This window comes from Cupressus sempervirens, chromosome 3 (assembly GCF_028749045.1).
Source record: "Cupressus sempervirens isolate cs-2001-9-10 chromosome 3, ASM2874904v1, whole genome shotgun sequence".
NCBI classification, from domain to species: Eukaryota; Viridiplantae; Streptophyta; class Pinopsida; order Cupressales; family Cupressaceae; genus Cupressus; species Cupressus sempervirens.
Window position 1 is genome coordinate 841,146,968 of NC_143120.1, and position 72,089 is coordinate 841,219,056.

Consider the following 72,089-nt stretch of genomic DNA (forward strand, 5'->3'; position numbering starts at 1 on the left):
TGACCTTTCTGAGTTGTGGATGCAACAATTGTGAGAAAATTTGGGAGCACTAAGGAAGACCAAAAGTGTACAATGTAAATTTGGCTCAATTCTTGTATGTATGTTCTTTTATGTATAGAACACTTTCCCCACATTTGGTAAAGTTGCCTATAAACAAAATAGATCTATTGTAGTGCAAATAGGTGAGTTTATTAAGCAACTTGGGAATAATTTTGAGTAAGTTACGAAAAGCTATTTTGAGGACTTCAAACAATCAATGAAAAAGAGACCGAGGATACCAGTTTTACTAGTTGAGAAACATTTCAATGATGTTTGCTTTCTAGTTGACACTAATTTTACATATGTTCTAGTTGTTGTTCCAAGGGTAAGGTGGCTAAGTCTACTAGGTTATGAAATAAATGTTGATGAATACACTGTAGCAATAACACCATTACTTGCAAAAGGTGTAGATGCTAAGGCTACTCCCTTCGCAAACTATGATGTGGCTAAATCTAAGATAACAATGGATTTGAAGACTGCCTCAATCATTAGGAAGAAGAACAAAATTGTGAAGAAGTTAAAAGATAAATTTGATGAAGTAGATGAAGAAGAATAAGAGGAGGAAGATGATGAAGAAGAAGAGGATATACCAATTCAAGCATTATTGGACTTAAGTTGAGGTCAAGGAGAAGATCAAGTAGAAGAAGTGGAAACTGAAGAGGGTGTTGAGGGAGAAGAAGCCAATGAAGCAACTAAGCAAAAGAAGAGGAAAGCTAAGACAATAGCTACTAGAAAACCAATCAAGGTTGCAAAACCTAATCCTATAGTTCCCCCTACAAGACCATGAACAATGGCTACTACAAAGAAGGCTCAAGAAGTAGTCAAGACCAAAGAGAAGAGGGCTAGACTAGTTAGCAATGAAGAAGATCCTGACAAGAGACTGAGGAGGAAATATGTTGCTCTAGTTGAATCCGATGAAGAGAAGACAAAATTTGATGATTAAAACTAGTTTCAAGTGGTAAGTCATAGTACTTCTTTAGATATAGACAATATATTTGAGAATATAAAGAAAAATGTTGATTTATCTGGTCTGATACATATTAAATTTGATACACTTGGAAAATTTGAGATGAACCAAGTAGAGGAGTCAATTTATGCCACGAGGGAAGCATTTAAGCAAGATCCAATAAAGATTGCCAACTCTCTACCAATGCAATTATCTGATAGAGTTGAGCAAAAGTGGCAATATAGTCTAAACATAGAAAGACAAATCAAAGAGACTACACTTGCCAAAGTGATTCTCGAACTGGATAGAGAGACAATGGCCAAAGCATTGAAGAAGCATACTGGAAAATTTGCACCAAAATATAGGGCATTCAACATATTGCAGAATAAGGTTGAGAATTTTGTACAAAAGATCACTTTGATTTGGAAATCACTATATGGTTTGACAACACCCAAGGTAATAATGCAGGCACCTATTGAGGTAGGTGAGGACAAAGAAGAGAAGCAATAGGTAACTAAGGTAATTGTTAACCAAAAATGCCTTCCCACCAAAAACATTAAATTTGAATGCCAAAGCCCCACCCAACGGTCACTTCTACATTTGAATATTAAATGCCGATGGAAATATGAAATAACTAAACAAAAAACTTATTGTATTTACATATGAATCTAAGCTTATTTCTTTGGGGTTACAAATTTCACTATCATCAGATCTTCCTAGATCTATGCATGTTGCTTTGTTGACTTATGAAGTTACAAGAGTTTTATGGAAGGTGACAAAGAGACATTGTGATGTGCGGATCTACTGATGTCATTTCCTTGGTAGGCTGCAAAAGTAAAGACTTGTCAGACTAGGTGGGCCTATGTTAGAAAATTGGCAAAAAACAACGTTCTCACTAGTAAGGTTCTGACACAAATTAATGCATTTTTTAGGATTGTTAGATGGATCATAATCATGTGGTTGTCATTTTGTCACCAATGGAAGTTGCATGAAGGATATCCAAAGTGACATAGTGAGTGCTTGCCATGTAGATATATAGGGGGAAACTTTAGATGGTGGGCCACATTATGACAAAGGTGTAGTCAGGACAAGTTGGCATACAAATGCATTCCTTCTGGTCGGAGATTTCAAAGGGCATAGGGAAGATTCAACAATGTTGTCCATCATAGATCACTAGAAGATCTACAGTTATCACTTTGTCACCAATGGAAATTGCAAGTTCCTTATCTATGGTGAAAAAGTGAGGAAGTGATGCATATCTAGATAAGGTTAGTGTAAAGGCTTAGGTGGTGTAGTAATAAGAGGATTAAAGAAAACTTCATGACATGGCAATATCTAACTGACCAAAGGATTCGATAGTGCAAGAAAATCTCAACTTTTGATGACCTTAGATCTTAGTTGATCCAACAAATGTCACTTTATCACTATGTGGAGTTGCGTGTTTGTTAACCATGGTGACAAGGTGAGGAGGTGACACATGTCTGGGTTTCGATGTTATGATACATGGTTTTTCATAAGATCATAGAAAGGAAGGATTAAGCTGCCAATATTATGATATCTAGCTATTGTAACATCATAAAGGAAAATTGATTGATCTACGACCTTATGCTATGGTGTTGTCATGAGGTCATCTAGTCAGGGAATCACAACGCAAGGTAGATGCCTGATGTTATGAAGTATGGTGTGTCAATGCATCATAAAAAATATAAAAGGAGGGTCCAATGTTAAGATGAGTTGACAATCATAAGATCGTAGAGGTTAGCTTCCGAGCTAAAGATGATATGAAGGTTTTTTGACCTTGTTTGATGATCGTAGGATCATAGGACTTTAAGTTGATTATAAGGATATTTTCACTTGTCCAGGCTAGAAAATGATGGGGTCTTCAACCAATAAAATCACATGAAGGGTACAAGAGGAACGTTGAATGGTTGACCCATGTTTTGTCTGACTTTTCATGCTGATATAGAAAAATAACAATGGTGTAAAAGAAAATTTGACCTAGTCGATCAATTAACTAATTATTTCAACTACCCACCATGCCTTTTAAATACAAAAGTGGCACTCAATGATTGCTCAGTTATCTATCCACCTAGCTGTGCACTAATGGTTGTCATTTCTATCCTCTCAGGGTTGTTCTTTCAGAAAAATATTAGATTTTCTTGCTTCTGGGTTTGTTCCAAGATCATATTTTCTTGAGCTTATGACTATTCTCTATAATCTTAATGGTGAGGGTTGTGCTTTGATTCCCAGTACAAGTTTCTTAGTTATGCCTCAATTATAAAAAAAAGTTTTGTACCCTTTAAAAGGGTTGATCTTTCTCTGATTCTCTAGTATTTCTTTCCATGTGTACTACTATAATTTCTTATGCCTCTGAGCCATTGTAATGCTCTATTGTATCTCTTTTAACCATTAATACACTATGCAAAACTTCTTTGCCTCTAGTTAATGTTCTTTCCTATATTCTACAATTTGCATGATTCTATCTACTTTTGGCATTTGAATGATATTGAGTGCATTTTCTTTTTATAGCATTCTTTTTTTGTTTGGTCTACACATGTTTTTCAGAATAAGCAAGGTCTAAATCTATATTCTTTGAGGTTACAACTGGTTAACTGTGCATTTATGGGCAAACATAAGATCAAGCACTCTATTTTGGTGCATCACCTCCTTAGAATAGATTAGGTAATTTGTTTCTATGCATTCTTTGTCCCTTTTCCTCTCCAAAAGTAGCTAGGTCTATCCTGATAGTATAGGAACCCAACCTTCTCCAAAGACTCAACCTCATAGTTCAAGTCCCACAGCGTGGAGGTTGTTTCCATGTTTGAAAAGGTTATCATTAGGTAAAAAAATTGGACAAGGGTGAAAAATTTTGTGACAACAGTTTTTGGTATGCCCGCTAGGACTAATATTTAGAAGATTTTAAAGTCTACTAGTGTCAAAAGAGAAGAACTTCAAGAAGATGCTAAAAAGATAGTGTGCTCTTAGTATTCTAGGCATTTAAGAGGATCATTTCCACAAAGCACTTGGTGACTCTACACCCTTCATATCTAGTTTCAAACCATAGTTGTTGTGATTCATGCCCAAAGCTGAAACAAGGGCATCTTCTAGAGGTAAATTTCAGTACCAAGAGCTTTCATTTTCAAATCATAGAAGGAGAAAGATTGGAGTATCCTTATTACCAGTTAGGAATATAGGAGAAATACATAGCCCTATGAGATCTATTTCCACTCCTCCTATTGTGAGATCTCAACCTAGAATACCCTCTACTCATACCAATAGACCACTTGCTTATATGGCTAGAGCTCATACTTTTGCCACCTGTAATGGTGGAAGTCTTCTTTTCTTAACCTAGGGACATGAAATACCAGTAGCTACACTTAAAATTGTATCTGAATTCAGTGGTCAAACTTCCATCTCTCCCTTAGAACATATCCACGAGGTTGCAAATGTCTACAATATCCATGGTATTATTAGAGATGATGTGGCCACTAGAATCCTAGCTTTAGCTTTAGAAGGGAAAGTCCTACAGTGGTATAGGTGTCTATCACATGGTTTTATAACAGATTGGGATAGGTTAAGAGTAGGACTATGTAAACATTTTGAGGACAAAAGTAACTATTTTTCACTTTTAGAATAGCTAACTACTATAAAAAAGAGTCACCCATGAATGTATGACTGATTTCAACTATAGATTTCAAAAGACATGGGATAGAATACCTACTTCAATGAAGCCTACCCCTGGTAATGCCTTCTTACATTACCTCAGAGCTTTTAATAGTGATATTGCCACTACAATGCAAACCATGGGAGGAGATACCTTACCTGATGCTTATGAAATAGAAATAAAGGTAGAAAACATATTGATACAAGGAGGAAAGTTAGCTTCAACGCCTTCTATTCCTTTCTTCCCTAATACCCCAAATCACCAACCAACAATGGTTGCTATTCCCACAACTTCCATTTCACAACCCCTTTCTCTAGCCCCTCAAGCTTCCACATCTTCAAATGGAATGGATGAAATCAAGGAGATGATGTAGTCTATGATGTTGAACATATATAAAATATTGCAAGGTCAAGAGAAGAAGTTGGAAGATAGCTTCTCTATGATGAAGAAAGTGAGCAAAAAAAGTGGTGACTTTGGAGAGACAACAAGATCAGGGTAATAAGGCTCCTCAACTACAGTATCAAACTCCAAATAATGGTATGCCTCCAAATCATAATCATGGGAATACTTCTTTTGATTAGAGTAGGTATAACAATCATGCCTCTACTTCAAGTGCAAATCACAATAGGGCCATAGTCTCTCAAAACAATATGGTTCAAGACCAAGATTTTTGCCCCTCCTATAGTTACTCCTATGCCTATTGTATGTGGCAGAAGGTTGAATCTTGTTTGGCTCTAACCACTCAAGAGCTTGCAATAGGATAGTCATATAATGAGAGACAACCCAAAGATTCCTCACATATGCAAAGACAAGGTGATTTCTCCTTCATGAATCATCAGGTGGAGGAACACTATAATGTAAACCATGACTCCATTGCTCACAATACTAGGAGAAAAAGAAGAGGTGTTGAATATGCTACCCCTCCTACTCCTAATCAAGCTTCAACATCAAATGCAGTACCTTATATACAAGTAACAAAAGATCAATTGAATGTCCCTCAACAACAAAGATAGAATAATAGCAAAGGAGATGTGAATGGCCCCCAAGATATTCCATCTCAACCTCCTACACATACAACTCCCAAGGCTTCTACCAGAGCACCTAATGCCTCATTTAGTGTAGTAGACTAGATTAAGAAGAAAAATGTGAACATTTCCATGTGGGATGTTATTGGTACTATGTCTATGCAGAAGAGATTGCTACAATAAGAAGTTGAGAGCATTGAACCAAAGGATCAACCAACTAGCATGGAAAATGCCACAAGAATAGTACAACCACCAAGGGAGGTAGAAATAAGTAAAAAGGTTAGACCCCCTTCATTTTATGTCTCTTTTATTATATAGGATAAACTAGTCCACAATTGTATGATTGATTTAGGGGCTAGTAGTTTAGTGATGCCTACGTGTGTTGCTAATGCTTTAGAAATGAAATATGAGCCCATTCTTAGGGATGAATTATAGTTGGATTGTAGTACTATCAAAATTTTAGGTGTCCTTAGGAATGTTGAAATGCATATCCTTTGATTGGTCATATATGTATTTTAGAACAAGATATGGGACCAAGGCTTCAATTAGAGTAGGGCCTCTAGCCCTTCATCATATTGAGCCCTACACCCCTAATCTTATCAATATGAACTACACCATCTTAAGGATAGATGAGAATGAAACAAAAAATGAGCTTGTCACTTCTCTAGTAGAGATACCTGATTTCCTCTTAGATGAATGGGCTAATGTATATCAATTTCATCCTATATTAGAAACCCTTGAGATAGGCCTTCGTACATACTCTATATCAGAAAAGGATGCTCTTTTCCCTAACCTTATGAAGACCAAAGAAGATTTGAGTGGGATATGGAGTATGTACTTTGATGGATTAAGAAATAAGAATGGATTAGGGGCTGGTGTGATGTTGATTTCTCCTACACCAATAAGGTACTACTTCTCCTTCAAGCTCTAATTCAATTGTACTAATAATGTGGCTGAGTATGAATCCTTGATTAAAGGTCTCCTACTTGATCAAAAAAGAGGAATCCAAGCATTAAGTTCATATGGAGATAGTGAGTTGGTTGTTAATCAAGTGAAGAATCAGAATGTTACTAAGAATAGTTTTCTCAAGTCTTATAAACATAGAGTATGGGATTTTCTTGAAAGTTTCAATGCATTTAATACTCAAAGCATCCCTAGAATAGAGAATAGACATACTGATAGACTTGCACTAGTGGGTGGATCTTATGATGTGCCAAAGATCCTTGAGGATAAAAGGAGGCAATAGATTAAAGTTCTGGTTAGGCCTGCTATTCCTAACAACAACACCAATTGGCAAGTGTTTGAATTCAATGCACAAATTGAGTTTCTTGCAGAATGAGGTAGAATTCTCAAAAAGAAATTAGAAGAGGTTGCATGAACAATATGGGGATCAAATCATCAATTTATTTTCCAATAAGTTTCCTAAGGGTCTCATTATTTTAGAAGGTGTCTTCAATCTTGATGACCAAGCAAGAAACAGAGGCATGAACCTAGATACTAACAAATATGATCATATACTAGGCATGGTTGTTGATGAAAAATCCTTAAATATGGTAAAGGTATGCTCTAGAACTAAGTAAGAGAATTTCATTCATCTATCTCAAGAATTTAATTATGTATTTGCTTGGACATATGATGATTTAAAGGGTTTTGACCCTAGTTTGTTTCAACATACCAAATATTAGGTTGATAATGTCAAACTTGTAAGGCAAAAATAGAGGCCAGTGAATCCCAAGATTTATCCATTAATGAGAATGGAGCTATCCAAGTTGATTGAGGCTAATATAATTTTCCCTGTCAAGCACTCATCATGGGTAGAAAGCCTTGTCCCTGTTAGGAAGAAGAATGGAGAAATCAAATTATGTGTAGAATTTAGGGACCTTAATCAGGCCTCTCTTGAAGACCATCATCCTCTCCCTTCCATGGAATAGATACTATCTAAGGTTAGTGTTTTAGAGAGATTCTCTTTCTTGGATGGATTCTTGGGTTATAACCAAGTGCTGGTCAAAGAGTCTAACAGATATAAGATTGCATTCACAACAAAGTGGGGCACCTATGCTTATAGTAAAATGCCTTTTGGACTAACAAATGTAGGTGACACATTTCAAAAGGTGATAGAGATGACATTCAAAACCATGATTGAAAGGTTTGTGGTAGTCTACCTTAATGATATCATAGTGTATTGAAAGCATATAGTAGATCAATTTGGTCATCTTAGACAAGTGTTTATAAAATATAGAGAGCATGGAGTGTTGCTAAACCCAAGAAAGTGTGTCTTTGCTACTAAAAAAGGGAAATTGTTAGGACGTGCATTGTATATAAGGATGGTTTAACCATTGACCTAGAAAGAACAAAGGTGATACTTGTTCTCTCCCTTCTTAGCCACAATAAAGGGCAACAAAGTTTTCTTGGTAGGATAAATTTTGTGAGGAGATTTATCCCTAATTTAGCTACCATGGTAAAACCTCTTACAACTATGCTTAAGAAGAAAATGGTCTTTTCATGAACCAAGGAAGGGAAGGTAAGTTTTGAAGAGATGAAAGTAGCCATAGCCTCAACCCCTACTCTCATCAATCCAAATTTTGAGAAGGATTTCATTCTTTATACCTTAGGTGGTGAGTCAAGCATTTCTATTGTCTTGACTCAAACAAATGATAAGAATGAAGAACAAGCTATTGCCTTCTTTAGCGAAGGGCTTTAGGAATATAAAGACAAGTACAATTATATAGAAAGGAAAGTCCTTGCAATCGTAAGAGCTTTAAAGAATTTCAGACACCTTCTGCCTCAACAATATCCATTTTCTCGTACCCCATGCTAGTGTGAAGGACTTTCTTTTGAGGAAAGATATTAGTAAGAAGAGAGTTGGATAGATCACTAAGGTGATGGAATATGATGTGGACATTTAGATTACAAGGTTGGTAAGAGGAAAGAGATTGTGCAAATAGATGATCTCATCTCAAGAATTAGATGTGGAAGTTGCTATGGTATTGATAGAACAACAAGAAACAAAAAGTAATAATCCAAGGAGTTGAATATATGACATGAAGGCCACCTTTGTAGGGAATGGATATCCTCAAGGGTTGGATAAGGCTAAAAAGAGATAGTTTGGATTGTAGTCAATCCCCTATGCTATAGTTGATGGTACCATGTTTAGGAGAGACTTCAATGGGGCTTTGCTAAAATGTATTGATGCAAGTCAAGTTGATAGAGTGATCAAGGAGCTTCATGATGGTCCTAATGGTGGCCACTTTTTGACAAGGACAACTTCAATGATGATTATGAGAGCTGGTTACTACTAGCTATCCCTATTCCATGATTGTCATAGACATGTAAGAAAATGTGAAAAATGTGCTCTCTTTTTTGGTAAGCAAAGACTTGCAGCTCTTTCTCTTCATCCCATTTAGGTAGAGCAGCCTTTCTGTCAATGGGGATTGGATTTCATAGGCCCTATCAATCCACCTTCCAGTTTGGGTCACAAATGTATTCTAGCTACTAAAAATTACTTTACCAAATGGATAGAGTTAATTGCATTGAAGAATGCCACAAAATCTTTAGTTGTTAAATTCCTTGATGGAAATATAACTAGGTTTAGTGTCCCTTCAACCATTATTTTAGATGATGCAAAATATTTTATAAGAGCTTAGACTTGTGCATGGGCAGTTGATCATAATATCTACTTGAACACATCCTCAAACTACTATCCTCAAGGAAATGAATTGCTGAGTCATCTAAATTGATGCTATGTATATAAGAATGGAAGAACCTAGAAGCACATCAACAACAAGAGACCCTAGAAGCACATCAACAACAAGTCAAGAAGTCCTTTGATAGGAAGGTTAAGGTCAGAATCTTCAAAGAAGGTGATCTTGTATTAAAGTGGGATGCAGATAGGGAAAAACTAGGGAGGCACTCAAAATTTGATACATTATAGAGTGGTCCCTATGTGGTTATCAGTTGCAAGCATGCCAATGCTTTCTAGTTAAGCAAGCCTGATGGTAAAATATTGCCTATTCCAGAAATGGAATATATCTCAAACCCAATATTTGAGGAAAAATGATGTTTCCTATATGTAGTTAGACTAGTTTGCTTCTCATTTGTTCTTCTTTTCCAAGAAGTTTTGAGCACAGGTTTTGTTGTAGAGGCATTTTTCTTGAATTTTGAGATTACAAAGGGTTATAGTTTTTAGTATTATGGTTTCTGGCAGGGTGGATTTTCATGTTTTTTGACTTTATAGCCCAATGGATTCTTTAGGTCACTAGTCGTATGCATAGTAGGTTTGCATCCCCTTTGAATCACCACAATTGTAAACCAAAAATGCCTTCTCACCAAAAAATTGAATTTAAATGCCAAAGCCCCATCCAATGGTCACTTCCACATTTGAATATTAAATGCTAATGGAAATATGAAATAACTGGACAATAACCTTACTGTATTTCCATATGAATCTAATTTTATTTCTATAGGGCCACAACTTTCTCTACCATAAAATCTTCCTAGAACTATAGCCATCACTTTGTCACCTTATGAAGTTACAAGGGTTTTATGGAAGGTGACAAAGTGACATTGTGATGTGTGGACCTGATGACATCATTTCCTTGGCAAGCTACAAAAGTAAAGACTTCTTAGACTAGGTAGATCCATGTTAGACATTTGGAAAAAAGAAGCATTCTCATTGGTCACATTCTGACATGAATTAGTGCATTTTTTGGGATTGTTGGGTCATAATCATGTGGTTGTCATTTTTTTGCCAATGGAAGTTGCATGAAGAATATCCAAAGTGACATAGCAAGAACTTGCCACATGGATCTATGGCAGGCAACTTTAGATGGTGGACCGCATTATTAAAAATTTGAAGTTAGGATAGGTTGGCATATGGACACATTCCTATTGGCCAAATATTTCAAGGGACACATGAAAGATTTAATGATGTTGTCCACCATAGATCTCTAGTAGATCTATAGTTATTGCTTTGTCACCAATAGAAATTATAAGGTCCTTATCTATGGAGACAAAGCGAGGAGCAATGTGTGTCCAAGTAAGGTTAGTGTAAAGGCTCAAGCGGTGAAGTAATAAGAGGACTAAAGCAAACTTGATGATGTGGAAATATTTCATTGACCAAAGGAGTTGATGGTGCAAAATAAATATCAACTTTCAATGACTATAGATCTTAGTTGATCCAACATATGTTTCTTTCTTGTTATGTGGAGTTGTGCATTTGTTAACCATGGAGACAAGGCGAGGAGGTGGTGCATGTTTGGGTTTTGATGTTAAGATACGTAGTTTGTCATAATATCACAAGAAGGAAGGATTAACCTTCCAATGTTACAATATTCGGGTATTGTAGCATTGTAAAGGAAAATTGATTGATTTACGACCCTATGCCATGGTGTTGTCATGATGTCACCTAGTCAAAGAATCACAAGGCAAGGTAGATGCTTGATGTTATGAAGTATGGTATGTTCAAGGACCATAAAGAAGGTAAAAGGAGGGTCTAATGTTAAGATGACTTGATAATTGTAAGATCATAGAGGTTAGCTTTTGAGCTAAAGATGATATGAGGGTTTTTTGACCTTGTTTGATGATCATAGGATCATAGGACTTTAAGTTGACCATAAAGATATTTTTAGTTGTCCAAGCTAGAAAATGAAGGGGCCTTAAGCTAATAAAATCACATGAAGAGTACATGAGGAATGTTGAATCGCTAACCTATGTTCTATTTGACTTGGCATGTTGATATAGAAAAATAATAGTAGTGTAATGGAAAATTCAACTTGGTTTATTGATTAACTAATTGTTTCAACTACCCCTGGGCAATGATTGTTAAATGAAAAAGTAGCGCTCACTCATTTCTCAATTATCTATCTACCTAGTTGTGCATTAATACTGTCATTTTTGTCCTCTCAAGGTTGTTCTTTTAGCAAAATATTAGATTTTCTAGCATCTAGGTTTGTTCCAAGATCATATTTTCTTAATCTTATGATTATTCTCTATATTCTTAATGGTGGTAGTTGTGCTTTTCTTCCTAGTAGAAGTTTCTTAGTTATGCTTCAACAATAAAAGAAAGTTTTGTACCCTTTCAAAGGGTAGATCTTTCTTTGATTCTCTTGTACTTCTTTCCATGCATACTACTATAATTTCTTGTACATCTATGCCATTGTAATGCTCTATTGTATCTCTTTTAGTCATTAACACACTATGCAAGACTTCTTTTCCTCTGGTTAATGTTCTTACCTATATTCTACAATTTGTATGATTGTATCTAGTTCTAGCATTTGAATGATATTGAGCGAAGTTTCTTCCTATAGCATTCTTTTGTTGTTTGATCTACACTTGTTTGTTAGAAAAAGAAAGGTCTGAATCTATATTCTTTGAGGTTACAACTGGTTAACTATGCATTTATGGGTAGAGATAAGATCAAACACTCTATTTTGGTGCATCACCTCATTAGGATATATTTGGTAGTTTACTTCTATGCATTGTTTCTCCCTTTTCCTCTCCAAGAGTAGTTAGACCTATCTTCTTCAAAGCTTGAACCTCATAGTTCAAGTCCCATAGCTTGGAGGTTGTTTCCATGTTTCACAAGGTTGTCCTTAGGTAAAAACTTTGGACAAGGGTGCAAAATTTTATGACAATAGTAATCATAGTTGGTGCTAAGCTAGTTACACAAGAGGAAGACATTGAAACAAATGTAGATACATAGGCATTAGGTGAGGATGAGTAGAAAACAAAATAGAGTGTACCAGATACACTAGTGCTGAGTGCCATTCCTCCACATGAAGTGAGCACAAAAAATGATGTTGTATAGATAAAGGATGTTTATGATACTATCACTCAGAACATGAATCCCCTCATGAAGGATGACTTGAAGAAGATATTGGTGGAATCCACTACCCAGGCCAAAGTTTGTGAGAATCTTGTACTGGTGAGTGTTGATGAGATTGAGAAGGAAAACAAGGTATATGTAGGGGAGGAAGTATAGAAACAAGTTACACCTACAATCCCTCCTCAATTTTTCATGATACAACCTACATTACCCCTTGTGGTATATCAAAGGAAGGAGCCAAGTACTTCTACCATTAGTACATTGGCACAAAGTAGTTCAGTCTTAGTCACTACAAAGGAAAGGGAACACGATAAGGGTGAGATAGATGGAAATTAGATAAATGAAATAGAGAAGACTAAAGGAACACAAGTTCAAACATGTCAGGTAGATACTCCTACACCTAGGAATACTGAAAGAAGCTCTAACAAAGAAGAAGAATCAATAATTTCTCAAATGGGAGCATAAGAAGAAGCAAGCCTTGAAAGCTATGAAGGACATTTTCATTAATGCATTTAGTCTGCCGACTCCAAAGGAAAACAAGCCAATAATAAAATAATTAACCAAATTACTGGACAAGCTAGATGACATAGACCTAGATTCAAATATAAAATTACACAAATGGTCTGAGAGAAAGTTCCAACATAAGGTTGATGAAAATATATCAAGTGTTATTACACTATCACAACTTGAGTTAGCAAACAAAAAAGATAGTGTGAAGAAGGTATTGGAGAACATCTTCTCTTTGTATACCAAATTGTATTATCCCACACTCTTTACTCAAGAAATAAGGAGTCATATTCTAAGTTTGGAGAGTCATATACAATCATCTAGTATAACTCTGGCAAAGTCTCCAGCTCAGAATGAGAAATTTTTTAGAAATATCATCAACTCCCAAAGTCAATTATCAATATTACACACAAATGAAGAAAACATCAAGGCCAAGACTCCACATATGGATATGTTGCACAAGGAACTAGCCTTTGCTGAAACACTTAGGAAGAAAGATCTACATATTTCTACTCATGAAGGCTTAGTTCATCTTGCTGCCGAGTTGGCCATCTAGATCAAATAATTGAAGGTAGCTTGTGATAATTGGGATGCAACATTGAAAATCATGCTTGAGGTCCACAAATAATTTTTGGACAAACACACTCTAAGTGTATAACCCTTTGACATAAATTTCAAAATAGGGGAGAAATAAGGTATGGGAGAAATAAGAGATATGTGGGAGATAATATTTTTGAGGGTGATACACAAATCAACTCAATAGGAGGAATAATTTTGAGTTTAGACACAAAAAAACACAATCAACTTAGGGGGAGTTATTAATTTTGAGGTATGATTGATGAGTCATAATCTTTTTGCAAAATTTTGATGTTTTGAAAATTTGTATGTATATCCTCAGTTATGCTTGAAAGGCGAAAGGTTATTCATACATGATCATGTATTTTTCCACTCATGTCAAAGGTGGATATTGTTAATCTCATATTATTTTTGACATATGAGTGACAATATACTTAAGTTATTTAATTAGTTAATGCTAAACAAGTGATACATGCTGAGCATAAGTTGTCAGATAGTATATGTCGAGTGACATATGTTTAGTGTGAGCCAAGTAACTACGAAGTGCCAAGTCAGTCAAGTGCCGAGAGATATTCATATGCCGAGTGATTAGTGGATGTCAAGTCATTCAAAGGCTGAGTTCCTTCATTGAAGTTCTAGTTGATGCCGAAAATTAGGGACTTCAGGTGCCAAGTTACACAATTTTGACATAGTTGTTTGTAATGGCACAAACTCCTATATAAACCATTTTTGGGCCAACTTTAGGATTGATTTACTATCTTTATTAATAAGGATGAATCTTAATTATGAATCTCTATGCATTACATGCATCCAATAAGAAAAAGGGAAGGTTTAAGTGATAATATGGGTAAATCACTACCGTTGATTCATACCCAACCCTAAGTCACCTAGGTCTTCTTAAGGAAGATAAACCCTAAACTTTGTAATAAATGCAAAGGAGAATTGGAGAGAGTTTGCATGTACAAACAAATAATTCATTCTGATTAAGGTGTTATGAATTGAGTTACATTGCATAATCAGTTAAAGGAGAACATAGGAAAGGAATCATAGCACAACAAAGATACATCTGATCAAAAAGGATCAAATACACATCAATATAGAGGTGATCTAACATCAAGAAATAGAGTACTAATTGAGGATATTGCTAAGACATACTAAGAGGTGAATCAGTTACATCTCTTAACAAAGTAGTCTTAACAGGCTATTGTAAATCCTTTAATAGGGTGCTTACTTCATTGTAAGTTAAAGTCCTTTTACTAAGAACAATTTTAATATAATGTTTAAATCCTTTAACAGGGAAAGATCTAAAAATTTTGTAAGCCTTTAATAGGATATACCTTTCATAGGGTAGATCATGTTTCATGGTCAAACATTGTAACCTTTATTGGATACACTTTATTACTCTAGTAGTGAAGATTTGTGGGTGACATCCCCACCCCAGTTTTACCTTCTCATTGGATGGTTTCTAGGTAACCAAATATCTTATGTCATACATGTATTGAACATTTTACTTTCATGCTATGGATGCATATGCTTAATTTGTTATTTCAGCTTATATGCATAGATTGTGAGATGGATGTATGGCGAATAGTTTTAGAGGTTGAAAGTTTTAAGTGTTGATTCACCCCCCTTCTCAGAGTTTACATCCCTATTATATTTCCAACAGAATCTCCTCAACAATGTCTAGAATAGCATGGTGTACAACTTCCAGTCTATCAAGTGGTTTTTTCATGAAACTGAGGAAATAAAGAACAAGTTGTAGGGTCTAGAAAGAAAGTAAGGGGAAGATAGGATTGACAGAATCAACAAACTAGATAATAGGGTGATTGAAGTGGAAAAAAGAATGAAAATAATGGAGAGCTCTCTCCATAATACTAGTAACTAGAGCTTCAATATTATCAAAGCCTTAAATGATAATATCAAACAACTACATACTATGATGGATCTTAGCACAGGGGTGAAAGATGACATGGAAAATGAGGACAACAAGGTAACAAAAGATAATGTCAACCCCCTTGTTGAGAGCCTAAGAAATAAAATGAGATTGAATAAGAAGAAGAGGGATAAGGATGGCTCTTCCAATGACATACAATTGATGAGTGAAGTGGAAGAGACAATGGAAATGTTGGAGCTCAAGGCTGTAGAGTTGGTCAAAAATACGGTGCACTAATTGGTTCCCATAGCTTTTTTATTTTTCTTTTGTTTTTTCATTTGCTAGGCTTGCCTGCTCTTTTAGAGGCTGTGTTTTATTTTGTCAAGTTCTCGTGGCCTTCTATTGCCTATTTTTTCTTGTTGAATTGCTTTATGCTCTAGACTTAATGTCAATTTCTTTTGTTTATTGTTGGGTTTTAGGCACCCATTAAAACCTATTTTACTTAATTGAAAACATCACCAATCATATCTATAGTTATTATTATATTTAATTCATCAAAAATGATACTTGTCTAGCTATTATGAATGTGTACTTATTATTATTATAATACATATTATTAGTACTTGCCAATAGTCTAAGTACTATTGAATAAATCTTGGCGAGAGATTGCAAGAAGGGATCTAAGAAGGATTGAGAAAAGGAATGCTGGGGCGATGAAGTTGATCATGAGCTCCCCATTTAGGATTTCAAGGCAAGGGTGCTTTCAACATAGATGTCTTGGGATTTTAGATAGAAGAAGCAAAAGGAGTTCAAATCTATGAAAGTGTTTGGATATAAAGATGGTATAAATCATCAAAAAAGGGCAAAATAAGTACACTAGAGTGCTCCCAAAACTTGTCTAAGATAAAACTAGAAACCATTTTCAAAACTAAGAACTTTATTTTTTGGTGAATTGAGCACCTTGAACAAATTTCATGCGGGTTCACTGGTGTGCAAGGTGCACCACTCCAGAGGTGCACCATAAATTTTGAAGAAGTTAGAGGTGCACTAACAGTTAATTGACAGTTCCAAATTTACATCTTCCCATGCACTGAAAATGCATTTTGATGGTAGTTTAACTCCTAGAAACATTTAGAAAAGTTTAATCTTCCATTTTTAGAGCTTTTAGTGACTCTTAGATCCTCTTACAACTTCCTTCTTCTTATCTACTACTCTTTTTTTTTTAAAGACATGCTAAGGCTCATGCACACATTAATTGATATAAACAAGGGTGGAGTTCTAGTTAGCACCATTTAGAGAGTCGATTTGTACATAATTATATTTGTTTTATTAGTTTTAAGCCTATTTTTTGCATGACGAGATCTCTCACTCTCAACACAAGTTGAGGAGATGATTTCTTATAAATTCAAGAATGTAACATGTATTCCAAGCCCTTATTCTGGTGCAATAATATATGCTATTGGTGCTCTCATTATGGGTGTAGTTTTTCTTACTAGAGAGTGTTATATTTTATGAATGTATGTTCATGGAGTGTAATGGAGACAATGGTTTTGTTATGCTAGTTTGATTGAGTGATGTTTTTTTTTGTGTGTTGACAAATTTTGCTAACATACAGAGTTGGAGAAGAGATCACCATTTTGTTTATACATAACTTCTTGTCTCACATGAGATCACTTTCTATGGCCTTATAATTTGATAAGAAGTGAAACATATTTTGGTTTTACTAAGTTTCCATTCATGATTGCAACACTGGATTTGGGGAAGCACTACTCTTACTTTCATTGGTTTCCTACCCAATCTTTTCAATGATTTAACTCGCAGACATGTTGTTACCATGATTTATGTCCATTAGGAATTTCCCTTTCATGCTATTTACTTTCATCTCTCATTACCTTATCTTTTTTATTTTCTTTGTTAACCCTAAATTAAATTAGGAAGTCATATAATTTCATTGTTAGATTACATTTATTTAAAACAAAAAATGCCAAAAAATATCTCTTTTGTAGTTAATTTTGAAATAGCAAGTAGATTGATCTTCTTATCAAAATTGGTGTGAACCAACAAAGACCTTTTTGTGAACAAAAACATTTATCTTCAACTAAGTGGATTCCAGTAGGTTACAAGATTACCTTGAACCTTGGAGTTGATCCTAGATCAGCTTTTCAAGAGAGGATTTTCAAAGGATTCCTACCATTAAGCATCATGCAAAATGACAACTCAACAAAAGTGGTGCTAGAAGGAGGACCTCTTACCATTTGGAATATTAAAAAAAAACAACTTGCAATTTCAAAATTTTGCATTTTTTTTACAAGTTTAGAAACAATTTTGAACTATCATTGTTCAATGGTGTGCTAGGAGTGCAAGGTACATAGGTATGTTGTTTTGAAAAAGTGTACCTCTTCATAGGTGCACTTTTCTAGAATAAACACAAGTTCTTAGAACTTAGTCACTTTCAAAAGCATCATAGTGATAAAGGGATACCAATAACTCCACCCATTCACATTATGAATTCCATCATGATCATCCACTCTACATTCTACTTCACACATTCCCATCATTATACACCATGTCTTTCCTCAATGCCCAAATTTCACCTTTGAATCTAACTGGTCCATTAAATGACTTGCCCAAAAATCCTATAAAGTTTTCCCCATGGTTCATCTATGGATAATCATGAACAATAGAAGATCATATTAAAATTTTCAAGAAAATCTGTAATCAAAACTAGATTCAGCATATGGATGTGGTATACCACCATTTTCTTTACACTTTGAGGGAAACAACATTCAATTGGTACCTCAATTTGCCACCAACATTAATAAGGTTTTAGAACTATTTTGAGAGCAAGTTTCTAGAACAATTCAAGATCCATATATTATTCAGTTGTCCTATATCATCAAGTCATCTCAATTAAGAGCAATCCCCATGAGACTATTTCACAATTTAATCATCACTTCTATAGGATGTATCAAAGAATGGAGTTTCCATACACTATACTACAAGAGGCTACCATCTAGATTTATTTTGGAACAATGGATTCATTAACTTCTATTTTTCTAAGAAGGCTCCCACCCAAAGATATTGATGCCATTGAAAAGGTCTTCAAAGAGGTTGTTACATTCACAAAGTAGGTTATGGGAGCTCTAATGCCAACAATTACATATTTAGGGTACGAGCCCCAAAAGACTATATTCTTTGAGAAAAAGACTTCTCAACTTGCCAAACTTGACAACAATATGGCTATAGAGGTTAAGGCCATGAAGAATATGATGTCCCTTTTATCCAATGAACTCATCAAAATAAAGTTGAATTCATCAAGAAACCAAGATGACCATCCAAGACAACTTGCTACCTAGAACAATTATTCTCAAAATCAGAGTAGAAATTTTGGCCTTTACAGTAACATAAACAATGAGAATAATGGTAGTAAATGTATGAGTCCAAGTGAAAATGGATATGGGCACAATGATGTTTTGGATCAGCCTCCACAAATCATGGAGGAACAACCTCTGCAATTTAGTGCAATGGTGTTTGAATCATGTGATAAATTTTTAGGAGAACAAAATGATGAAGATGATCAAGAGGAGTTTTCATTCCCATTCAATGAAGAAATTCTTCTAAGTTTTGATGTTACAATAAATATGGATATCCCAAGAAATTTTGACGATGCATAACATTTTGAAGTTCCAAAACTTCATGGAGTTGCAAAAATTCTCAAAGTTGTAAAAAATGATGGAAATACAAAAGATTGTAAGGTTACTAAGATTTTTGAATCATAAAGTCATCAAGATGAAGATACCAATTCTTTCTACTATGATATTGATTCCCCATTGGATAATGATAAGATACCTCCCTCAAAACAAGATATGTCATTAGAAGAGATGGGTAGATAGAGTGCTTAATTTGGTCTCAAAATTCAATGAGGAAATGCCTATTTGTGGGTATTCTACACATATATTAGACCATTTAATATCCAAATCATGTAGAATCCATCCATTTGGGTTCCTTTTAGAAGTAAGTTGCCCTAATTTCTTATTAGCTTGGGAGATTGCAATGGATGGTAAGTATGATTTTTAACATGCTTCTTGGGGACATGAGGGAGGAAACCTTGATTAATGATATTAATGAATCTTATAATTCGAAAGGAAGGCTTATGATTGAGTTTTCTAGTCCTAAGGAGCCTAAAAGTGACAATTCATGGTTTAAGGCTAATGATTGTGATAATAAAGACCATAAAAATATTGTTCTATCTTTTGGGTCATGTTTTGATAGCTCTATTACATCATCGATGCTAGTTTTTCCATGTGTATGTGGATTTGTGTACCATGAGATAAGACCACTAGAATGAGAAATTACATTGTCTGAGTGTACCCCTATGGTGGGGGACTCGCTAGATCAGGTGATATATTCCCATTATCCCTCTTAGTTTGATGATTTTCAATTTGAATATACTAGTAAAGGTAAGATAACTTGTTTGTGGATTAATCATGGTCATGGAGACTTACCACAACTTCTTATTTTGTGTGATTTATACTTGGAATTTGAACCAAGATTGTCCAAATTTTATTTTTCTGCATACAAAGATAAGTCAACATTTTTTAGGACTATATGGGGTGGTTCATTACTACTACACATAATGAGAAATCTACTAACAACCACCCAACATTTTTATTATTCAAGGTTTTCTATATATAAGTTTTTTATTTTATTTGTTTTATTTTTTTTAGTATTTCTAATTAGGTGTTCATTTTCTTTGAGTTGAGTTTTTTTTTTTTTTGGGTTTCATTTATATTTTCTTCTTTTTCCTTTTTAGTCATGTTAGTCCAAGGGTTAGGTGCAATCAAGACTCTTTCTTGATGCATTTCATAAGCCACTCCTTGTGGTTGTGACTTTTAGGAAGAGGTATTTCTTTGTCAAAGCATTTAGATAATTTTTTTCTTATACCATTTTGAGAATGGAAATTACTTTCACTCGTAAAGGACTTATAGTCTTCAGTTTAGAATCACAGATCAATAGTTCTTAACACTTTGAAAATTTAAATATTTGACTATCTTGGTGTTTTCAAATTAAGGTTGATGGCAACAAGGGATGCTCTGAAACTTGCCCGTTTAGACAAAAGGTCTTTTCAAGGAATTGCTAACGTCACTGTTTGGTTTGAGAGTTTCCAAAAGTTATTTGAAGAGGAATACATAGGTTATCAAAATAAAGAATGAATATGAGAAATGACACTAATACCTTGGCCACACAGTCTAAGTGAGGTCAAGGTACAAAATGAAAACAAAAAAAGGAATGATGGTGTTAAGAATGAAATATTCCAAAATGTCTAAGAAAGATAATCTGACAATAGGGATATGCCCTCCAAAATGGCTATCTAGTACTTATACAAATTGCTTCATGGAAGAATCAAATGGAAACATGTGAGCTTTGTGAAGCAAGATTCAAAAGATTACTCAAGACTTGAAATGAAAAATATGATAATTGATCAAGAGCCCTTTAAATGGTTTTTCTCATCTAGTTAAATAGTGATTAATACACATGATCTACAAGGATTCCTCATGAATACACTAGTTGAGTAGAGGATTGTCTCCAAGTTGCCATAAACTCATGATAGATTGCATCTTGAAAAATCAAAGAAAATCAATACACTAAGTACACATTGGGCTTTAAGATTCGAGATTCTAAAGTTTTGACTATCAAGGAACTTGAAAACTATTTGTAGTGTTTGGAATTTAGTAGTTATTAAACACATGTTAGATGAATTCTTGTTGACGAAGTCTTCTTGATTTTAGATCATGTCCTAGTCTCTGATTGGACTAGTATGAGGTGTCAAAAGTATGAAAAAATGGAAGATTTTAAGTTTTATAGTGCATAAATGTGCACTAGCGCACATGCACACCTATCAAAGGAGCGTAGGTGCACTGAATGTGAGAGGGCACACTTATCTCCCTTTGGAGATGCACACCTATGCACCTCCAAAGGGTGTGCACTGGGTCTAAAAGCTAAGAAACACCTAAGGAAAGGTGTGCATGTGGGCACCTCCACAAGTTGCACACATGTGCACCTTTCAAAGGAGACTTAAAACCAACATAAAGGTGCACAAGTGAACACTCTTTTTTGCAAATTTAAAAGCTAAGTCCTACTTCCCACATAACACTTGCACTAAGCACATGTGTGCAGATGTGTACATGCGCATGTGTACACGTCACCTAGGTGTGCAGCTGCGCAACTGCACCAAAAGACCCTTGATATGCCTTTTTAGTGCGCCTAACACACCTCTGAAGGTGTGAAAGTGGTGCTATTTTTCATATTAGGGGTAAAAAGGGGATTAACTTGTTTTTTCATCATTTTGAAGCATTTGGGATAGGTTTTTTTATTAGTTAGGGTTTATTTTGGGTTAGGTTTTCAACTCTCCTGACTAATGTTTACTTCCTTATGTAGATAAAAAGGCATCCTTAACTCGTTAGGGTCATAAATTTTGAATTAGAGCTTGGAATTCAAAACTATTGACACTGTTACAAAAAAGAACTAAAAATCTAATTTCAATCCCTTAAATAGCGAGCCTTTAGCTATCCAATTTTTGGGACTGATGAAAGTTTCAACTTGAAATTTTGATTAGAAGACCTTCGAAAAAGCCAGTTAAAAATTCCTAGAAAATCTTGTTAAAAAAATATGAAAAAATTTCAAACATTTAATCATTTTGGATAATCTCAATCACCTAGTCTCTGATCAGGAAGGATCAGACAATTAGACAGAAGAAAAATCAAGGAATGGACTTCACAGTGCACAAAGATGTGCATAACATGAAGGTGTGGCACATAATGCTCATGTGCATAGATTATCATAGCATCAACATTTTGAACAATAATAAGAGATCTCACCTAAGCTGGTAACCTTCACATTCAACAGAGTCACATGCAAGTTTGGATTCATGAATTTGTACTGAAGATCAAAGATATAGAGGTTGGATACATGAACCAGAATAGGTTCCTCATCTTATACAACTATTAATGACAAGATTCAACATAGGTGCCTTACAATTTCAGATAGAAGAAGCAAAAGGAGTTCAAATCTATGAAAGTGTTTGGCTATAAAGATGGTATAAATCATCAAAAAAGGGCAAAATAAGTACACTAGAGTGCTCCCAAACCTCATCTGAGCAAAACTTAGAAACTATTTTTAAAAATAAGAACTTAGATTTTTTGGTGAATTGAACACCTTGCACAAATTTCATGTAGATGCATTAGTGCACTACTCCTAAGGTGCACTAGAAATTTTGAAGAAGTTAGAGGTGCATTGACAGTTAACTACTAGTTCTAAATTTATAGCTTTCCATGCACCATAAATGCATTTTGACAGTAGTTTAACTTCTAGAAACATTAAAAGAAAGCCAAGGTTCCACTTTTAGAGCTTCTAGTGACTCCTAGATTCTCTTATAGCTTCCTTCTTCTTATCTATTGCTTCTTTCTTTGTTTTTAGACATGTTAAGGCTCATGCACCCATAATTGATATAAAAAAGGGTAGAGTCCAACTTAGCACCATATAGAGAGTTAGTTTGTACATAATTAGATTTGTTTTATTAGTTTTAAGACCCTTTTTTGCAAGAAGAAATCTCTCACTCTCAACAGAAATTGAGGAGATGATTTCTTATAAATTTAGGAATGTAACATGTATTCTAGGCCATTATTTGTATGCAATAATATATGTTATCGGTGCTCTCATTCTGAGTGTAGTTATTTTTGTTAAAGTGTGTTATATTTTTTGAATTTATGTTTATGGAGTGTAATGGACCCAATGGTTTTATTGTGTTACTTTTATTGATCAATATTTTAGTTTTGATGTTTGCCACGTATTGACAAATTCCACTAACATACGAAGTTAGAGAAGAGATCAACCTTTTGTTCCTACATAGCTTCTTGTGTCACATAAGTGCATCTTCTGTGGCCTTGTAATTTAATAAGAAGTGAAACATCTTTTGGTTTTACTATGTTTCCATTGACAATTGCATTAGTGGATTTGGCGAACTGCTGCTCCTACTTTCATTAGTTTCCTACCCGATCTTTTCAAAAATTTAACTCATAGATGCGTTGTCACCATGGTTTATGTCCATTAGGAATTTCCCTTTTATGCTATTTTCTTTCATCTCTTGTTACCTTATCTTCGTTATTTTCTTTTTTAACCCTTCGTTTAATTAGGAATTCATATAGTTTTATTGTTAAATTGCATTTATTTAAGACAAAAATAACAAAAAGTATATCTCTTTTGTAGTTAATTTTTAAACAACAAGAAAATTGATCTTGTTATCTGAAATTGGTTCAAACCAGCAAAGGCCTCTTTGTGAACAAAAATATTTATCTTAAATTGAGCGGATTCTAGTAGGTCGCAAGATTGCCCAAAATCTTGGAGTTGATCCCATATTAGCTTTTCAAGAGAGGATGTCGAAAGGATTCATGTTGTTAAGCATCATGAAAAATGATATCTCAACAACATGTTTCATTAGTTTAATAATACTTTCATCACCCTCATTCTAAAATGTGATCATTTGACAATTTTTTCTAATTTTAGGCCTATCTCCTTGTACAACACCGTCTATAAGATCTTCATGAAATCCATTGCATTAAGATTGGGTAAAATCATCCCAAATATTATCTAAGAAAAGAAAGGTTGTTTCGTTCCAAGGAAGGACACAATTTAAGAGGCTCTCATTGCTCGCAAAGCTTTAGATTCTATCAAATCAAAAGATGTTCAAGCCATGATTCTTAAACTAGATATGATGAAGGAATATGTAGGATAAACTAGGCATTCTTATCATAGGTTATGGAAAAGATGGGTTTCAGTAGGAAATGGATTAACTAGATCTTATCATGTGTCAAAGTAGAAAAGTTCTTGGTTCTCATTAATGGTTCACCCTATGGATTTTTCTCTTCCTCTTAGGGAGTTAGATAGGGAGATTCTCTATCCTTGTTTCTCTTCATCATTATGGTTGAAGGTCTTAGTAGACTAATTTCTTTCAAGCATTCTCAGTAAGTTTGGATTTACATTTCTATTAGATCTCAATTATCCATCACTGACACCTTGTTTGCAGATGATTCCCTCTTATTTTGGAAGGTAGTTCTTTTAGAGGCTTTGGTAATTAAAGAGACATTGCAGGAATATTGCAATGCTTCTGGGTAGAAACTCAATGCTTCAAAATCCAATTTTTTTTCTTTAATACGCCTATGAATGCCCAACAACTCATCCATAGATTACTTGGTTTTGTGATTGACGAAGTCCCTTGTAAATACTTGGGAGTACCATTCTTTCAAGGGATGGGAAAAGTAGTCTTTTGGGATAATATTATTCAAACCATGAGGAAGTAGATTGCTTCCTAGAAGGCTTGATGGTTATCTTAGGTAAGTAGATTCTTCTAGCTATATTAGTCCTTAGCTCAATTCCAAATTATGTGATGTTTATACTTCTAGCCCCTAAAGGTATTATGGAGGCTATAAGAAAAAAAATTAAAGACTTCATATGGAAAGAAAACATTGATGATAATCCAAGATTCCCCTCATTTCATGGAACACTATTTGTACTCCAAAAGATCACAGGGGTGTGGGTCTTCATAGTTTATATGTGAGGAATATTAGTTTGGTAACTAAATTACCTTGGAAGTATTATGAAAACCCTCAAGCTTTATGGGCTAGAATTTTGAGTTGCAAGTATCTTGATTCTAGTGATCCCTCTAGAATCTTCATAGCTAGAAATCTTCTATTGGGTTCTACAATGTGGAACGTTTTGATTAAATGTAGGAAAATCATTTTACCTCTGCTCTCTTGGGTTATGAACTTGGGTAACACAACTTTATTCTGGTTTGATTCCTTGAATGACCACTCACCATTTTCTTCTTATCCAAACCTCATTCAAGCTAGGAATTATCTAGAACAATGTTGGGGTATTGTTGTCAAGAACTATTTGGTCATTGATAGGTTTGAAGGTGTTGTAATGTTAGAATTGAGGAACTTTAATCACTTCCCTTTTCCACAGATGGAAAATGATTTCCTTACTAAAATTATTGATCAATGGCCTTTGATTTATAATGGAGAAGATGACTCATTGATATAGAATAAGGTAACAAGTGGATGATATTCAGTTAAGGAGGGTTATATGTCACTTACCAGTACAGATATTTCGGTCAACAATAATTTGTTTTGATATTGTTGGCATAGTGTAGTTCTCCCCAAAGTGAGCTCTTTCCTTTGGCTAGCTCTACATGATAGGAATCTCTCAAGTGCAACATTAAAGAGGTTAGGCATCTTAGATAGATTCCTATGTGTTCTAGGTGGGGAAGTCCTTGAAGATACAAATTACCTGCTAGTTAATTGTGATTCCTCTTATCTCTTGTGTTTAGAGAGTTATTCCATCTACAATTGCTTGGTGCAAATGGTGGGAAATAAACAATAGGATATTTAGGAAGGAGATCAATTCAACTTCACAAGTTATTGAGATTGCAGAATTGTTTATTTTGAAGATGGTCAATGCTCATGTCAATCACTCCAAATCCCTGTCCTCAACCTTTTCAACCCAAGAATTCAAAATTTTAAATAATTGGTCTATGATTCATATTCCATTTGTGGGAGTTCTACTAGGAAAGAGGGAAAATAAGGATGCTAGAGAGGATATTAAATGGGAACCCCCAGACCCATACTTTAGTAAGATAAACTTTAATGTATCCTCCAAATGGAATCCAAGAATTTTAGGGGCTAGTTGGGTTATCACGGATTGCCATGGAAATATTATTAAAGTGACAGGTAGTAGGTTGCCATTGGGATCAAATAATTTAGTTGAGGTAAGGGCTCATCTACTTGGTATTTAGAGGTCTATTTGTCTTGGTATTAAGGAAATTCATATCAAAGGGGACTTTCAGCTGATCACTTGAGCCCTTTCCATGAGAAATACTTGCAACAGGGAGATCAAGTACATTCTTGGCAAAATATACAAGTTAATGTCCAATTTTGATGATTATAAAATTTCTCATTAATTTAGGGAGGCAAATCACCTTGCTAATTGGCTTGCAAATAGAAGAGTGCTTATGGATCATGGGTTAGTAGAGTGGGATCATAAGGACATTATGTCTTTGCTCCATTATCATAAAATGGTGGATTTTTTTGGCATGGAATTACCTTCGTGGAAAAATTAAGTGTCATATATCTTTTTGAGTTAGGGAGATGTTTTCACTAAGGGTGGCTTTATATTCTGTCTACCTATGGACATCAATGTTTGAATTTTGTTTAAGCAAGGATAGGGGGTTTTCTTTGTACTTCTTTCCCCCAATGCATTTTTGAAGCAATTTTTTATTAATAAATTATAATGGCACTACCATTTTATCTAAAAAATAAATTAAAAAATTTAATTTCATGAAATTGAGAAATTATTTATTGGTTATTTCACTGGTTAAATTGTTTGATGTCTTTTGTTTAGAGATTTACTACTCATTTTGACAAAATTGTTGAATGCATAACTAATTAACAATTTAATGAAGTTTTTACTTTTATATTATATAAATATATAAAATATATATCAAAAAAATTACATGAACTAATTTTTGTTTAAATTTTTTTTTTTTTTTAAATGTAATTAAAAATATTATAAAAATATTTTGAGAATCACATTTTTTTATTGATACATTTTAGATTATTTTTTACATATGAATTTTATTGATCATACACAGTTAAAAATAATTATTGATAAAATAAGATTAAGAAAATTAAAATAGACATTAAAATTAATTATAAACATTTGAATAATGATGATTAAAAAATTAAAAAAATATTATTACGACTATAATAAAATAAAGAATTATAATTATGAGATTGGTAAAAAATTTAAATGGTATAGCATGTGAACTTTTTGCCAAAAAAGCAGACTGTGAATTCAGATTTGATGCCCTCAAGGAAGAACAAAGAGAGCTACTTTGCAAAAACCAAATATGGAACAACCCTAACAATCAAAAACAACTTTTCAATCCTTGCAAGTGCAATAGATTTAGGTCTTAGAGAGAAATTCCCAAGGCAAATTAAAAAATGTGCATTCAAAAACTCACCCGACGTAGAACCATAATCACCATCATGCCCTTACAAGGTATGCACAAATTCCAATAGAGAATAGGCAAAAAGAAAAAGTGAACCATTGAATAATCTTGTCTATAGAAAGGAAGTTGATCTCCATAATGCAGGACAATGTATTACTATGAAAAGTAATGAAGAAAAATGATTGGAGAAAGTGGATCTCAAAATCCCTTCTCACAAAAAGACTTATAATCATCCAAAATTTGAAGCTAGATACTGGAATCATCAGTAGATTAGTAAACCCCACAATATCTTTGTTGCGAACTCCATCCTAGTAGCACCAAATGCCACAATGGGTGCGATAATGAATGCTCTAGTCACCATATCACCTTCATCCCACCCAAGCCCTAGCCTACCTCTGACAACACAAAACCATGAATATGCCCAAAATCTAAAATCCATCAGCCAAAAACAACTTCAACATAAAATCATTATAAGATCAACAAAACACACTCGGAGAATCAATTAGTGGAATATGAAAATGTGCGGTTTTGCACTCTGGAATGGGCCAAAAACCAAAAATATTAATCTACAAAAATGGATTAAAGAGTTTTATGGGGAATGGGTAAGTACCGCCACCATCTCCAATAATTTGATCTATTTACACTGTAAATCAAGTTATGTTAATAACTATCTACTATCTGGTGATCTCTTCTTTTATAAAGGTTATATTCTAAAAAATAATTATATGGAGTCCAAATCTAACCAAAAAATATTTTGATAGCATTTCAAAATGTGATATTGCTATCAGGATTTAACTGTGTGATTTTTAGTCAAACTCATTGAACCATTTTTCATTAGTAGTGCTTCAACATGAATCCATCTCTCATGAGAATAAATGGAACACTTAACACTCATTAGATCTAGGTGATGCTCACAAGGGGGAAGCACTAAGACTTTTTGAGAGGTCGCCCATCCTAATACTATTCCATCTTAAGTGCACTTAACTACGAAGTTTCCTTCATGGTTCAACCCAAAGCTTGCAACCCCATTTGCAAAACCTTCACCAAGTGTTGTGCCTTATGAACCATTCATTAGAAATCCCCTTAAGCTCATCAATTGATAATTAGGAGATAATTTCTAGAACAAGTCAAATTGTGATATTGCTATCAGGATTTAATTGAGTGATTTTCAATCAAACTCATTGACCCATGTTTTATGAGTAGTGATTCAACATGAATCCATCTCTCATGAGAATAAATGGAACTCACCACTATCTCACTCGGAAGCATATATAGAATTTCAAAACCTACCTAGATCAAAATTAATGAAATTTTGGTTGAGCTTTTGATTTTTTATACTTTAAAACAAATAGGATCTACATTAGGAAAGTTTATATGAATAGATGTCAATTACAAAAACTCCAATGGGGTGAAACTACTAATAAATCTAATTTTAGAACAAAGTAGAAATAACCAAATTAAGATTTAAAAAAACATACTTGTTTACAGTCTAAAATACTCAATTTATTAAAGAGTATCCAAGAAATATTTGTATTAACAAAAAATGAAAACCTAAAGACTGACAAGTCCATTCTTAGACAAAGAAGTATTTCTAGGATTAATGGTATGGAGAGAAATGAAGGAACTAGCATTAAGGATCCCTTCCTTAAAATAAGAAATTGAGTGCACCAAAAATGCCAAGTTACCAACATCATTAGAGCTAGAGGAAGGAGACAGAATAGAGATCAAAAAATCTCAAAACACTTAAGTGAAAGACTTCATTCAAAGGATAGAGTTAGGGGATCAAATCTCTAAAACTATGGCTAAAATCTCTCTACATTTGCAAACATGTGAAGAAAGCAATTTGAGCAGTCAATTGTAAGAGGAAGTCAAGGAGAATATAAGGATATATAGAAAAATAAAAAATGAAAAACAATTGATTGAAAGTGATTTAGAGGACTTGGTTTTCTAACAATAGAAAAACATGAAAATAATCAAAGCAACTCGACTAGAGGTGGAGGGGTAAATTATCTTCAAGAAAGAAAGAATATATCTAAGACAGATTATCCATTGGAAAATCCTCAAGAATACTTAGAAGAAATTATAGAAAGAAAGGTTGATCCCTCATATCACAACCATAATCATCCAACAAAGGGAGAAACAATCAAAGCATTGGGGGGGTCAAACCTCAGGAACATAGAGAACACTCTTCAAATCAAGCTTTGAATGAAAACATCTATGAACAAAATTACACACAAAGGAATGTTCCAACAATTAGTAGGAACCTTCCGACCCCCAAAAAAATCAAGAATCTAAATCTAATACAATTGAAGAAGGTAAAGAAATAGTAGTAGCTTATTTAGAACATTGGCAACATATAATAGTTAGAAAACAAAAAAAAAATAGAGAGTGTCTTACAAGTTTTGATAGACCCTAGATAATGGGATTGATCCCTTTTGATCTGATCAACAAAACATGAGATTAGAATCAAGATTAGTCGTCTCCAAATTCCCTTAGAAATTGAATCATTCCTTCTAAAAAAATTAGAAATAAAGGGAATTACCATTCCAAATGTCACAACAAAATGTCTCCAGGAGAAATCTCTCAAATGGGAAGAATTTGGAATCCTAGATAATCTCGAACCACTTGAGGAAGAATTTTTCAAAAGATAGACATTCCAAAAAGAGAAGCAACACAAGAAGAAGTATTAAGTGACCTAATAGTAAAGGAAATAGAAAATGAAAAAATGGATGAATTAGATGACACATTATAGAAAATCATCAGTAATGCAAAAGATAATTTTGATAAATTGGGAATAGATCAGTCTCTAGAGAGAATTCCAAACTCAAGATATGGAAATATAGCAAAGAAAATTGGTAGAAAATCCTTAGTAGAGTGTAGAATAGAATCTAGTAAAAAAATAGACCAATGGAAAATTAGTGAAATCCTTAAAAATGGGAAGGGGAAGAGCCTCCCTGTTAAGCAATGAAGACCATGACCTAGAATGTTAGGAGTTTAAATACCCCTAACAATTAGTGCTTATTAAAGCATAACCTATCAAGTTTTGAATCTAAATTAATAATGATACAAGAAACAAACTTAAACATAGAGCAAGGAAAAATGATAAAATATGGACTTTGGAAATTAGTCTGGATTCAATTAGATTGAGCTTTAGGGGGTCTCAGTATACTCAAGGATCCAAGGAAGGTAGGATATCTTTTAATAGCTGCAAATAATAATTTGATGGGAGGCAAGGTCAAAATTTATATATTTGATATGAATTTTATTCTAATAAATGTATATGGACCTTGTCAAACAATGGAAAAAAGAGAAGTCTGGAAAGAAATATGCTTATTTATGCATACCAACAAATAAAAAAACATATGGATTGGCAGATATTTTAATGCTATCTTAGAGTTATCAGAAAAAAGGGAGGCATTCAACATCAAACACTAACAATGAAAGATTTTAAAGAATGGTCCATACAAGAGAATATGATAGATTCTCCAAACACAAACAAAAAGTTCACCTAGTACAAGGGTATGTGTAGGATTATGGTGTACAAAAAAATGGTGATCTAAAAAATATGTAGTTTTGAAATGCCTCAAAGCATTTCAAAATCTATTGTGACCTTTTTCTCACCCATACTAATACAAAACCAAAATATTAATACCTTTATAAGGCCTAGTATTGCTTTGGATACCAACCCTACATGATCAACTTAAAAAATGTACTGAAAACATGTTTTTGGCATGTTCTTGTGTATTTTTTACTTCAAACATGTGTCTGATGACTTTTTTCACCCAAATTTGATGAAATAAAAAGGGTTTCTTAAGCACATTCTTATCTTTCCATAAATGTAATATGTGTCAAATTACAAGTTTAGTAAGTAATTATTATTTATTTTCTAATGAAGTTAGGCATAAAGTGTTGATTGACACACTAATTGAAAAATAAATATAACTTTCAAATCATATAACATTTTTGAAATCCAAAAGATGCATCACATTATATACTTCTTCTACCATAATAAAAATAAAATAAAAATTGAATTATGTAAAGTTTTGAATTAGTTAAGGTGGTCAGACACATGAGGTTTTTTATTCTAAAAATACTATAGTAGAAAATTCATAATTAATTATTTAGATTAAAAATACCCAAAAAATATGTGTCACATCTAGGAATGAGTCTATTTATTATATCTAGAATCTTATTACAAAATATTATCATTTAATTTTGATTAAGGTGACCAAACTATGTATACTTCTTATTTTTGTCCTAAAATGTTTGTACTATTGCATTAATATTCAAAAGATTGAGCAATCAATTTTTTATTTCTTTAGATAAGGCCTAGTAGTTCAGAAACTAAATTCAATTTCCTATAGATTCTTTTCTCACAAATTTTTGATTGAAAGTTCATAACAAATTTAAAATTGCACATCAAGTTGACATAACCCTGATTTGTTGATATTTCATTGCCACTTAAGGGTATAGTTTGGTTGACCATGATCCTACATATACCCACAATAAAAGGAAATTTTTTTTGAAATAACAGAAAGATTGGGTAGATTCATCTTCAAAGGAGACCTTAATAACTTCAATTTCTCTTTCAAATCAGAAATCCTCCCAGTAGCAAGCTTAAATCACTTTCCAGTAAGGCTAAACATACAAGAACAACAAAAACCTACAAGGAAACCTTTTAAGTTCAAAAAAATTGTGGTTCCTAGATAAAAACTTCAGGAATAAGATTGAGTATTGGTGGAAAGAGATAGAGGTCAAAGAGTCAAGAATATTTTGTTTTATGACAAAATTAAAAACAATCAAAGAAAAATTTCTAAATTGGAACAAAGTCCATTTTTGGAGATATCTTTAAAGAAAAAGTAAAAATAGAAGAAGATCTAATTAAACTTAGCCAACACCTAATCCAACATGGTATTTATAACACAAGCTACTATAATGAAAAAAAACTCCTAGAAAAGAAAGCAAATAATTTAGCAAAAGAAGTATTCTTCTATAGACAAAAATCAAGGGAAATATGGATAGAGGAAGGAGACATAAACACAAAATTCTTCCATAATAGCACATTAAATAATAGAAACATTAATCAAATAACAAAAAAAAATTAAGGAGGGATTGAAACAGATAAAACTTCATAGATAGCAGAAATATTTACACAATACTTTCAAAACACTCTTAAGACTTTTTAAATTTATTAGCCCAGAAGGAAATGCTCTCCTCTATCCCTCAGATGATAACAAACGAAGATAATAAAAATTTCAACAAATCATTTACCCAAGAGGAAACAAAAAAAAACCCTCTTTAGCCTCAATCCAGATAAATCACCTAGCCCAGACAATTTCTAAGCATTTTTCTTCCAAAAATGTTGGAATATCATAGGAGAACACTTGTGGAGGGAAATTGAAGCAACTAGAAACCTAGGCACACTTCTATCAGAAATTAACAATACCTTTATCTCACTTATCCTTAAAAATAAGGAATTTGAAAATCCACAATATTTTTTCCCAATTGTCCTTTGCAATACTATATGCAAATTCCTAACAAAAGTATTAGCAACCAAGATTAAAAAAATCCTACCAAGATTGATTTCAAAAAAAAAAAACATGGTTTGTTCCTAATAGATCAATCTTAGATGATATTATTACCATTCAAGAACTCATTCATTTTGTCTAGGAAAGGAAGGAGGCTACTATGTTAATGAAACTGGACATCCAAAAAGTATATGATAAAGTGGATTGGAGGTTCTTACATAAAATCTTGAAGCATTTGGCTTTGCCCACCAGTGGATCAACCTTATTTTCAATTGTATATCATTGACTAAAATATTAGTACTGATCAACGAAACTTTGGAAGGTTGTTTCAATATAATAAGAGGTATAAGTTAAGGAGACCCAATCTCTCCATTTTTATTTATCATCATGGTAGAAGCCTTTGGAAGATCAATTAAGAAAGCACAAGAAAATTGAAAATAAAAGGATTCCTAGTTACAGAAGGTGTGGAGTATATAACCCACCAACAATTTGCAAATGAAATAACCCTACCTAGAGAAATTTGTATAAGAGAAGGGCACGTGCACCAAGTTATGGTGCCAAAAACATGGCACCTAATTTTTTTTTAAACTTTGCAAAGTGTGTATGAGCTATAGCACGCACACGCTTTGAAAAAGATTTTTTTTTTATGAATGTGTTGCAAACTCTTGACCCATTTTACCATTGCAATTGGTTTTCCATTTCTCCCAAATAACATGAACACAAATTGAAGAAGTCAAAGAATTTTGTCACCCGCCTCCTCAAAATGCCTCCTTTTCACCAAAGTTTAGGATTGGGATAATGCAGTATGTTTTCTACTCTTGTTTTTGCATTGTTTTATATGTTTTTGCATTGTTTTTTAAGTTATTACAATGTTTTTTTAGGTTTTTTCAATTTTATTTATTTATTTAGATTGGAATTGGTTTCTTATTAGGAAATATAAATAATCAACCACCAAATCTCTAGTCGGATCAAAAAAATCAAAATGAAAACCCTCCACAAGATGAACATCAAAACACTCCACAACAAGAGCAAGAAATTCTACAACCTGCACCAATTGGAAGACCTCCTCTTGGCACCCAAGACAACATCAATAATGAAATCAAAAGAGGGAAAAATGAATTAGAAGCACCCATTGATAGGTTGAAAGCTTGTGGACAAACCAATTTGATGAGAGCACAATTGGCATCCTCCTTCAAGTCCATTATGACCCATGTAGCTTCTATTAGTGGTCAGTTGGATATTTGGTGTGTTAAGAGGGATGAAAAAAGAAGATATTATGCAAAAAAAAATCATATCAAGATGTAAAAAAAAGAAAAAAGAAAAAAGAAAAAGGTAGCATTTGTGCGTTGTTTAAAAATCTCGGTGACCAAGATATTGTTACAAAAATAACTAAAAGGTTCCCCATCCATTGGTGCATACATGATGGTATTAGAAATAACTTTTGGGATAGATGGTGGATGGTCTTTGATGCTCCTCTATGAAATAATCCTTGGGGAGATCCCCAGTTATTGTGATATATTAGAATCTCAGGGTAGAGGTGGGAGGTCATTGTTTGATAGGCTGGGGGCATGTCATGACCCTAATGTAGTTAAGGCACCTATTGTCAAGCCACAAGGTGAGCATGTGATTATTCCTTCAGTTGTGAAGGATAATTTAGAGACCAAAAATCTAGGGATTATTAATGCTTTTGATGCAAACCCTCATTCATTGCACGGGTCCATTGGTTGAGGAGGAGCCTTCTGTGCATTGTGCTCACATGTGCACATCATGTGAATCCTTATACACATTTGGTAGTCATGTTGGAGATAGTATGGATGATGGGATAGTCATTGATCAGTTCCCAAGTCAGACATTTTGCATTGACACATAGGTAAATTACAATTATAATAAAATAATTTGATCACATTCTGTATGTATAGTGAATGACTAATTAATTAGCATGTACTAACCTTGTTCAAAATTTAGGGTAAGAGTGTTGCTAGCCCTACTAGAGATCCTCTGACCTCATTTTTTTTCCTGTTGATGAGTCTAGAGGTATGCATTGATTTAATCATTTAAATTAATACATATATTTATTAAGTAATCATATGAAGGATTGACAAAAAAAATTTATGCATGTGCATCAATTCTCTACTAGACCATTGACATTCACTAGGGACTCCGAGACTAGGCATGATATGAGCTTCGTAGAGGTACATTTGTTTCCTGTTAATTTAATTCATTTAATTATATTTGTTTCATGTTTTATGTTACATGTAACTTATATTGTTTGACATGCAACTCTTGACATCTGAGACTACTCCTCATCTTCACTAGACCATCAATCCTGGAGTTTCTATTGTAATGGCTAGTTTAGAGCCATTGACTGAGGTATGAAAGAATTTTGTTGGTTTTAGTTATTGTTTATAATATTTAGTATCAAAATTTATAATTTTATTTATAAGTGATTATATTTATTGAATTGGTGTAGGGCCTTGTTACACCCAATCATCCAAGAGCCTTTGAGATGGACTTATAGAGTGACTATTTCATGGCGATAAGAAAATAATTAATTTTCTGTGTACATATATTTGATTTCAATGTATAATAACTATTTATTCATATATACTTTATTCATATCAACTCAAGTTAGAGAAGAGCCTAAATTAGAGGACAAGCAAGCATGTGAGGAAGACCCCATCATCCCCATCATCTCCCTCCATGCGACAACTGAAGACCTCTAGGGATTTGTTTCCTTTCCCTCATGGGAAGGAGAAGATACAGTTCATAGACACACATATATAGGCATTAGTGGCCATATATGTTGGATTTTATGTTAGTGGAATAGACAGTTCTATCCCATGATGAATGGTGAGGGAGATTTCATAGTTGGCAACTTTGAACTAGCCAACACTACAAGTATCAACATCACCCAAGATTGCATTGCAAAATCAAAATGGATTAAGATCTCCAAAAAGAGAGAGAGATTATTGTATATCTCTATAACATTGTCCTATAGCACCTAGAATTGCATCCATAACTTGCATGATTTTTTAGATATGCCTCGTCAAATATCACTGTCGTATGGCATTTAGTGACTCCTAGGGAGCTTTTGGTTCAACATGACTAAGAAATTCTGTGTACTTAGTGGGATAGGACAAGCTTGGGGCTAGGGTTTACCTAGTCACCTAGAGCTAACAGAATAGATAGTTTGATTCAATAAAAAATAGTGAGGGAGATTTGGTAGTTGGCAATTTTTTACTAGCCAACACTATGAGTTTTAGCATCACCTGAGATTGCATCGCAAAATCAAAATGAAGTAAGATCTCCAAAAAGAGAGAGAGCTTATTTTAGGTCTCTACAACATGGTCCAATAACACCTAGAATTGCATCCATATCTCGCACAAGCTCTGAGATATGCCCTGTCAAAGATCACTACCCTATGGCATTTAGTAACTCTTAGGGATGTTTTAGTTTGGCATGCCCGAGAACATGCAAGCACTCAACAAGATGGGATGAGCTTGGGGCTATGGTTTACATGGCCACCCAAAGCTAACGAAATAGACAGTTTGATCCCACAATGAATGATGAGAGAGATTTGGTAGTTGACAGCTTTGTACTGGCCAACACTATCAGTTTTAGCATCACCTAAGATGGTGTCACAAAATTAAAATGGAGTAAGGTCTCCAAAAAGAGAGAGGTTATTGTAGGTCTCTATAACATGGTCCTATAGCACCTAGAATCACATCCATACCTCCTACGAGCTCTGACATATGCCCCATCAAAGATCACTAACTTATGGCATTCAATGACTCTAAGGGATGTTTTTTTTTGGCATGCCTTAGAATTTTTGATTGCTCAACGAGATGGGATGAGATTGGGACTAGGGTTTACCTAGTCATTTGAAGCTAACAAAATAGATAGTTTGATCTAACGATGAATAATGAGGGATAATTTGCAGTCAAAAAATTTGTACTGGACGACATGATGAGTTTCAAAATCACCCGAGATGGCATCACAAAATCAAAAAAGAGTAATATCTCCAAAAAAGGAGAGAATTTATTGTAGGTGTGCACAACATGGTCCTATAGCATTTGGAATTGCATCCATACCTCACACGAGCTCTGAGATATATCCCCATCAAATATTGCTACCCTATGGCATTTAGTGACTCTTAGGGATGGTTTGGTTCGGTGTGCCCAAGAATGCTCAAGCACTCAATAGGATAGGATGAGCTTGGTGCTAGGATTTACTTAGTCTCCTAGAGCTAATAGAATAGACAGTTTGATCCCATGACGAATGGTGAGGGAGATTTGGCAGTTGGCAACTTTTTACTAGCCAACACTATGAGTTTCAACATCACCCAAGATGGCATCACAAAATCAAAATAGAGTAAGATCTCTAAAAAGAGAGAAAGGTTATTGTAGATCTCTGCAACATAGTCTTATAACACCTAGAATCATATGCATACCTCACATGAGCTCTAAGATATGCCCCATCAAAGATCATTGCCCTATGGCATTCAGTGACTCTAAGGGATGTTTGGTTTTGGCATGCCTGAGAATGTACAAGTGCTCAACTAGATGGGATGAACTTGGGGCTAGAGATTAACTAGCCAAATAGATCTAATGGAATAGATAGTCCATTCCCATAAGGAAAGGTAAGGGAGATTTGGAAATTGGAAACTTTGTATTGGCCAACACTATGAGTTTCAACATAACCCGAGTTGGCATTGCAAAATCAAAATGGAGTAACATCTCCAAAAAGTGAGAGAGGTTATTATAGGTCTCTGCAACATGGTCCTATAGCACCTATAATTGCATCCATACCACATACGAGCTTTGAGATATGCCCCATCAAAGATCGCTATGCTATGGCATTTAGTGACTCTTAGGGACATTTCAGTTCAACATGCCTTAGAATATTTGAGAGATCAATGGGATGGAAGGAGCTTGGGACTAGTGTTCACCTAGCCACTTAGACCTAACAGAGTAGAAAATTTGATCTCATGATGAATGGTGAGGGACATTTGGCAGTTGCCAACTTTGTACTAACCAACACTACAAGTTTCAACATCACTCAAGATGGCATCGCAAAATCAAAATGGATTAAGATCTCCAAAAAGAGAGAGGTTATTTTAGGAAACTTTAATATGGTCCTATAGCACCTAGAATTGTATCTATACCTTGCATGAGCTTTGAGATATGCCACATCATATGGCATTTAGTGACTCCTAGAGATGTTTCAGTTTAGCATGCCTGGGAACATTCGAGTGCTCAATAGGATGGGATAAGCTTGGGGCTTTCGTTTACTTGGACACCTAGAGCTAATGGAATAGATAGCTTGATCCCATGACAAATGCTGAGGGAGATTTGGTAGTTGGAAACTTTGTATTGGTCAACACTATGAGTTTGAGCATCACCCAAGATGGTGTTGCAAAATCAAAATGGAGTAAGATCTCCAAAATGTGAGAGAGGTTATTGGAGGTCTCCACAACTCGGTCTTATAGCACCTAGAATTGCATCCATAACTTGCATGAGTTCTATGATATGTCCCATCAAAGATCATTTCCCTATGGCATTCAGTGACTCTTAGGGATGTCTTAGTTTAGTGTGCTTGAGAATGTGTGAGCACTCAACTAAATGGGACAAGCTTGGGACTAGGGTTTACCTAGCCACCTAGAGCTAACAGAATGGAAAATTTGATCCCATGAAAAATCATGAGAGAGATTTGGTAGTTGGTAACTTTGTACTAGCCAACACTATGAGTTTCAACATCACCTAAGATGGTGTCACAAAATCAAAATAGAGTAATATCTCCAAAAAGTGAGAGAGGTTATTGAATTTATCTACAACATGGTCCTATATTGCTTGGAATTACATCCATACCTCTCATGAGCTCTGAGATATGCCCCATCAAATTTTGATGCCCTATGGCATTTAGTGAATCTTAGGGATTTTTTAGTTCAGCATGCCTAAGAACATTTGAGTGCTCAATAGGAAAAGATGAGCTTGGATCTAGGGTTTACTTAGCCACTTGGAGCTAATGGAAAAGACAATTTGATCCCAAGACAAATGATGAGGGAGATTTGGCAGTTGGTAACTTTGTACTAGCCAATATTATGAGTTTCAGCATCACCCAAGATGGCATTGCAAAATCAAAATGGAGTAAGATCTACAAAAAGAGAAATTGGTTATTGTAGGTCTATATAATGTGGTCCTATAGCACCTAGAATCTAATCCATAGCTTGCATGAGGTTTGAGATATGTCCTATCAAATATTGTTTCCCTATGGCATTTAGTTACTCTTAGGGACATTTTGGTTTGACATGCCTAAGAATGTTCAAGTGCTCAATGGGATTGGATGAGCTTGGGGATAGGGTTTAGCTAGCCACCTAGAACTAATGGAATAGATAGTTTGATCCCACAATGAATGGTGAGGGAGAATTGGTAGTTGGCAACTTTTTATTGGCCAACACTACGACTTTTAGCATCACCCAAGATGGCATCACAAAACAAAAAAAGAGTAATATCTCCAAAAATTGAGAGAGGTTATTCTAGGTCTCCATAATATATCCCTATAGCACCTAGAATCATATACCTACCTTGCAAAAACACCGAGATATGCCTCTCAAAGATTGCTACCTTATGGCATTTAGTGACTCTTAGGGACATTTCGATTTGACATGTTTGAGGATGGGTGATTGCTCAATGGGAGAGGATGAGCTTGGAGCTAGCCTTTACATAGCCACCTAGAGCTAACAAAATAGATAGTTTGATCCCATGATGAATAGTGAGGGAGATTTGGCAATTGGCAACTTTGTATTGGCCAACACTGTAAGTTTCAGCATCACCGGAGATGGCATTGCAAAACCAAAATGTAATAAAATTTGAAAAGAGTGAGAGACTTTATTGTAGGTCTCTACAACATGGTCCTATAGCACTTGAAATCACATCCATACCTCACATGAGCTTTGAGATATGCCCCATCAAAGATCGCTACCCTAAAGCATTTAGTGACTCTTAGGGATGTTTTGGTTTGGCATGCCCAAGAATGTATGAGTGCTTAACGAAATAGGAAAAGCTTGGAGATAGGTTTTACCCAATTGCTTAGAGTTAATGAAAGAGATAGTTCAATCCCATGATGAATGGTGAGGGATATTTGGCAGTTGGAAACTTTGTACTGGCTAACACTATGAGTTTTAGCATCAGCCGAGATGGCATCACAAAATCAAAACAGAGTAAGATCTCCAAAAAGTGAGAGAGGTTATTATAGGTATCTACAACACAATCCTATAGCATGTAGAATTGCATCCATACCTAATACAAGCTCTTAGATATGTCCTGTCAAATATTTCTGCCCTATGACATTTAGTGATTGTTAGGGATGTTTTGGTTTGGTGTTCCTGAGAACGTGTGAGTGCTCAATAGGATAGGATGAGCTTGGGGCTAAGGTTTACTTTTCCACCCAAATCTAATGAAATAGATAATTTTATCCCATAATGAATGTTGAGGTAGATTTGGTAGTTGGCAACTTTGTACTAGCAAAAACTATGAGTTTCAACATTAGCAGAGATAGCATCACAAAATAAAAATGGAGTAAGATATTCAAAAAGAAAGAGAGGTTATTGTAGGTCTCTACAACACAATTCTCTAGCACCAAAAATTACATCCATACATCACACAAGCTCTAAGATATTCCCCATCAAAGATCATTGCCCTATGACAATTAGTGACTCTTAAGGATGTTTCATTTCAGCATTCCTGAAAATGTTTGAGTGGTCAATGGGATGGGAGGAGCTTGGGACCAGTCTTTACTTTACCACTCATGGAGGTAACAAAATAGATATTTTGATCCCATGTTGAACAATGAGGGAGATTTCATAGTTGGCAACTTTGTACTAGCCAACACTATAAGTTTTAGCATCACATGCGATGGCATTGTAAAGTCAAAATGGATTAAGATCTTCAAAAAGTGAGAGAGGTTATTGTAGGTCTCTACAACATGGTCCTATCGCACCCATAATCACATCCATACCTTCCATGAGATTTGAGATGTGCTTATCAAATATCATTTCCATATGGCATTTAGTGACTCTTAGGGATGTTTCAATTTGGCATGCCTGAGAACATTCAAGTGCTCAATGGGACAAGACAATTTTTGGGCTAGTGTCTACCTAACCACTTAGACCTAATGGAATAGATAGTTTGATGCCACGAGAAATGGTGAGGGATATTTGATAGTTAGAAACTTTTTATTGGCCAATACTACAAGTTTCAACATCACCTAAGATGGCATCATAAAATCAAAATGGAGTAAGATCTCTACAAACTAAGAGAGATTATTGTAGGTATCCACAACATGGTCCTATAGCACTTGGAATCACATCCATACCTCTCATGAGTTCTAAGATATGCCCCATCAAATATCACTGCCCTACGGCATTTAGTGAATCCTAGGGACATTTTGGTTCAACGTGCTGAAGAATGTTTGAGTGCTCAATGGGATTGAACAAGCTTGGGGCTAGAGTTTACCTGAGCATGTAGAGCTAACAAAATAGATAGTTTGATCCCATAATGAATAGTGAGGGAGATTTTTTAGTTAACAAGTTTGTACTAGCCAATATTATGAGTTTCAACATCAACCGAGATAGGGTTGAAAAATTGAAATGGAGTAAGATATCCAAAAAATGAGAGAGATTATTGTAGGTCTCTAGAACATGGTCCTATAGCACCTAGAATCACATCCATACCTTGCAAGAGCTTCTAGATATGCCCCATCAAAGATTGCTGCCCTATGGCATTTAGTGACTCTTAGGAATGTTTAAGTTTGGCATGCTTGAGAATGTGTGATTGGTCAATGGGATGGGACGATCTTGGGGCTAGGTTTGGATAGATATTTCAATCCCATGATGAACAATGATAGAGATTTGATAGTTGGAAACTTTGTACTGGCCAACACTACGAGTTTCAGCATCACTCGAGCTGGCGTTGCAAAATAAAAACAAAGTAAGATCTCAAAAAATAGAGAAAGGTTATTATAGTTCTCCACAACATGATCCTATAGCACCTAGAATCACATCCACAACTCGCACAAGCTCCAAGATACGCCTCTTCAAAGATCACTACCCTATGGCATTTAGTGAGTCTTAGGGACATTTTAGTTTGGCATGCCCGAGAATATGCATGCACTCAATGGGACAGGATGAGCTTGGGGCTAGGTTTTACCTAGCCATATAGAGCTAATGGAATATACAATTTGATCCCATGATGAATGATAAGGGAGATTTGGAAATTGGAAACTTTGTAGTGGCCAAAACTACAAGTTTTAGCATCACTTGAGATGGCATCACAAAATAAAAAATGAAGTAAGATCTCCAAAAAGTGAGAGAGGTTATTGTAGGTCTCCATAACATGGTCCTATAGCACCAGAATCACATCCATACCTTGCATGAGCTCTGATATATGCACCATCAAAGATCACTTCCCTATGAAATTTAGTGACTCTTAGGGACTTTTTGATTTGGTGTGCCCAAGAACATGCGAGTGCTCAATGAGATAGGACAAGCTTGGAGATATGGTTCACCTAGCCACTTGGAGCTAACAGAATAGATAGTTTGATCTCACGACAAATAATGAGTGAGGTTCGGCTATTGGAAACTTTGTACTATCCAACATTATGATTTTTAGCATCACTTGAGATGGTGTCACAAAATCAAAGTGGAGTAAGATCTCCAAAAAGAGAGAGAGTTTAGTGTAGATCTCTGCAACATTGTCCTGTAGCACCTAGAGTCCCATCCATACTTCACACGAGCTTCAAGATATGCCCCATCAAAGATTGTTTCCCTATGGCATTTAGTGACTCTTAAGGACATTTTGGTTTAGTGTGCTCGAGAATGTGTGAGCACTCAACGAGATGGGAGAGATTTAGGCTAGTGTTTACCTAGCCACCCTAAGCTAATGGAATAGATAGTTCAATCCCATGACAAATGGCGAGGTAGATTTTTCAGTTGGAAACTTTGTGCTAGCCAACACTACAAGTTTTAGCATCACCAAAGATGGCATTACAAAATCAAAATGGAGTAAGATCTCCAAAAAGTGAGAGAGGTTATTGTAAGTCTCCTTTACATGGTGCTATAGCACCTAGAATCACATCCATACCTTGCACATGCTCTAAGATATGACCCATTAAAGATCACTACCTTATGGAATTTAGTGACTCTTAGGGAGATTTTGGTTCAACGTGCCTAAGAATGTGTAAGTGCTTAATAGGATAGAATGAGCTTGGGACTAGATTTTTCCCAGCCACTCAGAGTTAACAGAATAGATATTTTGATCCCATGACAAATGGTGTGGGAGATTTGGTAGTTGGAAAATTTGTACTGGCCAACATTACGAGTTTCAACATCATCAGAGATGGTTTCACAAAATTAAAATAGAGTAAGATCTCCAAAAAGTGATAGAGGTTATTTTAGGTCTCCACAACATGGTCCTATAGCACCTAGAATCACATACATACCTTGCACAAGTTTAAAAATATGCCCCATGAATGATCACTTCCCTATGGCATTTTGTGACTCTTAGGGATGTTTCAATTTGATGTGCTCGATAATGTGGGAGCACTCAATGGGATGGAACAAGCTTGGGGATAGGGTTTACGTTACCACCTTGAGCTAGTAGAATAGATATTTCAATCCCACAAAATGATGAGGGAGATTCGATAGTTGGAAACTTTGTACTAGCCAACACTATGAGTTTTAGCACCACTCAATATAGCATCACAAAATCAAAATAGAGTAAGATCTCCAAAAAGAGAGGTTATTTTAGGTCTCCACAACATGATAATATAGCTCATAGAATTGCATCCATACCTTGGATGAGCTCCGAGATATTCCCTATAAAAAATTGCTACACTATGGCATTTAGTAACTCTTAGGCATGGTTCAATTCAACATGCTCAAGAATGTGCAATCACTCAACTAGGTGGAATAAGTTTAGTGATAGGTTTTACCTATCCACAAGAGCTAATAGAACAAATATTTCAATGCTACAATGAATGGTGAGGGAGATTTGGCATTTGTCAATTTTGTACTAGCAACCACTATGAGTTTCAGCATCACCCGAGATGGCATCGCAAAATCAAAATGGTGTGTGATCTCCAAAAAGAAAGAGAGGTTATTGTAGGTCTCTATAACACCATCCTATAGTACCTAGAATCACATCCATACCTCACACAATCTCTAATATTTTCTCCATCAAAGATTAGTACCCTATGACATTTAGTGACTCTTATGGACATTTCATTTGACATGCCTAAGAATGTGTGAGCACTCAACGAGACAAGATGAGCTTGGGGCTAGGGTTTACTTTGCCACCTAGAGCTAATAGAATAGATAGTTTGATCCCATGAAAAATAGTGAGGGAGATTTGGCAGTTGGTAACTTTGTATTGGCCCACACTATGAGTTTCAACATCACCCGAGGTGGTGTTGCAAAATAAAAATAGAGTAAGATCTCCAAAAAGTGAGAGTTTATTATAGGTATCTATACAATGGTCCTATATTACCTAGAATCACATCCATACCTCACACAAGCTCCAAGATATGCCCCATCAAATATCACTGCCCTATGGCATTTAATGACTTTTAGGGACATTTCGATTCAGCATGCTTGAGAACGTGCAAGCACTCAATGGGATAGGATGAGCATGGAGTTAGCATTTACCTGGCCACCCAAAGCTAACGAAAGAGACACTTCAATACCATGACAAATTTTAAGGGAGATTTGGCAATTGGCAACTTTGTATTGGCCAAAACTATGAGTTTTAGCATCAGTCAAGATGGCATCACAAAATCAAAACAGAGTAAGATATCCAAAAAGTGAGAGAATTTATTGTAGGTCTCTGCATCATAGTCCTATAGCACCTATAATTGCATCCATATCTCACACGAGCTTCATGATATGCCCCATCAAAGAGACCTACCATATGGCATTTAGTGACTCTTAGGGATGTTTCAGTTCAACATGCCCAAGAATGTGCAAGGACTCAATGGGATGGGATTAGCTTGGGACTATGTTTTACCTAGCTACCCTGAGCTAACAGAATAAACAGTTCAATCCCATGATGAATGATGAGGGAGATTTGGAAATTGGCAAATTTTTATTGGCCAACACTATGAGTTTCAGCATCAGTTGAGATGGTGTCACAAAATCAAAATAGAGTAATATCTCCAAAAAGAGAAATTTTTTATTGTAGGTCTCTACAACACTATCATATAGGACCTAGAATCACATTCATACCTCACATGAGCTCTGAGATATCCCCCATCAAAGATCACTGCCCTATGGCATTTAGTGACTCTTTGGGAAGTTTTGGTTCGGTGTGCCTAAGAACGTGCAAGCACTCAATGAGATGGGACAAGGTTGGGGCTAGAGTTTACTCAACCACCCAGAGCTAAAAAAATAGATAGTTTGATCCCATGAAAAACTGTGAGGGAGATTATGTAGTTAGCAAATTTGTACTGGTCAACATTATGAGTTTCAACATTACCCGAGATGGCATTGCAAAATCAAAATAGAGTAGGATCTTGAAAAAGTGAGATAGGTTATTGTAGGACTTTTTAATACAGTACTATAACACGTCAAATCACATCCATACCTCGCATGAGTTCTAAGATATGCCCTATGAAATATCTCTATCCTATGGCATTTAATGACTCTTAGGGATGTTTCAATTTGTCATGCTCAAGAACATTCAAGTGCTCAATGGGATGGGATGACGTTGGGGCTAGAGTTTACTCGACAACCTAGAGCTAGTGTAATAGATAGTTCAATCACATGACAAGTAGTGAGGGAGATTTGATGGTTGGAAACTTTATACTAGGCAACACTACGAGTTTCAACATCACACAAGATGGTATCGAAAAATCAAAATCAAGTAAGATATGCAAAAAGTGAGAGAGGTTATTGTAGGTCTCATTTACATGATCCTATAGCACTTAAATTTGTATCCATACCTCATACAAGATCCAAGATATGCCTTGTCATAGATCACTACCCTATGGCATTTACTGACTCTTAGGGACGTTGGGATAGGACAAGCTTGGGACTAAGGATTTTCCAGTGACCTAGAGCTAATGGAATAGATAGTTTGATCCCACGATGAATGGTGAGGGAGATTTGGTAGTTGGCAACTTTCTACTAGCCAATACTATGAGTTTCAACATCACCCACGATGGCATCGTAAAATCAAAATGGAGTAAGATCTTCAAAAAGTGAGAGAGGTTATTGTAGGTCTCCACAACATCATCCTATAGCACTAGGAATCACATCCATACTTCACATGAGCTCCAAGATATGCCCCATCAAAGATCACTTCCCTATGACATTAATTAACTCTTAATGATGTTTCAGTTATGGGTGTCTGAGAATGTATGAGCACTCAACGAGATGAGACAAGCTTGGCTATAGGGTTTACCTAGCCAACTTAAGCTTATTGGAATAGACAGTTTGATCCCATGATGAATGGTGAGGGAGATTTGATAGTTGGTAACTTTGTACTAGGAAACACTACAAGTTTTACCATCACTCGAGATGGCATTGTAAAATCAAAATGGAGTAAGATCTCCAAAAAGAGAGAATGGCTATTGTAGGTCTCTACAACATAGTCCTATAGCACCTAGAATCACATCCATACCTCTCACGAGCTCCAAGATATGCCCTATCAAAGATCACTGCCCTATGGCATTTAGTGACTCTTAGGGACATTTCAATTTGGTCTACCTGAGTATCTTGGAGTGTTGAATGGGACAGGACAAGCTTAGGAGTAGGATTTACTCAGCCACCCAGAGCTAACAGAATAGATAGTTTGATCCCATTGCAAATAGTGAGAGAGATATGAGTAAGATATATATGCCTAGGCCACTTTCTATAGGATATGAGCAAAAGTTGCTAATTAGGCCATATTGGGTATTTTTGAGTTTTTGGTCAAGATAGCCTAGGATTAGGTGTTTTTAGTTGTTTTCTAATAGTTTTGAACCTTTTCCAAGTCCTAGAAGTGAAATCCAGTGAACTTTGCATTAGTTGCACTTTTTGTGCAAAATTGCAAAAGTTGTAAAAGTTGCTTTAAAATGCAAATCTGATTGGAAACCTTCTAACCTTTGAAAACATGTTTCTCATGCTCATATACCTGAACATGGATAGTTACAACTTACCAAACTTCTATTTGCAACTTTTTTGCAAAAGTTTCAAAAGTTGCTCAAGCAACTTTTTGAGCAACATTGCAACTTTTGAGCAATTTTTTCTCTTTACATATTTAGGTCAAATGGGTCCATCTAGGACTATTCTAGGAACCTAGTTAAGATTCCTAGGACCTATTTAGTAACCAAATACCTTAGTTTCCCATGAATATTGAAAGATAATGAATAAGAAATTGGATACCAACTACAGATATATAAAACCTGCTTAATCTGAGAGAAAAGGACATTTCAGAAGAAAATGATTATCTTAGTGTCATCTAGGGTATGCTAATTATTTAGGATGAAGATAAAAAACCTATAGCTATTGGGAAAGAGTGCACATGTACACAAACATAAAATTTTTAGATAGAGAAGTAACAAGTGCTATAGAATTATCTATAGAGCAATGTGAAGTGAAGCGTCAAATTGGCTCATTAGTAGGTAAAGAATCTGGTCATGCACTTGATGCAAATGGTTAGGGTACTAAAAATGAAGGTTGGAAGAGTACAACCCACCAGAACACCTAAACAAAGTTTGAAAGCCTAAACTAGATCCAAGACCCCACACTTGCACCTTGACAACAATAAAGGCTTAACACATGAAATCTACTCCAGACATGGAACCAAGAACTCTAACTCAAGGAATGTTATTCTTAAATTAGCATGGACATATAGACTGAAACTAAAAACCCCAAACTGAGAAAATGGCATAGTTCATTCATTAAGCCCTTGAATTCCTAGTAGCACAAGGAATGGGATTTTGGCCTGTAACTTATATATTTTGAATAGAATAAAGAAGATAATTAAGAGGGATATTTTCTATTTTTGATATACTATCAAATCCCAAAGTGCAGAGATCCCATGAGCAAAAAAATTGTCATAACTTGTGGGACAGCAATTAGCCCTAAAGGGAAAATTAGGCCACCATTACAAAGAAAGTACCCTTTTCACATGTGCTAAAAACATGAAACCAATTAGGTTAGTTAAGAAATGCCAAAAGTGTGCTAAATGTAAAGTTATAGACTAAGAGGTGAAGTTTTTGGGTCTTAAAATGTTGTTATTCTAGGATTGTGTGTTGATGCATATAAGGTATATGCATCTAGGGCATCATCTTTCTCCCTTTTCCCTACATATTATCACCTAAAACCAAAAAAATCTCAAATTGTATTAAGAGTACAAGGATTCCACAAAAGGCCATCAATTCCCTATGGTAGAATCTAGAGTTGTGAAACAATTTCCTTCAAAACACTGCAAACCCTCAAAATATGGGCTGTTTGTACAAAAATATGTGTAACTTGAGTTTTATAAAGCCTCAAGACCTCAAATTAATTTCATTTGAAAGATAAACCAATGATGCATCCTAAAATTTTTGGCTCAACCTTCTATGCATCCATACACATATGTAACATTCAAAAAACTCATCTAGAATGCAGAAAACAAGGTTACTTTTATTGATTTCAATGCCATAAACTTACATTGTACCTTCCACCTACTTGAAAGGGATATATTTAGGTCTTCCCCAACTGATCCAACCAAATTTGAAAGGTTGTGACCATTAGGGGAATGATTACAATCTTGTTTGCTTAGTTATGCAAAAAGTTGCAAATTTGCATAGCAACTTTTGCACTTTTATTGCATTTTTGCATTTTAAAGCCTTAAAGGCATTGTAACTATCTAAATGAGTCCTAAATAACTTAAAACAAGTGATAGACCCTAAATTATAGCAAATGTATCCAATCACATCAAATTTCTACCCTTGTGACCTCATTGAACAATGAGTTTATAAAACACCCAAATTGGTAATGGGCCACACAATGAAAACTTATAATGAGGAATTGTGTCTCAAATCAAAAATCCTTTAAGTTGTTGAGTTGATTTTCTTAAATGAGAGAACCTTACTCTTCAATGAAAATTTTCCCCTCATGTCAGCATCTACTAAATAGATAATGCAAGTTACATGAAGGCACAAAAATTACATTTTTTAATCCTTCTATCCATACCTCAAGACAAATATTCCTTATAAGTATATTGTATGTGAATCACAACTTATAATATTGTTCCTTAATATTCATTATCTATGTTTTCCACCTACTCTATTTTAATGGACTACTATCTCCATACTATCCACTTCTCAATAGGGTTTCAAGACCACTTCAAAACTTACAATTTCCCCTTCTCATACATTGAATATATAGTTGTTGTTTATCAGTTATATCTATTATGTTATGGTTTTCAATGGCACATATTTGTCCTCCAATAACTTTGTGTGCTCTGTTATACATGTGCTCTCTATTTTATTAATGCTTGTGACTCTAAAATTATTAACTAATATATCTTTCATTTGGTAATACCAAATAAATTACAAAATAATATTCAACCCTTTACTCTTCGTAATTTTGCAAATGTAAAAAAAACCAACTAACTACTACTCTTACTCTTCTACATATTTGATAATTCCACCTCTACAATGTGCTTATAATGGATGATACTATTTTTATAAAATTGTTTTATTTTTTGTGCTTCCTTTCTTTTTATATATATAATGGTAATGGAAATGCATTATTCTTCTTATTGTACAATTCAGTGAATGGCTTGCATTGCTCCTAACCTAGATAGAAAACCAATCTATAATAGCAATGTTGCTATACAATCACACAAGGGAAGTCACCTATATTATGCATGCCATAGAGAAGAAATTAGAGTGTGTCATTGCATTCAATGCTACCAACATTTATAGTTAGCAATAAAGTTGTCTCTCCCCCTCCACCCCCAAGGTTCTTCATATTCACCTATTCCAAAAAATTTGATAAATGCAACACCAAATATTGTTGAGAAGAGCCTTGATTGTCAACAGTCAATGATCCACATCGATTTCCATTTTTCATCTAAATATATAGATGTAATCCATAGAATTCAAACTAGGATAGATGCCCTCTCTAGATGTCAAACATGTACTACCTATAAGGAATTCTGCCTTGGTATAAGTCTATATATATAATGGATTTATAACTTGTAAGAGGTGTTTTTCTTGAAGGGGAATACATCACTTCTTAGAAGCCAACAACATGGACACCTCTAAGCAACTGACTATGTTGAGTCGTCTCACCCAAGTAGAAGAGATGCTTATTACATGTTTTACTCCCATCTAGCAAGTAACCCATGCTCATGGTGAGAAATACAAATATTGTATCCATCCAATAAACTTTCCCCAAGATAATTGAAAATTTGGCATTATCAATGCTCCCTACTTGCAATACAAATATTTTACAAACACTACATATAATTGATGATTGCAGTGAAACTCTACCTTCAATAGATGATCTAGTTGAAAACATACTAGCTTATATACCTATATATATGTATATATGTATATGTGTGTGTATGTGTGTGTGTGTATCTAAATATGTATGTGTGTGTGTGTGTGTGTGTGTGTGTATACATGTATATATATACATATATATAATACCAAGATAAATCATTCTCGAGGTGCCTATTTTCATTAAATCCAAGGGTTATTTTTTCTCAATTAGGATTTACAAAAATAGGCACTTCAAGAATGATTATTCTCAGCATTATATATATATATATATATATATATATATATATATATATATATATATATATATATATATATATATATATATATATATATATATATATATATATATATATATATATATATATATATATATATATATATATATATATATATATATATATATATCTAAGCTAGTGGTAGTTGCAACACAATAAGAAACACATTTTTTAAAGTTTTCTTTTTCTGATAAGTTAAGTATTGAATTATTTATTTATTTTTAAATATAGTGTTAAAAATGTTTAGATTAATTGAAAGGGGTGTGAATTAGTTACTCAAGGTCTATATGTACCACTCAATAATAATAAATTAAACACTTCACTATTTTTCTTATCCTATTGTTGCTTGGTCACTACTATAAAATTGTCATAAAATTAACTTGCATTGCATAATGAAAATATTATTATATGTAAAAAATTCATAAGGCATATATCATAGTTTGACACTAGGATTTTGTGTGGAAACCCAATTTGGAAAAAACCACCAGAAGCATGTCACTCTTTTTCACTCTTTTGAAGTGAACTCAATTAGGAGCCAACCCTATTAAAGTTTACAATACACACTATTAAATGTGACCTGATTCTAAAGGATTTAATGACCCTATTAGGAATGACCTTGTAAGAGGACTTTGATTGTTCTATTTAGAATGTCACCTAGTTAAAGGATTTACAAGGACTGATAAGTCCTCAAATGACTATTAAGTCAACCTCTGTTAAAATAATTTCAATATAAACTATTTACAAGGATAAGAAAGAAAACAATAGGTTTTGATCTCTTTGATTACAACTCACTTTTTCTACTTCAGATCTTTGTTCATTCCTTATGTTGGTTCACAAATAAGCCTTCCATTATCATCTATTATTTCGATCTACTTGAATACCCTTCAAGAAATCAGTTCACTCTTCTCATCAACACTTAAGCATTTTGCTCAAATTCACTTATAAAAGATAACATCACATCTATAAGATTTCTCTTCTAGATTCACATCCACTCAAATCTCTAGTCAACATTTCTCTATATGAATTCCTTCACATACAAACTCAAAACACATACTAGTTGGATAGGGCTAAACTAGGCTAAACAAAGGCACCAAATATTCGGCCATGTATCACCTTAAATAGAAAGTCTTTGCTTTACCATTTTCTAAGTCCACCAGATATTAGGGTTTGTGATCAAGTTCAACTCAATCAAATGTATTTGTACATCTTCTTGATCATCCTCTAGAGGCTTCTCTAGAATCCTTATGTTAGGTCTTTACCTAATCATCACCTTGAATTTAATGATCCAACTCATCAATCTTATCTTCAACACATTTTACATCTCACAAGAAATCAACTAAGTTAGCTTAATCTGATTATTCCTTTGAATTTGATCTTTTACTATCACTCAACAATCATTTTATAAGCTTTTTGGCTTGACATCAACTAATTTTCTTGATCAATACTAATGCTTAGTCAACACTAAATTTTCTTGACACTAACTATGGCTCATTCCACACTAGCATTATTGGGCACTCCTCACTATATACTCTCTTTCTTACCTTCGCTTAACTTTCTTGACATAAATAATTACTTTTCTTTATCAAAGTCTATCTAATAAAATATCCATTATAACTTCCTTTTGATAACATCAATCTTTCCTCTAGGTGTTATAGTTATGAGTAACTCTCAAATCCTATTCATCAATCAATAGATATGACATTTGGACTAGCTAGCAATATGTCTCATCCATAGATTTGACATCAATGACAAAACAACAATTGTTGTAATTGTAAGTTTCCTACAGTAAACCCTCTTTGGTATTTATGGAAACATCTCAAAAATCTAAAATACTAATCATAGCTTATTTACCATACAATCCAAAAGATTTCACTTCCATGAGTAAACACTATCCTTAGTTTCATTTTGATTCTCATCCATTCAAACTTTCAAAACTCCCTCTATCAGTTTTCTCTCTTTCGAGATTTTCTCTCTCTTTCATCTAAGTTTCTTATTTCATTCTCTCCCTTACTATATTCTCTCCCTCTTTGACAATAATTCCAAAGAAATGTAGCTATCTTAGCTTCAAATTCCTCATACATCTATATTATGTACATTTTACATGTCTAGCTGATACTTGTCATTTGTCTTTTGACTAATCTCTTATGTTGTACTGAAGTATTGTACCTTAGGATGTCCCAAAGTAGAGTTATATTGCACCACTATGTAGAATTTCATGTTTGGCTAATGTGATGTAATTCACCATGTCTCCTTATGTAGCTTTAGTTAGCAAAATGACCCCTAATTTACCTCTATGATATCCATGAGCATCTTTGGGTAATGGCTTTGTGAATATGTCAATAATCTATTCCTTTATATTCACATATTCTAAGTTCACTTCTTTGTCTTGAACTAATTCTCTCAAGCAATGGTACTTGATATCAATGTGCTTTGTCTTTTGTCTGCATCACTGGATTCTTTAAAATATTAATGGAACTTGTGTTATCAAAATAGATAACTATTGGTTTTGTATTCTCTTCTTGCATGCCTTTCAACAATTGTTTGATCCACATTATGTTTGAACAATTCATTACAGCTGCCACATACTCAGCTTCAGTTATTGATTAAGAAATACAATTTTTCTTCTTTCTTTTCGATGGCACCAATCTCTTTCCTACAAAGAATGCACCTCCACTAGTGCTTTGTTTGTTATCAATATTTCTTACCTAATTAGAGTTAGTGAAAAAATTCAGTTTAAATCTATCACTTCTCTCTAGTATAATTTATCGTCTTCTATACCTTTTAGATATCTCATTATCCTTTTTACAACCATCATGTTATTCTCTTTAGGATTTTATGAGAAAATAGAAACTATCCCAATTTTCAATGTAATATCTAATCTATTGTGAATAATATATTACAATTTTCCTATCATGGATCTGTATAGGGTCTAGTCCACATCAGTAGAATCATCATTCTTAGATAGCTTATGTCCCATAGACATAGGTTTACTCACTAGCCTTAAATCCTTCATACCAAAAGTCTTCAATATCTCCTTGATTTATTTGGTTTGTGAAATTAAAATACCAAACTTCATTTGACACATTTGTAGTTCAACAAAGAATTTGTTTTCACCAAACATAGACACTTCGAATTCCTTTTTCATTTTATCAACAAATTATTTACATAATGCTTCTCTTCATCTAAATATGATATCATCAAAAAATATCTTAGATAACACCACTTCATTTTTCTTACCATTCTTCAAATATAGATTGTTGTTATCATTTGTCCTTTCAAAACCAATTTTCACAAAATAGTTATGGAACCTTTCACACCATGCTTGTGGTGCTTGCTTCAATCCATAAAGGGCTTTGTGTAGTTTACATACAATGTTCTTGTTGTTTGGATCTACAAATCCTTAATGTTGTTCAATGTATACTTCTTCCTCTAATATATCATTCAAAAATGAAAATTTGACATCCATTTGATATACTTTGAAATTATTGTAAGCTAAGTATGCAAGCAGAACTCCTTAAAATCTGACCACAGGAGAAAAAGTTTCTGCATAGTCAAATCCTTCTTATGCATAACCCTTTCATACTAGTCTTTCCTTATTTCTTTTTACATCACCATTTTCATATTGCTTATTTCTAAAAACCCACTTTTTCCCAATGACATTCTTGTCTTTAGGTCTTTGCACCAATGTCCAAGTATTGTTCTTCTCAATCTAGTTGGTTTCTTGATTCATAGCTTGTATCCAATCTTCATTATCTAAAACATATTTTATTGTTTTGGGCTCAAACTCACATAATAATCATGTTTCACCTTTTATTTGTGTCCTTTTCATAACACTTGATTCAACATCTCCAATGATTTGATCAGGTTTATGATGTCTAGTTCTCACATATTTTTCTAATATAGGTAGCTTTCTTCTTGGCTCATCTTTAGGTTCATCTACAAAAACAATTGCAGGTTCATTTCCTCTATCTTTTTAGGTTTAGGTTTAGGTTTTGAATGCACAACATTCACTATCTGATGCTTAGAATTTCCTATCTATGACACAACATCTTCAATCTATTACTCAACACTAACTCTCTATTGCTTAAAAATTTGCATGTGAACTCCATCATTTCCTCTATGATAGGAACTTGCATCTTGACTTATCTATTCAAATTGAGTTCTAGGAGCATCATCACCCACATAGATGAATTTATTGTAGTCTTCATATTCTTCATTACATGAAGCATCATCTTTTTTTGCAAACTCATCAATGCTCACATTTGCACTTTCCACAACTTTGTTACTGTTACAATTTAAATACATATAAGCTTTTATTTTTGTGGAATAACCTAGAAATATGTCATCATCAATATTTGCATCAAGTTTTCCATTCCTATTATCTTTTAGTATATAACATCTACTTCCAAATATTTTGAAATATTTAACATTACAAGCATAGCTATACCATAGTCCAAAAGGTGTAGCATTTGTACCTTTCTTGACTTGAACTCTATTTGGGGTATAGATAGTAGCACTAACTACTTCTCTCTAATATTTTTTGATATGTCTTTCTCCATCATTCTTATTCTTGCATAGTCCATTATTGGTATATTTCTTCTTTTAGCTATCCCATTCTAAGGAGGGGTACTCTGTGCTAACATCTATGTTTTGATTCCTCTATCATTGCAAAATTTATTGAACTCAAATGAGATAAATTCACCACCTTTGTCAAATCTTACTCTTCCCTATTTCTTTTTAAACTCTGGGTAAATACCACTTGAATAACTAAAAAGCATTAAGTATAATAGTATGAACCAATTCAAAAATATCATTAGTAGTATATGTCTTACTCTTAAAACTAGACTTGGTTATCTTTCCCAGTTGACATTGTTTACACATAGAATTGTCAAGCTTTTTTAGTTTAGGAAATCCTCTCACTTTCTTCATTTTACTAATATTCAATAAATTATCAAAATTCATATGACATAATGTTTTTTTTCATAACCATACATCCTCTTTTTGTACAAGCATACATGTCTCTCCTGATAGGTCTGTAGATATAATTAGTTACCTCTTTTCTTCTCACCAGTTCCAATTAGCTTACCATCATCATCATTTATCTTGGCCCTTCTGTTGTGAAATTCGACTCTATAACCTAATTTTTTTAGCTCTGAAATAATCAACAAATTGTAATTAAGTCCTTCAACCAAATAATTTTTTTTGACACGATATCTTGTGAGTCAATTGAATAATACCTTTACCTTTCATAACACATGTAATATCATTACCAAATTTAACACATGCACCATTTTATGAAAAAATATCTTCAAATTTGTCTTTCTCACTAGTTATGTATGATTAGAACATCCACTATCAATTATCCATCTATCACTTTTGTTCACATTAGAAATTAATGCAATTTTCTCATCTTCATTAAACTCTTCTTTCATAGAAATATAACAAGATTTATTACCTTTGTCATCCTTTCTCCTTCCATAGCTTCTATCATCTCTTCTTCTTTTGTACTTTCTTTTCTTCTTTTCATCCTTATCTTCTATGCCAGGACATCTAGCAGAAATATGACCAACTTTGTTGCATGAAAAACAAATGATAGGTAATTTACCTCTTCCTCTTCCAAAATTTTTTTCAATGAGGGAAAGTTCATCAATCTCATCATTAGAGCTATCACTTTCACTCTTCACATTTTTTCCTTTCTTCTTATTAAGAATCAATTGTGACTTGAAAGAAGATTCAATGGTAGTAGGTGTATAGTTACCAAAATTAGACATCTCAAAAGTAGTAAGTCTAGCAACTACACCTTCTAAGGTCAAATTGTTACTAGTGTACATCTTAGTTATTGAATTGCAGACTCGAATGGCATAGATAAGGAGTAGAGTCCTCAATACCTTGCTTATCACTGTTTCATCTTCAAATACTGCATTTTCTCCTTGAATAGCATTAAAAAACTCTTTAACTCTTGTGCAATATTGTACTATATTCTCACCTTCCATCATTCTCATAGATCATCAAATTTACCTCTCAAGCTTTCTGATTTAGCTCTTAGTACATTGTCATCAGCTCCATCTATGGTCTTCAATCTATCACACATCTTCTTTGTAGTGTTGCAATCTTTTAGGTCAGCAAACTTGACATAGCTTAGAGGTGAGGCAATCTCCAACATTGCTTGGTTATGATCTAACTTATTTTTTTAGTCCTTTAGTCATCAGATTAGATGATATTACCTGTACATATTCATTGCTTAAAAAATTGACAACATCACTAATACTAGATATGTGCATCTTCATCAAGGTCTACCACACATGAAAGTTCTCCTTATTTAGCTTGGGTACATCTTCCTTGTTTTTCATGATCTTTAGGTTTAAGTACCTTCAAACTTTTCTTTGTAGGAAATTTTCTCTGGTACCAATTGTTAGAAATGTTTATAATAACTGGGGGGGGATGAATCAGTTACTCAAGATATATATGTACCACTTGAACAATAGAACATTAAACACATCATTGTTATGCTTACCCTATTGTTCCTTGGTCACTACTTTAAAACTATCATAAATTTAACTTGCATTGCATAATGAAAATATTATTGTATGTAAAACATTCATAATACATTCATCATAGTTTGACACTAGCATTTTTCTTAATTTGGGAAAAACTACCAGTAACATGTCACTCTTTTGAAGTGAGCACTGTTAGGAGCCAAACTTGTTAAAGGTTACAATACACACTCTTTGTAAATTTCAACTTTGATAATGATCTCAAAATGGATTCATTATCATTATTGGCCCCCGATATATAAAGGGCTTTTGCACTAGCTCTGTGGCCCTTTGCATTAGTGTAAACACCCTCTAGCAATTGTTAAATGTGACCTAGTTAGAGGATTTAATCACCATGTTAGGAGTGGCCTTGTATGAGGAATTTGATCATTCCATTTAGAATCTCGCCTAGTTAAAGGATTTACACAAAGTGTTAAGTATTCAAATGGCTGTTAGGTCAACCTCTGTCAAAAGAAGTTCAATACAAAGGGTTTACAATGATAAGAAGAAAAATAGTAGGTTTTGATCTATGTGATTACAACTCACTTTTTCTAGTTCAGATCTTTTTTTAGTCATTATATCAGTTTAATAATAAGCCTTCCATTATCATCTTTGATCTTGATCTTCTTGAACACCCTTCAAGCAATCAATTCACTCTTCTCATCAACACTCAAGCTTTCTTCTCAAATTCACTTATAAGCAACAACATCACATTTTCAATATTTCTCTTCTAGCTTCATATCCACTCACTTGTGTGGTATCCAATTGACCATGCTTTGTATGACATCCTTCACATACAAACTCCGCACACACACTAGCTAGATAGGGTTGAAATAGGCTAGAAAAAGGCACCAAATATCTAGCTCTATATCACCTAAATAGGCAATTTGTGCTTTACCATTTTCTACATCCATGGTAGATCTTAGGGTTTACAATCAAGTTCAAATCAATTCAGTGTATATGTACATCTTCTTGATCATTCCCTAGAATCATTTTGCTAGGTCTTTAACTAATCATCACCTTGAATTTGATGTAGTGCAAGGTAGGAGAATCCCCAAAGGAGTTGTCCTAGCCCCCAACAAATAACCACACAACTAAAACACAAAAACAATGCAAGATCTGATATCAGAGCACAACTCTTTATTTGTAAAATAATTAATTTCATGCAATGTGTCAGGTTATAACACCTTCCCAATTATGACCAAATAAAAAGCAAGTAATAGTTTTGCGTGATCCTTCAAGATCCCATCCAAACCCTAACTAGTCTAGATCCACACTCTGGTAGAAACCTCCAAGGAAGATCCAATTGGTACTCACAATCCCATGAAGCTATCTCCTTATTTCCCAAGCCTCATCTAATAGCCCTTCTCAAAATTTTTTCCTCTACCACCTCCTCTTCTCCATGATGGATGACTAATCACAATCTTGTTGTAAACTGCCTCACATTTAGTGCTCAGTCCAAAAACTCAGGAAAAACTCACTCTTTAGCTAGTCTCCATACTCACTCCTCTAAATGAATAATGAATAAAGACTTCACAATACCCCCTACTTATACCCAACTAAGCCACAAGTTGGCCCAACAAGCTAAAAATTAAATATCCAATATATTAAATACTTGAAGAGCCACAAGTCAACCTCCAATAGAAATTAAATACCAAATGCCTTTAAAGGCTTACAATACTTATTAAATACATCAAAATTAATTTCCCAAGACCCAAATAGGTCCACTCAACTCACCAACATCCCTTATTCATGCAGGATAGGGGTAAGTGCAAGAACTTGGGTCTCACTTTAGGGCAAATAGTCGAAGTGTTTTTCTTATTTTTAAAATTTTTTGTCAATTGATATCAAAATTTGAGGCATTTAGAGATTGAATAAAAAAAAACTTCATAAATAAAAATTTTAGTGTTTAGAATCTAGTCTTTGAATATGTAATTTATTTGTGTACCCATATGATATATTTTGTTTTTGGTATGGATCTTTAAAAACCACTTTCTCAAAATGCTTGTTTTAGGACCATACCACACTCGTGTACGGACACCATAATTTGACACAAATAAATGAATTTTTGTAAATCCTTTTAAAGGGAGTTACCTAATACACCTAAGATTGATGACAATATTTTTCTTTAATTTTTTATTGAATAATTTTTTATTATTAATCATTAGTTGGGTATGAAGGTAAATTTTAAAACCTCTCATGTATAGACACCATAATTTGATCAAAATTTTACTTTTTTCAAAAATTCTATTTTTAACCTCAAAAGAATTGAATGTAGATTGATGACATATAAATTAATTTAGGAAAAATTATAAAATAAAAATGTTATTAAAGTTTTAGTGAACTTCACTATTTTACAATTAGGTACCACCTTTCATTAAAAAATAATGTAAAAATAGTAAATAATATCATAGCACTATAAGATTTATATTTTTGAAATTAGGATAGTGAGAGCTCTAATGGGTTTTTGTTTCATAAAAAAAATTTATTGGGAAGACCCTTTAAAAATTATGGCAAGGTGTGAATTTGTCAGTTCAATGCCTTAACCAAATCTTGAGAGGTCAAGGCATGGGCTTGGTCTCACCAAGCCTATATCAAATCAAAATTTGAGGCGGGAGAAAAAAATCTCGTCCAATGTTGTAAGAAATGGGTACCCATTATTTGAAATTCAAAAAATGGGTACACATTTTGAAAATGTCAAATCGGCATACAAAATCCCCTCAAAAAATAAAATTTAAATGTCCATTATAACTTCCTTTCCATAACTTCAACCTTTCTTCTAAGTGTTATAGTTATGAGTAACTCTCAAGTCCTCTTCATCAATCAATAGATATGACATTTGGACTAGGTAGAAATATGTCTCATCCATACATTTGACATCAATGACAAAACAATAATTATTCCAATTGTAAGTTTCCAATATATAGTCGTATAAAGTTACTATAAAATTATAGTTTTATAAAGTTACATAAAAAATTTAAATAGTTTTTTATTATAATTGTATAAAGTTACTATAAAACCATTCTTCAATATTTTATTTTTTAATTCTACATATGGTATTCAATTTGTATAAATTAAAGTTATTTTTATTTAAGGATATTGCTATGTAAAATGCTATAGTTGGGAGTAGAGATATGGTTAAGGTTAGAGTTGTGGTTGCGATTATGGTTATGGTTAGGGTTCGAGTTATGGTTATGGTTATGGTTATGGTTAGGGTTAGAGTTAGGGTTAGGGTTATAATTAGAGTTAGAGTTAGAGCTAGAGTAAGGGTTAGACTTAGAGTTAGAGTTAGAATTAAAGTTAGAGTTAGGGTTAGGGTTCAAATTAGAGATAGAGTTTGAGTTAGGTTAAGGATTAGGGTTAGAGTTAGAGTTAGGTGAGGGATAGCATTATAGTTAGAGTTAGGGTTAGGGTTAGGGTTTTGGTGAAGGTTAAAATTAGAGTTAAAGTTAGAGTTAGAATTATAGTTATAGTTAGGGTTAGAGTTGGATTTAGAATTAGAGTTGGGGTAAGAATTATGGGTGGGGCTAGGGTTAGATGTAGAGATAGATTTAGAGTTAAGGTTAGAGTTTGAGTTAGTGTTAGGATTTGAATTAGGGTTAGGGTTAGAATTGGGGTTAGAGTTAGAATTAGGGTTAGAGTTAGGGTTAGAGTTAGTGTTAAGGTTAGGGTTAGAGTTAAAGTTAAAGGTAGAGTTAGGATTAGGGTTAGAGTTAGGGTTGGGGTTAGAGTTAGAGTTAAGGTTAGAATTAGGGTTAGGGTTATAATTATGGTTAGGTTTTGAATTAAGATTAGGGTTATGGTGAGAGTTAGGGGTATAGTTGGAGTTAGATTTAGCGTTAGAATTAGAGTAAGAGTAGGAGTTAGGGTTAGGATTAGATTTAGAGTTTGCATCAGGGTTAGGGTTAAAATTAAAGCTAGAGTTAGAGTTAGAGTTAGGATTAGATTTAGAGTTAGAGTTAGGCTTTATGTTATTATTGTGGTTAAATTTATTTTTTCAATTACTACTCTTAATAAAGATGATTCAGTGCTAGGGAAATTGTCATGTTAATTCTTTATTTGGGTTTATCATTATAATGTACATAATTAGTGATATTGTGACACATATTATTTTAAAAATTATAATATATTAACTCCCTCTCTCTCTCTCTCTCTCTCTCTCTCTCTCTCTCTCTCTCTCTCTCTCTCTCTCTCTCTCTCACACACACACACACACACACACACACACACACACACACACACACACACACACACACACACACACACACACACACACACATCTCTAAATATACCCCTTAATCTATCTTTCTCTCCTTCATCGCTCTCTAGATACAACCCCTAATCTCTCTCTCTAGATACACCTGATAATCTTCATCACTCCATCCCTACTCTCTAATTACACTCATTAATGTCTCTCCCTCCCCACTCTCTAAATAAATCTCATATCTATCTATCTCTCTATAGTCTCTAGTTATGACCCCTAATATCTAGATACACCCCCTAATCTCTTTCTCTCTGTTCTCTCTAGATATAACCCCCTAATCTCTCTCTCTCTCTCTCTCTCTCTCTCTCTCTCTCTCTCTCTCTCTCTCTCTCTCTCTCTCTCTCTCTCTCTCTCTCTCTCTCTCTCTCTCTCTCATCACACAAATTTCAAATCATATCTCTGATACTAACTCATAACCTCTCTTTCTCTCTCTCTTTGTCTAACCCATTAACCTTAAGAATTTCCTCTCGCTGAAGAATCCCTAAGCCCCCTATCTCTCACTAACCACTAAACCCTCTCTCATTAGCCCCTCTCTCTCCATGCTATCCCATTATCTCCATATTTTTCACTCTTTGCATCCTATCCCCTAATCTCTCTCTATCCCTCTCTCATCCTATCCACCCTCTCACTCTCTCTCTCTATGTGAAGTTCCCATTTAAAGGATCAGAGTTTCTAGGGAGAGAGAGGGGGTTAGGGATTAGGGGTCAGAGAGAGATAAGGGGATAAGAAGAGAGAGATGGGATAGGGTAAGAGGTAGTGAGAGATATGCAGAGAGAGAGATGGAGAGAAATGTGGATATGATGGAGAGTGTGAGAGGGGATTATACATGGAGAGAGAGAGAGTGAGAAATATGGAGAGAGAGAGAGAGAGAGAGAGAGATTAGGAGCTAGTGTTTGAGTGGGAGAGGTTAAGAGTTAGTAAGAGAGAGATTAGGAGTTAGTGAGTGAATGAGTGTGTGAGTTTTTGTGTGATAAAGAGATAGAGCGAGTGAGAGAGGTGATAGAAAGATAAAAAAATTGATAATGCTCTTACCTACCTATTCGCTCCATGTTTGGAAAATAATGACTACTTATTTTAGACCATGATTGTTTATAATGGATGGAAAATAAAACCTTGATTTCCTAATATTACTTTAGTTTTATTATGTTGTAGATATCTTCAATATATTTCCAACACATTTTGAATGGAGTTAATAAGAGTTCAGATGTGAAAGTAATGGCATCTGGAGTGGAGCCTATTTTTTTCTTCAAAACCTAATCGGGTTTTGAATAACCCGATAGGGTTTTGCATAACCTGATCGGATTTTGAATATATTTTTCATCCTAGAAACTAGATTGGATTTTGTTTTTTATGTATTTTTTCTATGCTTGGTAACCAAGCCTAGCTACTTTTTGAAATTTTATATAACCCAATTGGGTTATGAATAACTCAATTAGGTTATTGATGTTTCTAGTTTTTTTTTGTGGTGTCCACTAAATTGTACACCATCTTGGTGCACATAAAAACACACACACACACACACACACACACACACACATCTATAGATACACTTTGTAAACTCTCTCTCCCTCCCTACTCTTTAAATACACTCTATAATTTCTCTCCCTCCACTCTCTAAATACACCCCCTAATCTCTCCTATCTAGTCTCAAAATATGCACCCTAATCTCTCTCTCTCTAATCGCTTGGCACACCCCCTAATCTCTTTCTCTCTTCTCTCTAGATATACCCCCTAATCTCTTTCTCCCTTCCCTTCTCTCTAGATGTACCTCTCTCTCTCTCTCTCTCTCTCTCTCTCTCTCTCTCTCCTTATTCTTTAAATCATCACATAATATCTCTCCTTTCCCACTCTCTAAATACACCCCCTCTCTGTCTAGCCTCTAGATACACCCTATATGGTTTCATAATACATGAAGATAATCACACCATTATCTCTCTTAAGGGTATTATATCTATTTTGAAGACTACCTATTTCATCATGAAATACACTTTAATTGTCAACCCAAGGATGTAGGACTTGAAATGGGTCAGCATGGTATGTGCGCTAAGTTCCTTTAAGAGTCTTAACACATATGCTACAAGAAAGTAAAATGCATGAAAAGAATCTATACTACTATTAAAAAATAGTAAACACACTTGGGCTAACAATAGATAAGTGTAGAAAGCTTTGGAAAATGAACCTAAACTAGTTAACAACTCAAAACATCCACCATGATCATTTTTTGCAAGTGTTGCAAGACTAATACAATAAATCTATCTTGAAGATAGAAAATTGAAAAGAATGAATCTACTCTACCTAAATCTATTCTACCTCCCAAGTGGGTCCCCTTGGTTGGTTTCAAATAACTATGAACATAACAAGTATTCCAAAATCACTCTTTCACTAAAATCCTTCTTTTATTACATCAACTAAATAATTCATGAAGAATAGAAAAAGAGTAACTTTTGAATCTTAAATCAGCATTATCTATTTTCTTATTAGCTTACTAAGATGATCCAAATCAATTATATAGAGGATTGGATACTTATTAAAAATATGACATAAAAGTTTTGAACAAACATCACCAAAAAAGAAGGTAGAAGATCAAACATGACATTGCACATTTATTACTAAGCAACAAAATAACAACTTGTAGGAAATATAGCAAGTTGTGTCTCCTAGATTTTCTAGAATAATAACTCCTCTACAGGTGTGGCTTATCCATAGGAACTAAACTGTGCTTTGCTTGCCATGATCAGTCTCCATCACCCTCTTCCTTTAATGTAGTAATCACCACCCTTTGCATCGCTCTTCATTTTCTTGAAAGTTAGAAACATCCAAAAAAATTATGCAAGATAACATTCCTACTCTTATTTAGATATTACATAGCTTAAGATATTTATATGAAATACTGAATTCTATGTATAATATTAAGAAAAGTATGTCATACACACTACCCATAGGTTTAGTAAGTTCTAGCTATCTCTGGCATAAGTTCACAAGATATGTACACAAATGTTTTGGAAATTTTTTTGACAAAGCACAAAGAGAAAGTCCAAACTATGAAAACTATATCAAAATTAAGACATTAATATACCTCATCACACTCTCTAATCTCTCTCTTTAATCTCTAGATAGACCTATCATGCCCAAAATACGGTGCAAAAATACACTGATTTTTCTTTTTTAAAGTTTAATAAGTCTACTATATTAATACTAGTTGACTAAAGGCATACATAAGTCACATTAGGTTTTGATATAATCGATAAATCTTGTTTCACAAGTTAAAGTATAGGTATGTTGAAAGATAGATCTAGGTTTCCCTACAATACCTTAACACTTCATTCTTGTTTATAACCAATGTGCAAGATTAAACCATTATATTTCAACATTTATTCTTTCATTGATTTCAAAATTTGTTCTTATTTATATTAGACCCCAATACAACACCCCCACTGACTATCTTTCTAACTAACTCATCTTTCAAAATCAATCTTAATTTTCACTATAATAAAATTAATGAAATTAATGTTGTTGATTGACATTACTAATATTAATTTAATCTTTCATGAAAAAATTAATATATATTTTAAATTTAATTTAAATTAATCTAAACAATATTAATTCTATTTACTTTTAAAATATTACACTTGTTAACCAATAATATGCTATATGGGAGAGAGAGTGGGTGGTGGGAGAGAGAGTGGGAGAGGGAGAGAGAGAGTAAGGGATGGGAGAGAGTGTGAGAAAGAGTCTGGGGTGATAGAGAGAGTATGGGATGGGAGAGAGAGTGAGAGTAGTGGATTAGAGAGAGAGAGAGAGAGAGAGAGAGTGTGTGTGTGTGTGTGTGTGTGTGTGTGTGTGAGAGAGAGAGAGAGAGAGTGAGAGTGAGAGTAGCATGGGAGTGTGTGTGAGAGATCTAGAGAGTAGGGGATGGGAGAGGGGAGAGAGAGACTAGGGGATGGGGGAGAGAGAGTAGGTAGTGGGAGAGGGAGTGCAAGAGGGAGAGAGAGGGGGGAACGAGAATGTGTGTGTGTGTGTGTGTGTGTGTGTGTGTGAGAGAGAGAGAGAGAGTAGGGGATGGGAGAGAGTGTGAGAGAGAGTATAGGATGGGGGAGAGAGTGAGATTAGAGGATGGGAGTGTGTGTGTGTGTGTGTGTGTGTGTGTGTGTGTGTGTGTGTGTGTGTGTGTGTGTGTGAGAGAGAGAGAGAGAGAGAGTAGAGAGGGAGAGAGAGAGTGAGAGAAATATAGTAGGTGGTGGGAGAGGGAATGGGAGAGGAAGAGAGAGAGGGGGGATGGGAGTGTGTGTGAGAGATCTAGAGAGTAGGGAATGGGAGAGGGGAGAGAGAGGGGGGATGGGAGTGTGTGTCTATGAAAGAGAGAGTAGGGGATGGGAGAAGGGAGAGAGAGTAGCCTGAGAGAGAGAGAGAGAGAGAGAGTAGGGGATGGGAGAGAGAGAGTGAGTAGGGGATGGGAGAGAGAAAAAGAGTAGAGAGGGAGAGAGAGAGAGAGAGAGAGAGAGAGAGAGAGAGAGAGAGATAGTAGGTAGTGGGAGAGAGATGGGGGATGGGAGTATGTGTGACAAATCTAGAGAGTAGGGGATGGTAGAGGAGAGAGAGTGAGAGAGAGTAAGGGATGGGAGACCTAAGAGAGAGTGAGAGAGAGTGAGAGGGAGAGAGTAGGTGGTGGGAGAGGGAGAGTGAGAAAGAGTAGGGTATGGGAGAGAGAGAGTAGAGGATGGGAGAGGGAGAGAGAGAGAGAGGGGGGGGATGGGTGTGTGTGTGAGAGAGAGTAGGGGATGGGAGAGGAGAGAGGGTGAGAGAGAGTAAGGGATGGGAGAGAGAGTAGGCAATAGGAGAGGGAGAGTGAGAGAGAGAGTAGGGGATGGGAGAGGGGAGAGAGGGTAGGGAGAGAGAGAGTAGGAAATGGGAGAGGGGAGGTATAGAGTAGCCTAAGAGAGAGAGAGGGGTGATGGAAGTGTGTGAGACAAAGAGAGTAGGGGATAGGAGAGGAGAGAGGGTGAGAGAGAGTAGGTGGTGGGAGAGGGAGTAGGGGATGTGAGAGGAGAGAGAGCGAGAGAGAGAAGGGAATGGGAGAGGATAGAGAGTGAGAGAGTAGGGGATGGAAGAGAGAGAGTGAGAGAGAGTAGGTGATGGGAGAGGGAGAGAGAGAGTAGGGAATGGGGGATGGTGGGATAGGGATAGATGTGGTTTGACATAGTGTGTATGCAGTATAGTGCGTATGTGCTATAGTATGTACACACTATGTGAAGTCACCTAAAAATGGTCAAAAAGAAGGTTTGGTTCCCTTTTGATCCATATTCTACTTTTTGTCTATTGTGCATTCTATTGTTTTCACATAAAACACAGGTTTCAAGCTATTGGAAGTTAGCAAACACTATTTGAAGACTTTTTGAAGCTAGCAAACACCAAATTCAATCATTGGATCGACTTTTTGAATATTCTTTCTTTCTATAGAAAAGGTTAGTGCAGTCCTTTTTAAATATTGTTTGTTGATATATAGAGACAAATTTGATTATTATTTGACATGTTGTTTAATATATAGTGAATTCATTGAAATTTGTATGTTTGAATGAATTTTTATTTGGAATGGTTAGCAATTTGGCAAGTTGTTTGATATATATTGTGTATTCATTGAAATAATAGTAATTTTTATATGTATTTGAATGATTTGTAATTTACCAATTGCAAGTAATTCAGATGTTTGAATAATTTGACATGTAGAAATCATCGTCATGCCAAGGAAGAAACCAAAAACTCAAAAAAATGAAGATAGGGAGAGAGATTTGGCAATTAAAAGAGATAAAATGAAACTACTATGTCAATAAAGAAAATTGCAAAGCAATAATGAAAAATTGACTTTTAAAGAGGATCAAGAACCACCGATACAAAGAAACAAAGAGGAAGAATTGGAAAGACAAAGAGAATGAACGAGACTATTACGCTCAAGAAGACAATTGAATTATGAAGCTACACCATCTTCCAATGTTGGAGTCATATCATCCTCTCATGTTGAAGAGACACTAATTTGTAAATTCAATGATGTACACACTCCATCATGTCATATTGAAGATACAACATCAACATATCAAGTAGGTGATATTCCTTCTTTTGCATCTTATTGCTAGTGCACATCATCTTCAATTCAAGGTACACAAAACACTCAACCTTATGTTGATGTTAAAAATGTTGAGGGAATTGAAAAGATTATAAAACCTTCTAGAATTCATTTAGAAGACCAAAATATTTGATTGATATTGATACTAACATTTTGAAATCAATGCCTAACAAGATTAGCAAGTGTACTTGTCAAAAAAAAGTTAATTGTCTATGGAGATTATTCTTTGAAGAATTAACTATTATAGGTCAATGTCAATTATTTGTTTAAATGATGAGGAAATTGAAATTTAGGCCTATCATGAAGATTCTTGGGCTAAGAATGATGGACGATTCAAATAAAAAAATCATTGTAAAGAATCTAATGAGTGTTTATGACAAAGTGGGTTCTAAATCACACACCAAAGATATCAATATCACAAGATGAGTACTTACATCAACAATAGTAAGTACCAAAATGAAGAAAGCTCAACTCATGAGAAAGAAAAGAAAAACATTGAAAATTGGTAGAGGTACTCTAAGGAGAGCCATGCTAAGGCATGAGAGATTGGAAGATCAAACAAAAAATGAGCTATGGACATTTAGCAGTAGACTACCATGAAAGGATAAAGAAATTAGTGAAGCTTTGAAATCATTGATCAGAGATTTTTGAAAAAATAACACACATGTTTCCCCTAATCAAAGAGATGTTGTAAGAAGGAGGATTGGTAGCCAAAATCCCAACCCACATGCGAAACATTTTTTGGACTCAACTTAGACATAATTTTTTGCAAAATTTATTCGTATGTATCCTCAAATTCAAATAAGTCAAAGATTTTTTAAGATGGGTAAATATTTTTGTGTGAAGATAAATCATAGATGCACAACTTGTTATTGTAGGATACATATTGAATTTTCTAACTATTTTGATATCTTTAGGCATACATGTGTGTTTTTGCATTCTTAGATTGTTTTGTAGGATTGTGATATGAATGAGCCACCAAAATCTTCAAGGGAATTCATATCCAACATTTTATGTGAAATAGGGGACGACCAACAATTTTACAAGACATCATGCTTGGATGGTAAATTCTTATTTTGTCATTCTTTGCAAATTTTATCAACTTGTGATTAAATGGATAGTACACATGCAATTGGAAATGGAATAATAGATTAGGAAAAATTTAAGATAGTGACATATGCTCTAAAAGATGGAAAATAGGGTAAAAGATGTGATTCAGTTATTGAAAAGATTCTAGTGTATGAGTTCATGAAGATTTTCCATGAAAAGATTATTTACAAGTTTGCAAGGCATACATATAGAGCTTGATGGCAAGATTTGCAATTTAAGTTGTGCAAGGATACATTTTCATTAGATACCATTGTTTCAGTTGTAGACTTCGCAAAGAACTACACACTACAACCACAAAATGAGCTGCCAGCAAAGTATTATACTTCTCAACAGGTTTCCATATTTTTTCACATAACATTCATGCATTCATCTACAAGTATAGAGGATGACAAGAAGATTTTGAGGAAGTACCATTTTTATATTGGTGATGATCGATCACATTTTATGGAGTTTGTACATGGTTATTTTTAACTATTTTATGGATATTTGGCTAACAAGGGCATAACATATCGTCAGCACATTATTTGGTTAGACAATTGCACATCTCAATTCAAGAATGAATGGATGTTCAATTGCTTGAGAAGGATGCATAGGTTGTGTAGAATTCAGTATATGTGGAATTTCACAGAGGTTAGTCATGGAAAGGGAGAGCACGATGGTATATGTGCATGCATCAAAAGAGCCTTAGCTCATGAATAACTAAAGTACAAAGATGGAGCAATATTGACAGATGTAAAATCCATCATCCAATGGTGTAATTCTATAATGGGTCTAGGAAAGGAAGGTGAGCCTACAGTTCATAGATTTTTTTGGTTGATAGATAATACTAACATTGCACCATATGAGGATTGTTGCACACTAATAGGATCCAGTGAATTGCACTCTTTTAGAAGCTCTAATGTAGGTTCATGGAGTATCCACACACGTAAAATGGCATGCTATTGTCCATCATGTGCAGAGGAAAATTGGGATGACTGTAAGTCAATTGAATGTGTGGACAAATGGGATATACGGGTTTTGGACCCAATTGACACCTATCATCCCCCACAAGCACTGGAAATGGTAGAGATGGATTCATCTATTGACTTTGACTACTTGTTTGATCTAGTGCAACCTAGTAATATATACATTTATATATATTTGTAATTGCAATATGTAACTTTATAACTTTTACTTAAGTATTTTCTAAATTAATGACCACATTTTATAAATTTGTCACTACAGGCCATGTTTTTGCTATTATTGCACCTGAAGACAATGAAGAAGGGATAGATTATTATTTGTGTCATTGTGTCCAAGCCAAACAAAAATTGGATCACTTAGTTATAGATGGTGATGGTTTAGAGTACCATATCGGTGTGGTGGTTGTAAATGGCACATGGCTTAGATAATATTCTATGAAGAAACCTAACTTGTGGTTATTCGAGGATTGGCAAATAGAGAGAAATATTCTTCATTATTCAAACCTTGTTGTCACATCAAATGTACACTTGATAAAATATGGTGGAAAACCACATAATAAGATTCTTTGAAAAGTTCATGAGTTAAACCATGAGGCAATGCTTGAGATATTAAAATGTAGAGCAGATCCAATTGGTTCATTAGATTGAATAGGGAGAGAGGGAGAGAGAGAGAAAGAGTGATCAATTGGATCCAAACTCAATGTTGCAACCTCTCCCCCGAGACTATCCACATGACAAGATGGGTATTGTTATTATGTGTAAGTGATGAGATAAGTTTAAATCATAGATTTTATGTTTTTATTTGTTTAGAATCTAGACACATTATTTGAATTTATATTAGATTCTTTAACAAGACCCATTTTCAGATTAGTCATTTGAATAAGTGAAAGTTTTGAATTTTTTGTTTAGATCAAAATATAATGAAAGAAAATGAAAATTGTTAGAATGTGAATGCTTTGTGATGTAAAGTCATGATTGTTTTCATGTAACCAGAAACTTCAAACTGGCGAAAGCAAGGATACAGTGGGAGAAGTTTCCAAGACTCATCAAGCCATTCAGTAAGCCACTTGATCATTGCTAGGAGCTCAAACAAATAATTCTTTGCATTTGGAACATTGTTACCAATAATGATATTATGACTAACATGCTTTTATATTTTATTTGTTTTGTCATCTCATCTATAATTATTTTATATAAACTCCAAAATAAATTTATATCTAAATCATTAACTTATAAAACCCATCTTATAAATTTTTTAGATGTCTATTTGGAAGTCTTAAGACCAAAGTGTATGATCTTTGGTTCACTCTTAGTCACAAGATTCAAATTTTCAGCATATGTATGGGTTCGGGGGTCAAATCCTTTAAGGATGACCATAAGATGTTATGTTTGTTCACTCTTAGTCTCAAGATTGCAAGGTTGTGATTGTGTGGAAGAATCCACACCCTTGAGGATAATCATAGGTGGTTGATCAATGTTTAGGCTTTAGGTATAGGACACGATGGTTGTGCAATTTATGTTCATGTAAAACTCAATATTCACAATTCTAACCTCTTGAAAAAACTTTTTTTTGTGGATGGAGCTATGTTATGTGCACATTTACCTAAAATGCTTATTTGTGATTATATCTTTGAGGATCTAGCTAGAGATGGGAAATTGATGCAAGGATGATGGTGATGATACTTGTTTCTTAACACAAAAGCTCTCAAACTAGGATAGTCTTCATCCAAGATACCTAAGCATAACATATGCTATCCCTTTCAATTCTCTAAGGTTAGAGACAAGGTGAATGGCCTATTCCTTGTGCCATTTTCGCCTATTCCAGTTCTCTCTATCTAAAACTTTAAAAAATCACACAACAACCCCCTTACACCTCACCACACAACACCTTGATCACCTTGCACCTCCAGGATCTTTATCAACACCATCTCCTTATAAGATTCCAAAGGAATTAAGTCACTGCCAATATAATACCTTCACTATTCATAAGGTTCTAGACACCTTAAAGACTTCAAAACACCAATACATACTTCTCTATCTCATAGCCTACCTTGGAATGTAGGTTAAAACTCAAATCCCTTAAATCATCTACCAATACTAAAAGTAGATTCTAGTACCTTTTACTGCACTTTTTTTTAAAATCCAAAATCTGAGATTTTGACTTGCTTATTCAAGCATATAATTCAAAGACTTAGGCCTATACTATTAGGCATACAATCCTCACTCAAACTATGACTCTCAACAACCTTA